The sequence below is a fragment of the Anolis carolinensis genome, chromosome 2, assembly GCF_035594765.1.
Source record: "Anolis carolinensis isolate JA03-04 chromosome 2, rAnoCar3.1.pri, whole genome shotgun sequence".
NCBI lineage: Eukaryota > Metazoa > Chordata > Lepidosauria > Squamata > Dactyloidae > Anolis > Anolis carolinensis.
The window spans coordinates 35,169,976-35,227,735 of record NC_085842.1 but is presented as its reverse complement, the minus strand read 5'-3'; the positions used below and the strand labels follow the sequence as shown (position 1 = coordinate 35,227,735).

General features: G+C 43.3%; 2 protein-coding genes and 1 long non-coding RNA gene across 3 annotated transcripts; 1 reads left to right on the top strand and 2 right to left on the bottom strand.

Moving 5' to 3' along the window:
- Positions 1 to 11,026: 11,026 nt before the first annotated feature.
- On the top strand, positions 11,027 to 54,929 carry p4htm (prolyl 4-hydroxylase, transmembrane). The gene is made up of 9 exons (XM_003217859.4): positions 11,027 to 11,470; positions 16,664 to 16,745; positions 33,796 to 33,986; positions 36,504 to 36,600; positions 39,623 to 39,785; positions 40,867 to 41,052; positions 41,648 to 41,738; positions 43,266 to 43,389; positions 50,394 to 54,929. The coding sequence occupies exons 1-9, from the start codon at positions 11,042 to 11,044 to the stop codon at positions 50,609 to 50,611; spliced, it is 1,581 nt and encodes a 526-aa protein (XP_003217907.3). The 5' UTR covers positions 11,027 to 11,041; the 3' UTR covers positions 50,612 to 54,929.
- Positions 18,361 to 30,406, bottom strand: LOC103277981 (secreted frizzled-related protein 5). The gene is given in 4 exon segments (XM_062973781.1): positions 18,361 to 23,054; positions 24,439 to 24,555; positions 25,563 to 25,732; positions 29,439 to 30,406. Coding segments are annotated over 4 exon segments (900 nt in total). The 5' UTR covers positions 29,738 to 30,406; the 3' UTR covers positions 18,361 to 22,740.
- Positions 34,564 to 34,968, bottom strand: LOC134297092 (uncharacterized). Its single transcript, XR_010003820.1, has 2 exons — positions 34,904 to 34,968; positions 34,564 to 34,873 (listed from the first exon to the last, which is right to left on the bottom strand). It is a non-coding gene; the product is annotated as an uncharacterized LOC134297092 (long non-coding RNA).
- Positions 54,930 to 57,760: the final 2,831 nt, after the last annotated feature.

The window sequence follows — 57,760 nt, the reverse complement described above, 5'->3', positions numbered from 1 at the left end:
CCGGTCACAAACTCCGCCGCCTCTTCCAAGGAGACAGACCCATGTCTCAGTACATAGCCGAGTTCCGAGTGCTGGCCCACAACACCGGCTGGAATGATGTAGCCCTCAGAGGACAATTCCGGGAGGGTCTCAACATCGAAATGCTGGAGGAAATCTCCAAGGTGGATCCTCCCCAGACCCTCGAAGCACTCATTGATCAATGTTTACGGGCTGAAGTCATGATTGCCAACAGGAAACAGTGGGTTCGAGGCCAGAGCGGTAGAGCTGGGGTAAAACCCCCCGCTCCCGCCAGCGTTCAGCCGCGTCCAGTGTGGAGACCCCCACCACCAACCCCATACCCCAGAGGAAGCGAGGAGGTGCCGATGCAGTTGGGCAACGTGCGTCCCAGACTAGATGCCGCCGAGAAGGCCCGTCGTCAACGCTTAAACCTCTGTTGGTACTGCGGGAACGGGGGCCACTTCGCCAGAGAGTGCCCAGCCAAAGGGAAGCCCGCCGCCCGTCTTGCGGCGGCGTCCTCCACGGAGACGAAGGCGTCTGAGGCGGCTAGCACACAGCCGGCGGGGGAAGCCAACGACCGGGCGTAGAGAGGCTCGCCAACCCGGTCAAAAAACCCATTCAAGAGCCGCCAACCGGGGTCCTGTTCCTTCTAGTGGTCACCTTATGGTCAGCAAAAAGGGGACCCGTCATGATCCACGCCATGATAGACTCCGGAGCCACCAACAATTTCATTGATAGAGAGTATGCCGACTCTCTGGGATTACAATATCATGACTTCAAGAATGCCCGTGTGGTGCAAGCCATAGACGGCCGCCCCCTCAAGACGGGCCCCGTAAGTCAGTGGTCGGAACCCACCAGGATGTGGATAAGGGAACATATGGAAGAGATTTCCTTCTTTGTTACCGAGGTTCCCCATTTCCCTGTGATTTTGGGAATTCCATGGCTGACTCTCCACGACCCTAGCATCTCCTGGTCCAACAGAGAACTGCAGTTTGCTTCACAGTACTGCCAAAACCATTGCCTCGTAGCCAAGGTCTGCCATGCCACAGCCACCGAGCCCATCATCACCCTGCCCAAGAAGTACTCCGAGTATTGGGATGTATTCAATGAAAAAGAAGCCGAGAAATTACCCCCACATAGACCTTATGACTGTGCCATTGACCTGGTGGAGGGGGGCCCGATCCCGCGAGGGCATCTATACTCCCTGACTGAACCGGAGCAAGAAGCTCTCAGGGAATTCATAGAGTCAAACCTTCGTAAGGGATTCATTAGGCCCTCTCAATCCCCAGCCGCCTCCCCAGTGATGTTTGTGAAGAAGAAGTCAGGGGAACTACGCTTGGTGGTGGACTACAGAGCATTGAACAATATCACCAAGCGGAACAGCTATCCCCTGCCCTTAATCTCGGATCTACTGGATCGGCTTCGAGGAGCCAAGGTTTACACCAAGCTGGATCTTCGGGGGGCTTACAACTTAGTTCGCATCAGAGAAGGGGACGAGTGGAAGACCGCCTTCCAGACCAAATTCGGATTATTCGAGTCCCGAGTTATGAATTATGGATTATGCGGAGCTCCCGCAACGTTCCAGCATTTTGTCAATGACATTTTTCAGGACTATCTAGATAGGTTCTTGATAATCTACCTGGACGATTTTTTGGTGTTTTCTAGATCACAATCAGAACATGAGAACCACGTCAAAATGGTGTTACAACGATTGCGGGATCATGGACTTTATGCCAAGTTGGAAAAATGCGCTTTTGATCTACAAGAGGTAGATTTCCTTGGTTACCGTATCTCGCCTCTAGGGCTCTCCATGGATCCAGCCAAGGTTTCAGCAGTATTGGAATGGCGGGCGCCAACTAACAAGAAAGAGGTGCAGCGATTCTTGGGGTTCGCGAACTATTACCGCAAGTTCATTCCAGATTTTGCCCGCTGGTCTGACCCAATCACTAGCTGCATCCGTGGAAAACAGCCCTTCCGCTGGACTGACCAAGCAGAGAAAGGGTTCCAGCAACTAAAGAAATTATTCACGTCCCAGCCAATTCTACAGCACCCAGATCCTGGAACCCCTTTTGTTGTGCAAGCGGACGCCTCTGATGTGGCAATTGGGGCTGTACTCTTACAACCGGTGGGAGACCACCTTCATCCTTGTGCCTTTTACTCCCGTCAACTAACCGCACCAGAGAGAAATTACACCATTTGGGAAAAGGAACTATTGGCCATAAAGGCAGCCTTTGAAACTTGGAGACATTGGCTAGAAGGGGCCAAATTTCCCATTGAAGTCCATACTGATCATCGGAATCTAGAGCATCTAAGAACTGCCCGCAAACTAAATCAGAGGCAACAACGTTGGGCTTTATTTTTTGAACGTTTTAACTTCCAGATTCATTATGTAACCCCAGCTCAAACTAAGCAAGCAGACGCCCTGTCACGTAAACCGGAATACGCTGCAGGACGCAAGGAGACCTTTGAATCCCAACTATTACAGCCCGAGAACTTTGCCACGCTCACAGTGGGGAACACCAAATCCACTCTCATTGATTCAACTTCCCCTACTCCTGGACCCCTCTGTGCTCAAGAAATCAGGGCTAGTCAACAAGCAGATGCCTGGGCGCAGGACCAACTTCGTCAAGGTCTGCATTTTCCCTTTTCGCTTAAAGATGGACTGCTTTGCTATAGAAATCATGTTTATATCCCACCCGGACCGGGCAGGGAAAAAGCACTTCGTCTGTGTCATGACTGCAAACCAGCAGGGCATTTCGGACTATTTAAAACCATGCATTTGATCCTAAGAGATTTCTGGTGGCCCAAGATCCGCAAAGATGTGGAAAAATATGTCAACACCTGCCCAGTATGCCAGCGCTCCAAGATAAGAAGGGAGAAGCCCTCAGGGCTTCTACACCCCCTTCCTACCTCATCTCGCCCTTGGGAAATAATTTCTGCGGATTTTATCACTGACTTACCACCTTCCTGTGGGTTCACCACGATCCTAGTGGTGGTGGACCTCTTCACCAAGTTAGCCCATTTCATTCCCTGTGAAGGCCTTCCCACGGCCCAAGAGACTGCAGATTTATTCCTCCAACATGTTTTCAGACTACATGGATTGCCCAAGAGTTTGGTCACAGACCGTGGATCCCAATTCACCTCTCGTTTCTGGAAGGCACTACAAAAACTATTGGGCATAGACTCTCGTTTATCTTCAGCTCATCATCCCCAAACGGATGGGCAAACGGAGCGCACCAATGCCACTTTGGAACAGTACCTTCGCTGTTATGTAAACTACCAACAGGACAATTGGGCTTCTCTGTTACCACTGTCGGAGTTTGCCTACAACAATGGAGTCCAGGCTTCTACAAAAGAAACGCCGTTCTTTGCAAACTACGGCTTCCATCCACGTTTCTTTCCCCCTGTCATTGAAACTTCAGAAGTTCCCGCAGCAGAAGATTGGCTGCAGGAACTCACAGCGGTGCAACAACTTTTGCTCCAGCAACTGGAACAAGCCAAGGAGGACTATAAACGTCACGCGGACAAACATCGCCAGCCGGGCCCCGAAATCAAGGTAGGAGATCGGGTTTTTCTGTCCACTCGTTTTTTGCCCTCCCATCGCCCTTGCCGGAAGTTAGATGCCCGTTTCATTGGCCCCTATCCAGTGGTGGCGCAATTAAACCCCGTGACTTTCAAACTCCAACTTCCGCGTTCAATGCGCATTCACCCAGTGTTTCACCGCTCCCTGCTCCTTCCGGCGGATGGTGTGCGGCCAGATGTAGACTGGCCGGCCCCCGTCCCTATTTTGGTAGATGGGGAGGACGAGTTCGAGGTTCAGGACATTTTGGATTCTCGCTTTCACCGCCGCCGCCTGCAATATCTCATTGACTGGGTGGGTTTTGGCCCTGAGTAACGCTCTTGGGAAGACGCCTCCACAGTCCATGCTCCTGATCTAACCCGTCGCTTTCATCAGACCTATCCCGCCAAGCCGCGACCTCGCGCCTCGGGGAGAGAGTCCCAGGTTGGGAGGGGGCTTGAGGAGGGGGATAGTGTGATGACTCATGGGCCTTGTAGTCCTGCTCATGACATTGTGATGCCTGATGATGAAGAAAACTTGGGTTTTTTACCTTCCCAGTCAGAACTGGAATCTTCTCAGCCAGATCTTTCCCAGGCAGATCTGGGAACCTTGCACCTGCAAGAAAGTTGTGTCCCAGAAGTATGTCAAACAAACCCTGAGCCTACATCTCCCGTGTTCTCTCGCCATGAGTTTTGTAAACAACAGAGGGGTTTGGAAGCAGCTTCGCGCAGGAGTGCTAGAATAGCAGCTAAGAATGTGGCCAATTAAGTCTGCTTTTCGTGAGAATCTTTAAGGAGTCAAACATCTGGTCTCAGAGTTTAGCTTTCGTTTCTGGTTCCCAGAGATCTGCTTCGGCGGGAAAGTTAGACTCTATATAGGTGTTTTACCCGCGTAGTAACTTCGCGGAGTCAATTCGTCAGCCTCCGGAGCGAGTTGTGTCTGGACAGCGCGCTCCGATCCAAGCCTCGTTCCTGCTCAAGCCTTGCCCTTGTTTCCAGCCTTCGCTCCTGTTTCCCAGCCTTTGTTTACCTACGGACCTTGCCTTGTTTCCCAGGACTAAACCTTGCCTTGTTTCACGGATTTTACCAAGTTATTCCACGGACCTTGTTCTTGTTCCACGTTACCTTGTTCCACGATTCAAGCCTTGTTTCAAGTATCAAGTTATTTCCTAGCCTTGCTCAAGTTCATGGACTAAAGGACCTTGCCATCTCCCCTCACTTTGCCTGGCAAAGTGAGTGTTTCGGTTATTGGATTACAACTTTGGACCTTAATATTTCATATTGGACATTGCTTTTTTGGACTAATTTTGACCTTTCCTGAAAGGTCTACTTCTGGACTATTTCCTACACTTGATTTTATTAACTTTATATATTTCCTTAATAAAGATATTAGATAGATTCTGGCCTCTGTGTATGGTTATTGGTGCCTTTGCAGCCTGGGTCCTGACACCGAACCACGTTCGCCTCTCCCTTCGTTGGTGGCAGGACCCAGCGAACGTTTGTGTGGGGCTTCCCTTCCATCCCTCCCTACCGTCAGTCACCATCACGACCGACGCCTCCAATTTTGCGTGGGGAGCCCACATGTCGTACCTCACCGTCAGGGACCTGTGGTCCACCCAAGAAAGGTCTCACCACATAAACTTTCTAGAACTGTTATCAATCTTCAAAGCCCTCCGGGCGTTTGCTCGCTTTCTTCCCCACAAGTCTGTTCTAATCCAAACGGACAACGTAGTAGCCATGTACTACATCAACAAACAAGGGGGTACGGGCTCGAGAAAACTCATGGCTCTCTCGATGGACATTTGGCTATGGTGCATAGCGAAACACATAACTCTGTCGGCAGTTCACCTTCCGGGGGCTCAAAACACTCTAGCAGACTCTCTAAGCAGAATAACGACCTCCCCCCACGAGTGGCGTCTCGATCCCGAGATCCTGAAATCCGTCTTCGACGATTGGGGCTGGCCAGCTCTGGACCTTTTTGCCTCCCCCTCGAACGCTCAACTTCCTCGCTTCGGAGCGAGACTACCTCCAAACTCGACTCCGGGCTGTCTCGGAGACGCGTTTCTCCTCGACTGGACTCTCGAACCCGTCTATCTTTTTCCTCCCTTCCCTCTCATCTCGAGAGTAATAGAGAGACTCTATCTAACACCGACATCGGCCATCCTGATCGCCCCTGCATGGCCACGCCAGCCGTGGTATCCCACGCTACTCCGGATGTGTGCGCATCCTCCCCGCACTCTCCCAACTCTCCCTCATTTATTATCTTCGCAGAAGGGACAGGTCCTCCACCCCGACGTCCCGTCCCTACACCTGACTGCCTGGAGGATACTTCCTTAAATTCTCTCCACCCAGACCTGCAGGCGATCCTTCGCGCCGCTCACAAACCGGCCACATCGAAGGCCTATGCTTACAAGCTGGCAAAATTCCAAACTTTCCTTCGGGACCGACGCGTCGATCCCGCCTCTACTTCGATCCCGCTGGTCATGGACTTCCTACTTTCCCTTGCGGATCGTCAACTTTCTCTGGCCTCGATAAAATCCTATCTCGCTGCTCTCTCCTGGCATTTCCAACGTCAGGGACAACCCTCTCTCTTTTCTAACAACCTCATTAAGACCTTCCTTCGAGGTTACAACAACTTGCACCCTCCAGTTCAACCTCCGACTCCCGGATGGAGCCTCGAACTCGTCCTTTCTCAACTAGCTTCAGCTCCCTTCGAACCTATGGCCTCTGCAGACCTTCACCTTCTCTCTTGGAAGACTGCCTTCCTTATCGCTATCACCTCTGCGCGCAGGCCTTCGGAACTGGCTGCTCTCTGGGTGGACGAACCCTATCTCCGTTTCCACCACGACAGGGCTGTCCTTCGCCCGGACATCACCTTCCTACCTAAGGTGGTCTCTGCTTTTCACCTGAACCAGGACATAATACTTCCTGCTTTCTTCCCTAATCCTTCTTCTTCTCTGGAACGGAAACTCCATCTCCTCGATGTCAGGAGAGCCCTCCTTTTCTACAAGGACAGGACTAAGGACATACGTAAGTCACCTAGACTGTTTGTGGCTTACGCTACCCATAAACTGGGCGAACCACTTTCTTCCCAAAGACTCTCACACTGGATTGCTCAGACCATCGAGCTCGCTTATCAGCTGGCCAAACGCCAACCCCCCTCTTCGATCCGCCCTAGATCTACGAGGGGCCTTTCCACCTCTACGGCCTTCCTGAGGGGCGTCCCTCTCGACTCCATCTGTCGAGCGGCTATCTGGTCCACTCCATCCACCTTTGTTTCACACTACAGGATGGACTCAAAGAACCTCAAGGACTCGGCCTTTGCCAGGTCCGTCCTTTCCTCCTGCCTTACCTAAGGTTGTTGCCTTACTCAAAACCAGTTTTCGGGTTTATCTTTCTTACAGGCTGACCGTTGTCATCCACCCCGTTTGTAATCGATGTGCTCAGGGATTCTTTAACGTAGTGCTTGTGTACTATACTTACCCACTGCACTGAAATGTATTTTTTGTTTGAATACTTCTCCCTCTGTTTTCAGAGAATGAGTTTATGCCTACCTCTGTATTTTCTTACAGACTATTGCTCACTTACAATGTTGTGATTATGTTCTGGATCCTAACTTCAAGGATCGGTTTTTTTGCACTATATGCTATTGCATCGCTTCTTCGACCGTTGCACTTGCTTGTTTTTGAACCTTGTGCTCAATAAATGTGTTGTTTGGACACTAGACTGGTTATCGGGTTTGCTATCCCACCTACCTACACCTTAGCTTGCTAGTCTCCATTAGTGTGCATTCACAGAGTACACGAAGAAAAAGGACAGGTTGCTTACCTGTAACCGTGTTTCTTCGAGTGTACTCTGTGAATTCACACAATCCCGCCCTTCCTTCCCCACATGCAAACCTCTCCCTTTCTCGCTGCCTTTGCGGCGTAGGAACTGGAGAGCGGGCGCGGAGGGCGCCCTTTATACCCTCCGGGAAGAGGGGCGGGGTTACCGCCAAATTTCAAACTTTAGCTTGGAAGAGTATCCGTTGGAGCCTGCGCAGGCGCAGCCTTCTCCATTAGTGTGAATTCACAGAGTACACTCGAAGAAACACGGTTACAGGTAAGCAACCTGTCCTTATTCTGCATGTTTTGTTCAGTGCTATGTTCACCTGCTTCACGTGGACAGACTTGTGCCAGACGGGACAGGAACACTAAGCAGTTGAGAAAGACAAGGCCAGGGCTGATGTTCTTACTACTTTTGGGTCTGCACCCCATGCACTGCCAGTAAGTTTCCGCAGGATGTTATTGCATGCAGCTACTTTGTGCTTAGTATTTATACAGTGTTTCCTAAATGTTAATGTTCGATCTAAGGTGATGTTGAAATATTTTGGATGCGAACAGTGTTCGTGCTCTTGGCCTTCTCAGGTAACTTTCAATTTCTTGTTGGCTTCATGTTTATGGAAGTGGAAAGCACACACTTGTGTCTTGGCAAGGTTAGGCTTCAGGAGTTTATCTTTGTAGTAGCTGGAGAGATCTTTCAAGGTATTAGTAAGTTGATTTTTGACTGTTTCAAATTCTTTTGCTTGTGTTGATAGATTAAGACCATCAGCATATATAAAGCTCTTTGTGAGTGAGTGGTGGTTGTGGCTGATTGTTAGTAAAGATGTTGAACAAGGTCGGTGCAAGAACACTGCTTTGGGTTAAACCATTCTTTTACCTCCATCTACTTTTCCTACATTCATGTTGACAGAAAGGTATATGTCCAAGAGTACTTTAATCCCTTGTTGTTGTTTTGAAAGCTATGATTTTGGACATGATATAGCAGATTCTCGTATGTACAATCATGATGGGAATACAATGCTTAGAAGCAACATACATACTGACCCTCTGCTTCCACAGATTCAACCATTCACTGCTTTAAAACAATTAAAAAATGTTTTATGAAGCAAAATACAAGGTAGACAATAACATGAAAGCATCTCAGGTCATGATCATATGTACAGATGTCTGGGGATACTTCTTTATATCGGGGACACTATTGTTCATAATAGTGACTATTCTAACTAGTCATTATTATGAACAATAATAGTTATAATAATGACTATTCTAAATCCTTTGACTGTGTGGATCATAATAAATTGTGGCAAGTTCTTGGTGGTATGGGGATACCAAATCACCTTGTCTGTTTCCTGAGGAATCTGTATAATGACCAAGTAACAACAGTAAGAACAGACCACGGAACAACAGACTGGTTCAAGATTGGGAAAGGAGTACGGCAGGACTGTATACTATCGCCCTACCTATTCAACTTGTACGCAGAACACATCATGTGACATGCGGGGCTTGACAAATCCAAGGCTGGAGTTAAAACTGCTGGAAGAAACATTAACAACATCAGATATGTAGATGAAACCACTCTGATGACTGAAAGCAAGGAGGAGCTGAAGAGCCTTATCACCAAGGTGAAAGAAGAAAGTGCAAAAGCTGGGTTGTAGTTAAATATCAAGAAAACCAAGATTATGGCAACCAGACTGCCTGATAACTGGCAAATAGAGGGAGAAAATGTGGAGGCAGTGACAGACTTTGTCTTGCTAGCGACAAAGATTACTGCAGATGCAGACTGCATTCAGGAAATCAGAAGACGACTGCTTCTTGGGAGGAGAGCAATGGCCAATCTCAATAAAATAGTGAAGAGTAGAGAAATCACACTGGCAACGAAGGTCTGCAAGAAGATCCAACCAGTCCATCCTCCAGGAAATAATGCCCGGCTGCTCACTGGAGGGAAGGATATTAGAGGCAAAGATGAAGTACTTTGGCCACATCGTGAGAAGGCAGGAAAGCTTGGAGAAGAGAGTGATGCTGGGGAAAATGGAAGGAAAAAGGAAGGAAGAGGGGCCAACCAAGGTCAAGATGGATGGATGGTATCCTTGAAATGACTGGCTTGTCCTTCAAGGAGCTGAGCGGGAGGCATAGTCGACAGGGAGCTCTGGCGTGGGCTGGTCCATGAGGTCACAAAGAGTCGAAGGTGGCTGAACGAGTAAACAACAAAAAAATGTGATCCCGGCCATTAAAGCCTTCGACAACACATTGAACAAAAAAATTGTTCATAATGTGATTTGGACATCCATGGATTTTTGTCTCCACGGGGCTCCCAGAGGCAATCTATACAGCCCATATTTATTGATCTAGATTTATATGGATAGGAAGTTATATACTTATATTTAAGGTAAAGGTAAAGGTTTCCCCTGACGTTAAGTCCAGTCGTGACCGACTCTGGGGGTTGGTGCTCATCTCCATTTATAAGCCGAAGAGCTGGCGTTGTCATGTGGCCAGCATCACTGCATGGAGCGCCGTTACCTTCCTACCTATTGATCTACTCACATTGGCATGTTTTCAAACTGCTAGGTTGGCAGGAGATACTTATATTTATGTGTATTTTGTTTGTATTTCTTGATATAGATTTGTATGTACGTATAAGGATTTATACTTGTATTTACCTTTACCTTTTATGCTTTTATTTATTTCTATTATTTATTTATATAGTTTTATATGGATAAGGATTCATACATATTTATATTTTATTTATTTATATTTACTTATATATGTACAGTAGAGTCTCACTTATCCAACATAAACGGGCCGGCAGAATGTTGGATAAGCGAATATGTTGGATAATAAGGAGGCATTAAGAAAAAGCCTATTAAACATCAAATTAGGTTATGATTTTACAAATTAAGCACCAAAACATCAGGTTATCCAACAAATTTGGCAGACAAAGTAGTTCAATATGCAGTAATGTTGTGTTGTAATTACTATATTTGCGAATTTAGCACCAAAATATCACGATGTATTGAAAACATTGACTACAAAAATGCGTTGGATAATCCAGAACGTTGGATAAGCGAGTGTTGGATAAGTGAGACTCTACTGTATAAGGATTGATATAGATTCAGCCCTCAAAAGAAGAGGGAGGGCCTATCTGTTAGCCCCGCCCACTTCTCATTGGTCAACAAACCCGCACGTGAGCAGACAGGAACAAGCATATGCCCTTACTAAAAATGGCTCCCATTTCCTCTTTAACTCAGTAACAAGACAAGATACCCGTCTTCAAAATGGCCTCCAGCTCCGGCGCTATGACGTCAGTGGGATGGGAGCAGAGCCGAAGCCGAAGGACGTGACCTCTACTAAGGTTTGTGTTTCCCTCACACCAGTCATGGGCAAACTTGGGCCCTCCAGGCGTTTTGGATTTCAACTCCCACAATTCCTAATAGGCTGTTAGGAATGGTGGATGTTGAAGTCCAAAACGCCTGGAGGGCCCAAGTTTGCCCATGCCTACCTTAGACAGTGAGTCTCCAGTTGTTGACGGACTTCAATTCCCAGAATTTCTGCTCACAGGCGATAGCGACAGGTGCTTCTGGGAGTTGAAGTCCAGAAGATTTAAAGTGACAGCACTTTCCCTCAAAGGTGTGAGCGGCGTACGAGTTCTCCACGTGCGTGATGACGCAATGCCCGCCGCCGTCAACCCCCGCGCGCCAATGTTTATACAGCGAGGTGTTTCCCATTGGTGGGGCGGTTGCCGTGGCGACGGGCCTAGCATGGCTGTGGCGGCCGGGTCGGAGTCGCCTTCTTCGCCGCCGAAAGAGGAGGCGGAGGAGGAGGAGGACGAGGGCCCCTCGCTTCCAGGAGCCCCCATGGGGCGCAGAGCCGTCTGCTCCCGGCCTTACTTCGTGGTGCTGATGGTCTTCGCGCATCTCTACGTGCTCAACGTGCTGGGCTTGCTGCTCTTCGTCCACATCAGCGCCGATGACGGAGGAGGAGGAGGAGGCGGAGGAGGAGGAGAGCCCGGCAGAGAGGCGCAGGACTCGAACCCAGCACCAGCGCCACCCATGCCCTCGGCTCTCCCGCACCTCCTGCCCCGCCTCGAGGGCATCAAGGCAAGTGTCTCTCAGGCTAGGGAAGCCTGAGAGCTGTCCTTTGACTAGGCCTTCTCTGTTGGGGCCTCCACAAACTGCAACTCCCAGGATTCCATACCATTGAGCTTGGGTAGTTTAAAGTGGTGCCAACCTGTATTCATTCTACAACAGGCACGGGCGAACTTCGGTCCTCCAGGTGTTTTGGACTTTAACTCCCACAATTCCTAACAGCCATGAAATTTCGTCTGCCTTTCCTCACTCCAACTTTTGCAAGATTTGTGGCCCGATTTTGCTGAATCCTTCCTTTCCTTGGGCTTTCTCAATAACCAATCTCTGCGGTCCCTTTCCAGTCTTTTATCCAGCCTTTTCCCTACCTTCCAAGCTGAACTACATCTCTCTCAGGGAAGAGGTGAGAAAAGGAGAGGAAGACCCAGGCTTCGAGGGCTTGTAAGCAGGGCCAAAGCCAGAAAAAAAAATAGGGGGAGGGGGGGGGGGTTGAAACCTTTTTTTTAGAGAATCATGAAGAATAGTTCCATAACAGAAGGTAACATAGAAGTCAGGCTCCATTGATAAACTTCAGTGGACACTCATGGGGATTTGGTTAACCAGTTAAAATTCATGAGTAAACCAAGTTTTTTTTTTTTTTTTAAAAACCTGAAAAATCTGGGGGGGGGGGAGTTGAACCCCAATCCCCCACTTCCATGGCTACAGCCCTGCTTGTAAGAGTGTGTTGTGGTAAAGGGTTGGTTAATGTAATATAGGTGTATTTATTTACTGAAATCCAGAGTGCACTGATTCCACATAAACATGCAGAAGAATTTCTTGACAGTCAGAGCTGTTTGACTGCCTCAGAGTAGGGTGGAGTCGCCTCTGAAGGTTTCTAAACTAGCTGAATGGCCATCTGTCAGGAGTGCTTTGATTGTGTATTCCTGCATGGCAGAATAGGGGTTGGACTAGTTGACCCTTGGGGTCTCTCTCAACTCTGTGATTCTGTGTACCCCAAATGGAAAGATTCTGTACTACAGACAAATATTCCAATATTCCTGGTACTCACTGTGATAGATTCCCTCACCTGGCCATTTACAGGGTGTTGAATGATCAAGGGGAATTGTTAATCTATTCTGAAGCACAGTGACTGGCTTTGGGGTATCCTCTGTATGCCAAACCTGACTTTTCCCTGATGCCATCAACAGTGCCGCTATTAAAACTTTATGGGCAGCAATCTTCTTAGCAAAGCATAACTTGCCTGGGACAGGAAGCTTTATTTCCTTTCTCAACTGGCTGTTAGGAATTGTGAGAGTTGAAGTCCAAAACACCTGAAGAGCCGAAGTTTGCCCCGGCCTGGTGTAGATCCACCCAAGGAACTGGGGACAGAACAGGCCTTGGTTTTTAGACCCATTCCTAGGGCTATTTTGGGACGCTGATCCAGAAAATTACCTTGGATTGGCTATCTCGGCTCTCATTTCTTAGATACAGTTGTCATTGCTTTCTATGAGTAAGCAGGTGGTGAGTGGTATTATAATTGTTATGTTTATTTATATTCTGCTTTTTCTCTCCATATGGCAATTCACAACTAAACGCATTGCAACACAACTTCAAATATACAAGTATTAAAACAGTATTAAACATCATTAAAAGCCTCTAAAATCTCAGCAGCCCCTGACGATTTTAAAAACCTTCTTCTTTAAAAGCCTGCCTGAATAAAAAGGTTTTAGTTTGCTGCTGAAAGGACAACAAGGAGGGGGCCATTCTAGCTTCCCTGTGAAGAATTGGGGTTCCAGTGTCAATAGAGAAGGCCTGTTCTTTCCTTCCTAACTACCGAGCTTGAGATGGAGGTGGGATTGAAAGAAGGGCCTCTCCTAAAGATGTCAGGGCCTGGGCAGGTGCGTACAAAGAGATGTGGTCATCTAAATAGCCTGGACCTGAATCATCTAGGGCAGTGGTTTCTTTTTTTTGACCAGGGACCACTCTCCAACATTAGTACCAAAAGGGTTACAAAACGGTTTTGGTCAACTTTAGTTTCTGTTTGGTTATTTAGGGTGCTGATTCAGAAAATTGCATTGGATAGACCACGTAAGCTCTAGTTTCTAATACAGAACATATGCCATCCAGTAGTCGCCATCTTCTCGCCCAAGAAAAACCATATTTAATAAGCCTCGGCAATAAGTGAGTTTCTTGACACTAGTCTCTCTTGTTGCAATAATGTACTAATAGTAAGGTTGCAGACTAAATTTTAGTTCTTCCCATAGGTTGGGAATCACTGGTTTAGGACTTTAAGGGTCATAGCCCGCATAACATTCACACTAGCCTTCAACAGACAAGAGTTCTTTCCCCCACCTTGGATCTTCCACAGATATATAAACCTTCCTTGCTTAGTTTCTCCATATACCTCACAACCTCTGAGGATGCCTGCCATAGATGTGGGCGAAACGTCAGGAGAGAATACTTCTGGAACATGGCCATACAGCCCAGAAAATACACAGCAATCCTGTGATTCCGGCCATGAAAGCCTTTGACAACATCATAACCAGCACTTTGAATTGTGCCCGGAAACAGACTGGCAGCCAGTGAAGCTTCTGCAACAGGGGGCTTCTCTGCTCCCTGTTGCAGCCCCATTGAGCAACCTGGCTGTAGCTCTTTGGATCAGCTGATACTTCCAAGCACTCTTCAGAGGCAGTGTAGAGCATGTTACAGCAATCCAGACAGGATGTAACTAGGGCATGAACGACCATGGCTAGATCTGGCTTCTCAAGGAGTAGTAGATGGCATTTGTTCAATATCTCAAAATTTAGAATTGATAGGAGGAAACTGTTGCCATTTTTGGAATTAGCTGGTCTAATATCCCCAGAAATAGGTCTTAACAATTGAGGCAACACGCTTGTGTAATATAAGCTTTCATCAGAGTTTCGTCTCACTTTTTAAAAGTTTTGGAAACCCTCTCCTCCTCGAAAGTGGAGGTCTTATATTAGGTCCATCTTCTACACTGTTGAATTAATGCAGTTTGACCTCGCTTTAAGTACCATGGCCCAAGGCTGTGGAATCATGGGAGCTATAGTTTGGTGAGGCACCAGCATTCTTAGGCAGAGAAGACTGAAGAACCTGTCAAATTCACAACACTGAGCCAAGGCAGTTAAAGTGGGGACTGCATCTAAACATGAAATTAATGTATATTTCATGTGCACCTTGTATGTACAGCCTGAAAGTGACCTTATACACAGTATTTTTAATTATTTTGGTCATAGATTGCATATATTGAAGTATCATCACTAAGCAAAAAACTCATGGATAGTTTTAGATTTTGGAGTATTTTGGAATCCCGGATAAATGATACTCAACATGTACCTGATTTTGCAGATTTAGGAGATAGAATTTTTGAAAAACAGTAAGCATATGTCTAAATAGCAAATTTTGTGAGGAGCTCACATGACACTGTCTTCAGTGTACATCCTTATCTTATTTTCTTCAGTCTTCTCTCTTACATTGAAATATTTGTTCAGAAGAGAAGGATGAAATACGTTTTGATTGACAGTGCTAGTACAGCCCTCCCCAGCCTGATGGCCTTTAGTTGTGTTGGATTACAACTCCCATCAACCTTAACCAGGACTGCAAAAAGATGATCAAGCATAATGGGAGATGTCCAAACCCCCTGGACATCTCCCTTCATGTAGGTTTGGAGAAATGTGATTCTAGCTGCCTATTTGGAAATATCCATAATGTTAGCCCCATTTTTCAGCATGCAGATAATGGGATTTACAAAAAAAATTCTACACAGTACTTCTGAGCTTTACAGGATGGTTTAAATGGATCAAGATAATTGTAATGCTTTTTAAATGCATTTCCTGAGGTGAAGTATCACTGTGAATATGTTATTTGGGAGTAATCAGTTATTGCTGCAATCCCTTTCATCATAACAGCACAGTGATGAGCATAATGATTTGCTGTTCTATTTTAAAAGCTTTCATTTGTTTTTCTGTATACATTCTCACACTTTGTCCTTTTGGGTGAAAAATAATTTAAAAACCAGACAGAGCAGTAGTGCATATTGGTAAGGCTTTGTTTTGCATGGTGTGATGTGAGGATACATCAGCCTAATTAACATGATATATATTGAATTTTGGTTGGATTAGTACATTATAATCAATGCTTGACTGGTATAAAAGGATCTGACATGAACAGTATTGATGCAACTGGATAACAATTGCTCTTGGCCCTTTCATTGGTTTATTGTTCAGATTTTTTTGTGTGTAAATGTCAATAGTGAGAAATGACATATTAAATCTGTCAGGATGGGCATGTTTTCCAGATAGGTTTTGGAACCCTACTTAAAAGAAATGCAGCTGCTGTATTCAGGTTGTACAAGGAGTTCCACAACCTTCAAATCATTTGGAAGTAGCACTGTATTTTGAAAAGTGATAATGAAAAAGGTACAAAGGAATATTAGCACCTCACCACAATTTCCTGTTACAATTAATGTCTAATTAGTAGTTTGTGAAACGTTCAGCTACATGCTGGTGGCAATTAATTGCAAAATATGACCTCCTTCACACAAAACATACTAAAAGAAATCATGCATTGTATCTACATTTACAGTCAGCTGTCTGCATCCACAGATTCTGCATCCATGGCTTGAAAATATTTTTCAATATCCTTTCAAAAGCAAACCTTAGGTTTGCCAATTCATATAGTAGGCCATTTTATATGCTACTATATATAATGGGACTTGAGCATCTATAGATTTTGGTATCCACCAGAAGTTGAGTTGTATCCAAACTGGATTCCAAGAATTATTTGCATTGCAATGAGGTAACATGAAAGGAAAGCCATCTTGAAAATGTTAATCTTATGTACTGATTCTAGAAAACGCATACTGTATATGTTAAATGATACTTGAGGTATGACTTGGAACTGCATAGTCGAGCTGTGTACTATCTGGTGCTTAAGAGTTTACCATGCCATCCTTTAGCTGGGAATTGTGTACAGTTCTGCAGCACGATGGGGGCACATTTAGATCTTTCCTGACACTTTGGTTCTGTACTTTACAACATTCATAATCAAAATAACGCATATGAAGCTGCCTAAAGACTAATGAACCAATTCTCTGGCCTCAATTCTTTCAGCAGATGCAGTTGGATAAATGTGATTACAATTCTGCATGATGGAACAGGCCATTTGCATTTGAAGTATAGCATTTAATTCATTCTTTTCTTTTTCAAGGTGGGTCATAAACAGAAGGTGGAGCTGGTTCCTAACAAAATCCATTTCATGAAGACACTCAGCTTGAAACCACTTCTTTTTGGTAAGAAATGAACACTCATGGAGATACATCTAAGTCCTGTGAACTCCAGGCTTGTTACTAGGGGAGAGAAACATAGCCGATATCTTAGCTAGGTTTCTTCTTATTAAATTGTCTTTTATTTTGAGTCTTGAAGTTTTTTCTCATAAATCATACTAATTATTAGCATTAATGTCTGTATTCAGGCCTCTTGTACAGCAGTACATCTGGATATTTTTCAGACCCGTGATTCAGCTTTAATCCCCATCTGCAACGCAGAACACATTTCCATTTTTTCTCTGTATTTTCTCAATTCTAAGAATCGGTGGCGCAGCAGGTTAAACTGCTGAGCTGCTGAACTTGCTGACCAAAGGGTCAGCAGTTCAAATCCAGGGAGCGGGGTGAGCTCCCGCTGTTAGCCCCAGCTTCTGCCAACCTAGCAGTTCAAAAACATGCAAATGTGAGTAGATCAATAGGCATTACTCCGGTGGGAAAGTAACAGCGTTCCATGCAGGCATGCCGGCTACATGACCTTGGAGGCATCTATAGACAACACCGGCTCTTTGGCTTAGAAATAGAGATGAGACAAATAGAAGACTGTGACCCCTTATTGAAAATATATTGTCTGAGAAATGATTATGAAAGACTAATAGATGAAAGTATTGCACTGTATGCAACAAACACTTGCAATGTATGTATATTTGAATGAATGAAAATTAATAAACATTATTATTAATAGAAATAGAGATGAGCACCAATTCCCAGAGTCGGACACGACTAGACTTAATGTCTTACCTTTAAGATACACTGTTTTCCCATATAAACAACTCTGAAAATGAGATGCCTCTTTAGAAATGCAGGTGTTTTTAACATATGTAAGTAAAGCCTTTTTCTTATGGTGGCAACTGAAATTAGTGTGCATCTTACAATCGATGGCATCTTAGAATTGAAGAAATATGGCATATGTCCTTTCACTTCTTTTCTCTAGCATAGAAATAAAACCGAGGGAACGTTTCCTTTGCCCCATACAGCTATGGAAAAGATATGTTATTGCTCGTTTTTATGTTAGTATCAGCACATCATCATGTTGACATTTCCAAGAAAGCCTATACTCTAAGGCCATTCCCTCTACTTTCTTTATGAGAAAGTTGGGGACAAGGAGAAAAAGGGAATGGAAGGTAAATATATGTGTGACCTTCCTTTTGTCCAGTTCAATCAACTGTAGATAAGTTGTTGTTGTTGTTGTTGTTTGCCTTGAAGACATTTTCAACTATGGCAACCCTAAGGGGAACCTATGATGGGATTTTCTTGGCAATACTGTAATTATTTGTTCAGAGGGAGTTTGCCATTACCGGTATCTTCCCTGGGTTACCAGTGGGTTTCCATGACCATGAAGGAGATTCAAACCTTGGTCTCTCAGGCCCCTTCTACACTGCCATATAATCCAGGTTATCTGCTTTGAACTGGATTATATGGCAGTGTAGACTCATATAATCCAGTTCAAAGCAAATCATCTAGATTATCTGCTTTGATATGGCAGTGTAAAAGGGGCCTTAGAATCCTAGTTCAACATTCAAACCAGCAAGGAACACAATTACTGAGGCAGATAAAAATTGCTACTTGGTTTGTTGGCCAAAAATAATTTGTTTGTTTGTTTATTTATTTATGAAATTTATACCCCACCTTCCCCCACTTAAGGACCCAGGGCAGCTTACAGCAGATAAAGCATACATAATAAAAGTTAAAATATTTTAAACCAAATATTAGTAGTTGCTGTTAACCAGTGTGAATATGGTAAACATGAGTCTTAGCACAGATAGAGTATCGTATGCCGTTCAGAGTCAGTCTCTTTCTCTTAATACACACATTAGAATTCAAGAGCAGGACTTACAAGATAAATGGCAAAGGTTTGTCTTCCCTCTCTATTTCGTCTTTCTTTTTCTTCTTCAAGAAATTAAACTGAATTACACACAGCTAAGAACATAATCTTGCACTGGAATAAAAAAGTCCTATTTTTTCCTAATACCTCACCAGCAATTATCCCCCTTCCCCCAGTTTACACATTCTTTGCATTCATGCTTTACTACAGATAACTTAATTTAGACCTGAGCTCAGCAGAGCAGAAATCTGTCTTCAAGACTAAGACTAAAGACTAGTAAACAATATTTTTTCTAAACAATCAACTCTAGATCTCTTTCCTTCTTTGTAGCAACTTAGCTTGATATTAGATTATTACCAGAATGGTTGCTTTTTTACTTGGTGATAGAAAAAATACTGAAGCACCTCACAAGCGAATAAAATTTAAATGGCATAACCTTCCATGGAGTAGAGTTCTTGTCATAGGTGTCACAATACATTCATTCATTTTCCAGGTATCATACATATTTTTGTTTTTGTTTATATTTTTAAATCTTCTCCAGTCTACTGTAACCAAGAAAAATAGCAGGAAAGAACAGGCAGGAGCAGGCATTTAAAATGGCTCTGTCAACTCCAAATCAGTTAGGGAGGTTCCAGATAAGGCATTTGTCCTGCCTTCTTCTGAATATTTGTAAGCCTTTGCTTTTCACCACTTTATTTATTCTGTCTACAAATTATATGTTATGTTTGAAATTGGAGACTCAACAGCTTCGGCTAGCTTAGCAACTGAGTTTATAAGTTCAGTAGGGAAAACATCATCAATTTCTTCTTTCTATATCTTTAAAGAGCAAAATACTGCACTTGGTTCTCGCTGGAGGCAGCTTCCTTGGATGAAAATTATTGTTGCTATGGTGACAATGGCAAACCGAATTGTTGACTCCTAAAAGAAATCAGTGTCAATCAAAACTCTTACCATGTGAGACTGAAGAATAATGTTCTTGGCAGAAAATAAAATAATGTAAAAAAGTATACACTGATAGTATATCACTACAGAGCAACTTTGCCAGTGCATTAAAACAGCTGGTCCTCTTTTCAGTCCACTGCCAATTTGAGTATTTGCAAAGGTGGCAACCTTAGAAAGTCACAGAAACAGAGTTGGAAGACGTCTCAGGCGCCATGGAGTGTTCTAACCTCTGCGTCTTTTCAGAATGTGGTTTACCAAAGAATCTTGACTCTTTCAAACTTCGGATGTCTTGTTTTCCATGCTGAAAAATGTTGCTGCCTCAGAATGGAATTTCCGTCTACCATTACAAGAATAATCTATTCTTTGAAATTTTAAATCAAGGTATTGCTTAATCAGGTGTCAATTTAAGTACTTATTCCTGACTGCAAAACCTACCTGTAGTAGTTTGTTTTGAGGTTTTCTTAGTCCTACCTAGGTAATAGATACCAGGTCCATATAAAACCCTAGAAGCATAGAGTTGGAAGAGACCCTAACGGAAATCCAGTCCAACCCCATTCTGTCAGGAACATACAAAGCACTCCTGCCGGATGGCCATTCAACCTTTTTTTAAAAAGTATAATTGGCACACAACAGCAGTTGGATCGTTCTGTTTCCAACAAGATAAGAAAGACAATCGAATGTAGGTGAGAAACTAGATTGTTCATATATAAATTAGCATAAATAAGCAACACAGCCTGATACTTCCTCTGCTAGTGACTTTATCTGACAGAATGTCTGTCATACCTCCAGCATAATAAACTGTCTGCTTTCGAAACAATAGATGTTTAAATATATGAGTGTGCGACAGTTTTCTCATAGGCATTTTCTATCTATCAGATGCTGCAATAAAATCCGCAGAGGATACAAAAAGCTCTGTCTCACCCAACCATCTATTTGTGAATCAAATGAGTGACTCCCGAATATAATGAAAGATGTTTCCAGTTCCCCCTCTATAGTATTCTCTATTCTAGCCACATAAGCTACAATGGACTGTAACCTTTCCTAAGTTCATCTGCCCCTTCTCAGTATTATCCATAAAACAAGAAAAATTGCTTATTTTACAGTATAGTTGTTTACAAAAAATTGGGGTGTTGGGGTTGTTGATACTGGAGAGAGATGTGCAGTCCTCCAAGATCTGGAGGAGGTTAAACAATGTCTTTTCCCCATCCTGTCTCTTGGTCTCCATTTTCCCACTTTTAACCATCATGTGTGCCAATCACCAATCCTACCAAAAATGTTTTGTTCCTCTTTCTGATACTATGCTGTCGTTAAAGTGGTTTTGTCAGTGGCTTTTCCTGAAATTTGATGATAGAGAACCAAGCAGCAGCAAACCAACAGACAGATAGCAGATAGCTCAACATACATATAGTTAACAATACTCGTGCATTCCTAGCAAACACAGCCATGTGGAATACAATTTTTTAAAACAACATATTTATAATACATATGCTATAACTAGTTAGCAGATTTTCATTCAAGAGGAAAACAGCAAGAAACTAGACAGCTTTCTTGCAAAAATGTTTTACTATCGGTGTGGACAACTTCCACATTCACTGCGCTTCACAGGACCTTCTGCAATACAGGTGGAAGCCACACAGCTCTCAAGTGTAGCATCGCTAGGGTTGTTGCTGAAATGTATAGGTTTTCTGTGGTGCAGGACAGTGCTAGACTGTTTTCTTGCAACATAGAGTAAGACTGCGAAGCAGAACATCTACCTCTGTGTGATTGAAGTGATAGAGAAAAGTGAGGATTAGAATCATAGAATTGGAAGAGACCACAAGGGCCATCTGGTCCATCTTCATTAGCGAGGCAGGAACACACAATCAAAACATTCCCAACAGATGGGCATACAACCTCTGCTTAAAAACTTCCAGAGAATGAGACTCCACCTCCCTCTCAGGCAGCATATTCTATTGTTAAACAGTTCTGACCATCAGGAAGTTCTTGATGTTTAGGTGGAATCTCTTTTCCTACAGGTTGACTCCATTGCTCTGTGTCCTAGTCCCCAGAACAGCAGAAAACAAGCCTGCCCCCTCCTAAACGTGACATCCTTTCAAATATTTAAACATGGCTAAAATGTCTTCTCTTTTCCCTTTCTTTTCTCTAAGCTAAACATACCCAGCTCCCTAAGTTTGGCTTCCAGACCTTTCATCATTTTTGTCATTCTTCTCTGAATGTTGCCAGGAGTATGCTTTGTTGCTCACCATTGTCTTAATGCAACAAGCATTTTTAAGGAACACACACTGCTATTGTTGGTTTTGAAATACATAGTATTCATAATCTATGAGTTCCGAAAAGAGTTTCCCTTACACAATGTATATGTTTGTGTCAAAGTATAAAATAATTTGGCTTGTTATGGAAACAAGGATTGGTGAGAAAGCTTCAGTGGAGAAACCTTTCCCCCATGGTAACTCTTCCAGGAGTGAATTTCCCTTCTGAAGGGTAGATTTCTCTCACTTCCTATTGTCTCACTCCTATTCTTAACTAAGAGTTGCTTCTAAGTCAGATGTTTGTAACTTGGGGAATGCCTGTATAAAGGTTTCTGCTTATGATGGCTAATGTTTCTATGCAGTGGAATTAACTTTCTACATGTTTCTATAGTCATATATCGCTTGCAGACCAAGGAATAGTTGTCAAGAACTCATTTCTTCCTGAATGAAGCTTTCCAGTTTTTTTTTCTTAATGGTTTTCAAAACTTTGACTTTTCAGGAATTTTTTCTAAATACATTGTGTATATTTACACATCTGTATATCTGCCAGATAAAACTAGCACACTAGAGATTTCTGAGGAGTGTGCTGGAATCACATTGATTGAATTCTTGGAATTTTAGTGTTGCTCATGAGAACATAAAGTATTTCACCACACTATTAATGTTTGCACTGGTTAGGAAACTTTTCTATTTCTATTGTTCTTGCATTGAGCAACTTCAGATAAGTGTCCAAGGAATTTCAGGATTCTTCAGAGTACAATTTGAAAACTATTTTCTTAGTGCTGTGGTGCCTGCATTTGTTTTTTAACCCTATAAAATTATACATTATATACAGTTGTGTACATGCCTAAGATCTTGGATTTTTTTAAACCCCAAATCCTTCTAGATAAATGTCAGAAAATCATTTCTGTCACCCAGATGGGATTCTACACCAGAGGCTAAAAGCAGTTCAGACCCGGCACTTATAATGTTTCCACCGCCGTGCAGCAGTCTGTAAATTTCGGTTCTTCTTGTGCCAGGCATAGGCTTTGTGCACCACAATTTTGCCACTCTGCATATCACCACTGATTACATATACCCCTGTGTTTGTGCCTCTCATAATATTGTGTACACAGGTAGCATCTAGGTCCAGCCACTTCTGGAGTTTTGGGTGAGCTTCAGTCTTGAGGAGAGGGCCATGCTTCAGAACTTCTAGTTTTGAGTCAAGGTCGAAGTCAGCAATGGCAGAGGTCTTGTTCTTCCTAGAAATCCTGATCTTCACAGCTAAAACAAAGCAGACATATTTCTATTAACAAAGCCTGAAAAAGAAGCTCATGTTCATACCATCTTTTTTATACCAATCCAGCCATTTCTTTGCTCCTAGTTTTCTGTCTAGCATATTTATTTATTTATTCATTTATTTACAGTATTTATATTCCGCCCTTCTCACCCCGAAGGGGACTCAGGGCAGATCACATTATACACACATAGGGCAAACATTCAATGCCCATAAACACATCAAACAAAGACCGAGACAGACAGACGCAGAGGCAATTTAACCTTCTTCTGAGGGGATGTTCAATTCTGGCCACAGGGGGGAGCAGCTGCTTCATCATCCACTCTGACGGCACTTCCTCATTCCAGGTCGTAAATTAGTTAAACTTGCCTCCCCACTTTTATAAGTGGTACCTTATTTCCTACTTGATAGATGCAACTATCTTTCAGGTTGCTAGGTCAGCAACGAGCTGGGGCTATTTTTTATTTTTTAATTGACGGGTGCTCACCCCGCCACGGGCTGGCCTTGAACTCATGACATCATGGTCAGAGTGATTTATTGCAGCTGCTCAACAGCCTGTGCCACAGCCTGGCCCCAGTCGTTTTTAGTAAAATCAGAATTAAGAGAATAATGAAGGATACCTATGAAAGCACAGTTTTGGTGTTGTATAGCAGCAGTATATCTTTAGTAAATACTGCAATAAAGCTTATTTAAAGAAGGAATAGAATTCCACAGTAGCCAATCCTACTGTAGCAATGTGTCTGCATTCAACAGGCAAGGCGAATAGCAGCTGCTTCCAGAATTCCTTTCATAATTCAGTGTTCACTACTGAATTATGGCTCTCAAAACATCATACTGGCTCTTAAAACAATATATATACAAAATAGACAGGGAATAGCTTGAGGGTGATCTTAGAAAAATTACTTGGGATCAGAAAAATCAGCCTCCTTCATCCAGCATACATGTAGTCCCCGGTGGCATAGTGGGTTAAAGCCTTATGACTTGAAGGTTGGGTTGCTGACCTGAAGGCTGCCAGATTCAAATCCAACCTGGGGAGAGCGTGGATGAGCTCCCTCTATCAGCTCCAGCTCAATGCAGGGACATGAGAGAAGCCTCCCACAAGGATGGTAAAAACATCAAAAACATCCGGGCGTCCCCAGGGCAACGTCCTTGCAGGTGGCCAATTCTCTCACACCAGAAGCAACTTGCAGTTTCTCAAGTCGCTCCTGACACGGAAAAAAAAAATCCAGCATACACACACAAATATCCCCTTAGTATTTCCCAATATTTAAAGAAACAGAAAATCATAAAATACTGATATTTACTACTTGTTTGCTGAGACAAGGAGACAGCCTGGAGTGGGTAGCGGAATGGGAGCAGTTGTTTACTTACCAAAATCACTGGTGCAAAAGTTTTCCAGGATTTCCTTGGGGGAGCTGGGTTCTTCTAGTTCACAGTCCCTGCAGCTGGCTCGGGGCACTGTTGGAAATTGTACACAGTTTTAGCTTTCTTTTGAGGTTAACATTGTGTCAAACAGTGGTCTTCTACTGCTGGTACTACATGTGCCTTTGCCTGCCAGTTCATGGCCATTTCCCAGGAAAGGAAGAAAAACCTGTTGCTAAAAGGGATAAAAATATTCTCTATCCCTGGCACATCGTAGGGAAAGTATTGCTGAATCCCTTTATCTTACTAGGTCTAGAAGCACTAACCTAAATAAGTTCAAAGTCTACTAATAGTGCCTTTTCCCTCGAAGGGAAAAATAAGAAAATTAACTTGGTTGAAATTGACTTTATCTGATGCTCATCTTCCTTCATACAAAATGAACTGGTTCACAACCATTTCCCTCAGAATATTCTGAAATTTGCTCCTGGAAGTCTGAGACTGGCAGTGTAGTAAACAGATCCCTGCATTTCTATCAAATCCACAAGATAAGAACTCTCATTCATTCAAAGTCTTTAAACAGAGGCAGACATAAATGTCTCAGGAGAACTTTAGCAGCGTATTTCTACATAGCAAGGCATTTCCCCGGATGGTTCTTGCAGTCCTTTCCAACCCTGATCCTAGAAGGTTGAGATACATTGAAAGTGGGAGCCAGTATGGCATAGTGATTTGGCTATTGTACTTAAACACCAGGAGACCAAAGTTTGAATTTTCCAAGCCATGAAAACCCACTGGGAAACCTTCAGCAAACCACACTCTCTCAGTCTCAGAAGATGGCAAAAGTACCAATGTTTTCAAGAAAGCTCAATGACAAGTGGGTCTTAAAGTTGCGGTAATCAGAAATGACAGTTTTTAGGCTTTGAGGGAGTTTGGGGTCACCTTGCACTGCAAAAATGCCTCTTCTAAAAAGATTCCAAGGATTAAACTTTTTGATGAAAGAAATGGGAAAGAGGGTCTGGAATGGACTGCAAGCCATACTTTGTCCACTCCATTTTACCATTCACATAGTCTGCCCCGCGTATGTGTAAAGAAGAAGAAGGTGTCATGAGGCAAGTACAGATACTAAAATGCCATACTTCTCCTGCTTGAGGTGCTTTCATTTGTGATAGAGGCGATGCACAGCTCGTGGTCTTCAGGAAATTTATTGCAGTTCAGGATTTCAGGCCAAGGATAGCCATAGCAAGCCATAACGGGGGCGCAGCTGCCCCTGACTGCTTCACACAGGCTGCGGCAGGGAGATATGACCCTGGGGAGAAAGAAGGAAGACTGAATCAGATGCAAATCTAAGGGGCATACACATGCTTTTTTACCCAATATTTTGAGGATGATTATAAGGAGTTTTTAAACATCCAATTTTTTTTTTTAAAAAAAATTGTGTCAGGGGCGACTTGAGAAACTGCAAGTTGCATCTGGTTTGAGAGAATTGGCCGTCTACGAGGACATTACCCAGGGGACGCCCGGATGTTTTTGATGTTTTTACCATCCTTGTGGTTAAAAAACAAACAAACAAAAACATCCAATATAAATACTGTATTAGTAACAGTATTTCAGTTTCAACTGTGAAGCACTAATTTTGTAAAGATGACTGTCCATCTGTTATTTTATGCTGAAAATAATATTTATTCACATAATGATTTGAATGGATGAGATGTGTGGTCTTTTGAACACTGGATTACTACTCTGGAGAACAGGTTTCAAATCTTTGCTCAGCTATGAAGACTCATTGTGTGACCTTGGGCAAGTCACATCATATTAACCTCAGAAAAGTCCATGATAACTTCACCTTAAGATTGCTATAAGTCAGAAACAACTTGAAGTCATATAACAACAATGTTTTGCCTCCTTTTCTACAATTTGCTTTTACAATTCCTTGACCCAATGAAACATGCTGTCCCTGTCTTTAATTGGTACTGTTTCATTATTAGGTGGAGGCCACAAGGAGACGCTAGACAAAGGATAGTCCATTTTACGGGAGGGGGGTTTGAAGGAGTAAAACTAATTCCCCTTGTTTTCCTGTTATTCCCGCCACCCATGTCACTGTTGTTTATGACATGGGAAGTGAGGGAGAGAATAACAAGCGAAAACTGAGGGTGGTGGTGGTGGTTTTCCTCCTTTAACTCCTCCCCCCCCCCTGTAAAATGGAGTATCAATTTCTATCTAGTGCCCTCTTGTGGCCTCTGCCTGGATAATGGAACAGTACCCTGGTGGTACAGTGTGTTAAAGTGCTGAGCTGCTGAACTTGCGGATCAAAAGGTCGCAGGTTCAAATCCGGGGAGTGGAATGAACGCCCGCTGTTAGCCCCAGCTTCTGCCAACCTAGCAGTTCGAAAACATGCAAATGTGAGTAGATCAATAGGTACCGCTCCGGCGGGAAGGTAATGGCGCTCCATGCAGTCATGCCAGCCACATGACCTTCGAGGTGTCTACAGACAATGCCAATTCTTCGGCTTAGAAATGGAGATGAGCACCAACCCCCAGAGTCGGACACAACTGGACTTAACGTCAGAGGAAACCTTTACCTTTACCTACCCTTTAATTATAATTGTATCAAAATGCCCATAATTAATGTGAGCTCTGTGTAGAGATGAACAGTCGTATTATATGTATACCTCATGAGCTTCCCTCAGAGATGACAGGCTGGATTGTTTCCAGTGAAGAGCAACCAAAATGGTCAAAGTTTTTCCTAATGTTTAGGTGGAATCTGTTTCCCGACAATTTGAATGTATTTCCCTATATCCTAGTCTCTAGATCAGCAGAAAACAAACTGCTCCCCTCCTCAATGTGACAACATTTCAAATACTTAAACATGGCTATCATGTCCCCTATCAGGCTTCTTTTCTCCAAGCTAAACAAACCCAGAGATGGTGGTGGGATATAAAAAATAAAGTTGTTATTGTTGTTGTTGTTGTTATTATTATTATTATTAAGACTCCTAGATCACTTTCACCTGAAACCATCTGTGTGTAAGCCATGTGATCTACTGCTGGTGATGGTGCATATTTCAAGCTAGTTTTTTTAAAACTACAGCTTCCCTTTAGCAACAACTCCATGAACAAAAATGAGTTTTCATCTAGTGAACATAGTGAGGAATTACAAAATTGAACTCATGAAAACATAGGATACTGTCTTTATGCCATTTGTCCATCCAGTTCAGCATTGTTTAAACTGACTGGCAGCAGCTTAACAGAATTGTAGACAGAAATTTTAGACAACATTTTTTAAGATACCAGTAATTAAACCTACACATTCCGTTTGCACAGCATAATCTCTGTCATAGAGCTTCAGCCCTTCTATGGGCTTCCTTTGTCTGCATTGAGACTTCAGATCTATTTTTTCTCAAATATATTTTCATTGACTAAATAGTGCGTTGTTATGATCCTATTTGAAATAATTATCTGTGTCTTGTATTTATTAACTCTAACTTGAGCTAATTAACTGCATCTCCTTTGCTGTGAGAGAAAATTAACCATTTGTGCAAGTAAAAGACATTTTCCTTAGAGATGGAAAAGGAGCAGGAAAGGGCAAACAAAGTTTTCTACTGGCTGGAACAATTTTACCTTGTGAAGAAATGCTGCAGCATTTGAGATTTTCCAGCTTACTTCTGAAATATAGCTCACAGCACCGTCTATTCTTAGCCAGTACTATGGGCTATATTTCAGAAGAAAGAACTGGCAAAATGACCTCTAAGCATTCTGTGCCTAAGCAAGCCCTGTGAAATGCATAGGGTCACTGCAAGTTAATGCAGAACTTGAAGACACATACACACAGCTTGGGGAATTGGGGAGTAGTGAGATGATAGCCAGTCTTTCATAAAACTACAACCGAGGAACAACTGGTTATTGATGCTTAATAGTAGTAAATAAAACCGAGGAAAAACATATAAAAAGGGAATACTTCACATACTGTAGAGTTTAGCTGTTGATTTTGTTTCTACAGAATGTAATAACAACCAATGATCTAGGTGGATTTCAAAGAATATGAAATTCATTTTGGGTAAAGACATTGATGGCTGCTATTCATTGAAATTGTATATTACTTTAGTATCAAGGGCAATATGCCTCTCAATATCAGGAAAACATGAGTGACAAGGGCTATTTGTCTGGTACAATATTTCTACTTCATCCTATATGGAAAAAAAGATATTGGGGCATTTTACATAAAACATTAAAAGAACAGTCTAAACTATTTAAATAATGAGCGTAATTTAAAGAAGCTAAAATGTTATTGAATATATTCATGTCCTGCCTATGGGCTTCCCTAGGCAATTGAGCCAAGGGGATAGTTAACTTGATACAGTACTACTCCTGTTATATACTGAAACAGGGTTACTGGAATACTTTATAAAATCAAAATCTTAATATAAATTGTGGAACCATGTGGCAGCACCAGTTAAATCATCAGCTTGTCTGGTCATATCTATAGAGACAGGTATATAATGAGGCAACCAAGAATTCCACTTAAAAATACTTGTGTGGCTTCTTTACAATGAGCTATATGTGCCTTTGTTCTGCTTGTGCCAAATAATACAAACATGGGGAAGATTGGCTTTATATTTTCATAGGAGGCTATTAATCCAAAGATTCTTTAAGTTTCCAGGTATGAAAAAAGCCGCAATGTGTTTTGCTAGAAAAATAAGTCAGGACCACATCTGTCACATTGTAGATGGGTTTTTTTGTGGGGGATGGGGTTAAGTAAGGCTTCCCCAAATGCATCTCTCCAAATAGGTTGGAGTTATAGTTCTCTTCACCTTTGCAGGTTGAGGTTGATGAGAGCCATGCTCCAAACCATTTTGAGTGTTTAGGATCTGGAAAGGTTGAAGCTGGAGAAAGAACAAGGCAGAATTTCCATGCAGATAATTCAAAGGTAGCAATGGGGTTGGAGCTGAAGAGGCAGGCAGCAAACAGAAGTGGAGCACACAAAACTATACAGTCAATTGAAGAAAGTGTAATTTACCTGTCCAGGCAAATTGGGGCAAAGAGAGAGCAGAGGAAGATCCTGGCATCCGGATGGCACTCTCTGGCTAGTAAGGGCAGCCAGCTGCTGGACTGCTGGATTGCTTCAGTCATGGTCTCATGGTCCAGCAGATTGGGGAGTCTCATCTCAGTGTACCCAATGTCATAACACAAAGCCATGTTCCTTGGAATGGAAGTGCATCTGGAAGCACTTCTGCGGTAGCTTCCAAAAACTCCCACAAAGTCCCAAATTAGCAGATATCCCAACAGTGCTAGAAGCTGTTGCTGTGTGTATAGCATGGTGGGATGTCACCAGTAAGACAGATTTCCCAGATTCTCAGCAAAACCCCTCTCCAGAATAAATCCTGCCTTTCCAAAGGCGATCTAAACTGAGAATGTCTTTGAGGGATGTGTTTATTATAGCAGAGAGGCCACCTGTGTATGGGTGCATCTTATTAATCTCCTAGGTCACTGTTTGGTTTTGTTTTTTTCTTGGCCAGTAGCCCCCAACTGTTTGGAGTTTGACTAGCAGGTATTGAAAGGAGAGCAATCAAATCAGCTTGAATGGTCCTCCCCACTCCACTATCTTGGATTTTGGATTGAATCATTGTTTGAGGACTGTTTGGACCCACCTCCCCTTTCCCCCTCAAGGATTAGTCCTTATTTTATAAACACCACTGTTTTCCTCTCCTTTGTGTCTTGGGGCAAAGCAATCACAAAGTTAATTAGGAGACATTTGTTTAGCTCCAGCCATTGTTAAAGAGGCAATGGGGTGTGTCAGCCCTGGATTCAGAGTGTTAACTCTTTGGGAAGATTCCCTGAACCTGGAAAGGGCTCTATGAAGGTCACTGTTGACACACTGGATGGGGTTTGGCAACAATTTTCTCTCTTGTAACCACACCACAGGAAATTAATTGTGGATAGTCATCTACGTCTCATTTGGGTATTAACTGGGGTCCTGTGATACAAGTGGGTTGCTCTATTCTCAGATAATTGTCGAAAACGTTTATTGTCACCTCACTGCCATTTTTAAATGTAGACCATGTCAAATTGGTGGGGGGCATTGCTCAATAGATTGGTTCCTTGTTAATTTGTGTTGTGCTGTTGACTAATAGGTGGGGGTAGTTGAGGAAAAGAGTCTCCTAAGGGGATTACATTCTCTGTCAGGGGTTTACATAGCCATTGTGCTTTCTTCTTTTCTATTTCCTATGACTCAAGAAACAGTTTCTTGGTGTTCTTGCTCTTTACCAATTAAACCTGAGTTAAAACCAACATTTGAGTGTATCACCATATAAATAATTAGTTGCTTCTGGTATGTTTACAAGGAAGTTTAGAAGCTCTAGATAAACATTTTTATCAGGATGTACAAGGACTTACCTTTGCATTTCATTTTCCAGGTGCAGACTTTATAAGTTATAAAGTGCAGGATTTAAGTCGTAATACAAACCCCTGAGCAGTCCATTAATAGTGAATGTTGCTGTCTCCAAGCTCCAGCTGTTGCTCTTTCATATGGAAATAAAATTAGAAAAAGAAAGAAAAAAAGAAAGAACAAGGTAACAAGCAGGAAAGTGCCTGAGCTCAATTTTGATAGTAATTTTCAGTCTCCTTGCTGGGCAACTTCCCAAACAGCTATGCTGCTGGAGAGAAAGGGAGATCTGCCACCATCCTGGTGAGATTCTCAATGTGTGCAATGTATGTTTAGCTTGAGAAGAGAAAACTCAAAGGGATAATTTTCATTAACGACGAAAAAGGTGCAGGAAAAGGCTAGCAAAATGATTCAGGGGCTGAAACAATTTCCTTGAGAGGAAATGATGAAGCATTTGGGGCTGACAAGCTTGATGGTCAATTCTAGCTATTACTTGGATGGGATACCATCACTGAATCATCATCATCATACCAGGTGCTGTATGTTGTATTTCAGAGGAAGGAACTCTGAGTATTGCTTGCCTAAGACAACCCTCTGAAACTCATGGGGTTGCCATTAGTCAGCAGGGGGCACATACAATTCCAAAAGTATGGAAATGTCAGGCACTCTCCCATCATGTTAAGGCATAGGGTCCACATAGTGCCAATGCCCAAATACCACCCACACATGGAGGGAGTGAATGAATCCATATCTATGATGGCACGTCCTCAGATCATTGTGCAGTCTTGCAACACTCATAAAACAAAAGAATACAGTTGCAGCCATAGTTATTCTATGCTTCTTATATCTTAGTTAACCAGTGCTGCCAGGCCTGGGGCATATCTTGAGGCAGATGTTCAAATCCCCTTATGACAATCACAATCATGAGTTAGAAGCAGCATGCCCAATGAGGAAGAATAAGAGTCCACACATACATTCCTGGCCAGAAATTTTCCAACTCCAAATAGTTCAACCAGAACAGTTAACTAGGATGTCCACCAACATATACTGATAACAGCAACCTCACCTACTAACCAAGGTAGGAAGCAAGAGATAGATGTTCTATTCCTCCAGAGGAAATGCGACCCCACTTACCTCTTGTCCGTCAGACCATAAACCCTTATTTCAGGGAACTGATGATGATGATGATGATGAAAATATTCTGTACTCTATATCACAAGTTTGGGATTCAAAGTGACTTATAACAAATTCTAGAAAACACTTGTTAAAATTCACAAAATACAACAGTTAAAACTAGTTTAACAGACAAAAAGATTAAAAACCAGATGAAAACATACATCATTAAATACACACACATACTGTATGTACACCAGCACAATAATCAGAAGAGGCTGTGCATTCATTGAGCGAGACAAGCCTGCCAAAATAGAAAGTTTTTTACTTTTTTCTGAGGGGGAAAATAAGTACAGTAGTGTGCCAGTGTTAATTTTTCTGGGAAGAGAATTCCAGATCCTGGTGGGCAACTACTAAGAAGGCCCTTTCTTACGTTCACACCAGATACATCTGTGAAGGTGGTGGAACAAAGATAAGGGCCTCCCCAGCAGATCTCAAAGTATGGGCTGGTTTGTAAGGGCGGATGCACTCCTTCGGATAACCTGGACCAGAGGGATATAGGGCTTTGAACAGTGATCAGCAATAGACTAGAAGTCAGTGGAGCTGTTACTACAAGGAAATTCTGTATTGTGTTGAAGGGAGATGTTGACAAGCTGGAAAGCGTCCAGAGGAGGGCGACTAAAATGATTAAGGGTCTGGAGAACAAGCCCTATGAGGAGCGGCTTAAAGAGCTTGGCATGTTTAGCCTGCAGAAGAGAAGGCTGAGAGGAGACATGATAGCCATGTACAAATACGTGAAGGGAAGTCATAGGGAGGAGGGAGCAAGCTTGTTTTCTGCTGCCCTGCAGACTAGGACACGGAACAATGGCTTCAAACTACAGGAAAGGAGATTCCACCTGAACATCAGGAAGAACTTCCTCACTGTGAGAGCTGTTCGACAGTGGAACTCTCTCCCCCGGGCCGTGGTGGAGGCTCCTTCTTTGGAGGCTTTTAAGCAGAGGCTGGATGGCCATCTGTCGGGGGTGCTTTGAATGCGATTGCCTGCTTCTTGGCAGGGGGTTGGACTGGATGGCCCATGAGGTCTCTTCCAACTCTACTGTTCTATGATTCTATGATTCTATGTGTGACAAAAGGGACTCAAGCTCCTTCTGCAAATGTTGCCTTAAGGCACAGCTGCAGATACATATCAATAACGTTAAGGGGATTTATAGGTTTTTCCCCGCCTCAGCATCAAGATCCAATCATGGATACAAACAGGATGTAGCCATGAAGGGAATTGCCACCCAAATAAGAATTCTGGTTCCTCCCTCCCCTCTGTGAATGTTTAGCCATGCAGGAACTTAAAACTTAAGCTGAACCTATATTTCTATACAGTTAACCATCCAAAGAAAGGGGGCAAGCAATGTTAGTAAGGATATATAAACATAAAAAATTGAGCTGTGGACAACTTTTAATGTTTAATTATCTGGAAAACTAGTAATTTGGAGAGTGACAGAAAAAAACGGGAGGGGGGAGTTTTTTTTTTTAAGGGAAAGACCTTATTTCCACTGGCCAGTAAATAAACTCCTGGATGCCAAGCTTTTGTTTCCCTTGCATGAGGTCCCAAGATAAAACAAGCTAGGAAAATAATTCAAGATCACATCTGTCGTGTTCTGGATGTTTTGCCTCTTTGTTACCGTTAATTCAGGCTTCTTCACTTAGGATATAAAGGAGATTTTTTTTGTTGGATTCAGGATCAGAAATTGGGAAGAGACAAAGGGCTTAAATGCTCAGCCTAAATACTCATTCCTGAGCTGAGCAGCAAAGACGGTATGTGTTCCTTGGTATTTACTTTTTGATAGCAACATTTTTTTTCTTTCTCTTCCTCTCTCTTGGGTAGAAATTCCAGACTTTCTGAGTGAAGATGAATGTAAATTAATTATCCACCTGGCTCAACTGAAAGGACTACAGAAAAGCCAGATTTTGCCCACAGATGACTATGAAGAAGCTATGGAAATGATAGATATCAGCCAGATGGATATTTTTAATCTTCTAGATCACAATCAAGATGGACAACTGCAGCTAAAGGAGGTATTCAGGATGGGCTGTTGGTAATTTTTTCAAAGATATGAGGCTTGTTAATATGGAGCGATAAACATTTAATGCTAAAAGAATATTAGAACTGTCAGGGTTAAACCCAGAACTGTCTGGGTTAAACCCTTGTGCTGGCTGACCTTAAGGTTGGAGGCTTGAATCCGTGAGACGGAGTGAGCTCCTGACTGTCAGCCCTTGCGTCCCATGTGGGGACATGAGAGAAGCCTCCTAGCAGGATGGTAACACATTTCGGCGTCCCCTGGGAAACATCTTTGTAGACGGCCGATTATCTCACACCAGAAGCGACTTACAGTATGTTCTCAATTCGCTTCTGTACAGATGTGTGACAGGAATGGAATCCTCTTGATCCCACCACACACACAGATACCACCAATTATAAAGATGTCTTATGGATGATGATTTTAATTAATTATTTATTTAATTATCTTCTTCGCTGCCACCAATGGAGGAGATGTCGGCAGATGGCACTGGTTCTTTTTATACCTTCTTTGTTTATTTTACCTCAGATGTTGATATTGCTTAACTTGGTATATAATTGTGACAGAGACTTAGATGGAATTAAATCAAAACAAGTTTATTGCTTGTACAGAGCTTGATGGTTTCTTATAACTTTTTAAAGGCACTTAGCTTAATGGTTACAAACAGATATGAGGTGTTCAAACTTTCAAAATACTTCTTCCTCTCAGCTAAACTAAAACCTGATCCTCCTGGATCTACTGGGATTAACTTTCCCTAATCCACAGCCTCTGTAAATGACCCTAAACAAGTCCCCTAACTTGCTTAGTCTGGCCTAATAGAGGTCTGTCCTTCTGGTTCCCTTCAGTCTTGAAACCAGACTGCTCCCTGTGATTTAAAATCACAGACTGTCTAAAATAAATCCTTTTATTTTAGACCTGACTCAAATTCTTTTATTTGAGTCACCCTGATCCTCCACATGAGAATCAGTCTTCTTCCTGCGACAAAAAATCACAGACTCCAACTGGGTTTTAAAACATTCCCCCTTTTCCTTTCAAACAGCGGTTGGCTCCGCCCCCGTTGCTAGGGCAACTTCCTCAGAAGGCTAAGATGGCTACCTTCCCCTACATATTATCAACTCCAATACTCACCCATTTTAAACATAGCCAAACCTGACTGTTTAAACAAATCAAATAAACATGTCATCCATAAATTAAAACATCACACTTCTTTACAGCTTCTGACACGATAAATAAATCAGAACTGTAAGCTTTCTCTGGTACAGTTGTAACAACAAGAATCAGAAAAATATACATCATGTTTGAAACTAAAAATGCTTTATTTTTTGTTCTTGAATAAGACACTGGTTTCTTTTAGCTGTGGATTATTCAGACAAGTCAGTTTGCTTTAACTCATAATTCCTAGCTTAGACATGAAGACTTGAAAATAACCAGAGACTCATTTTCTCTCTCTTTTTTTTTTAAGCGAAATTTAACATGCTGCAGGGTGCCTTGTTTCAAAGGAAAACCATGGGAACCAAGAGAATCAGATTTTTTGGATGCTGTATACTCTCATATTTGTTTATTCATTTATTTGCAAAACCGGGGAAGTAGGTGTCTAAGAGGGTTGACAGGCAGCATTCCTCCCCTGCCTAAAGAAAAGGGGGAAGTTGATGCACATGATGCTCTTACAAGTTTGCTCTTATAATGCTGAAATATAGTTAGTGTTTCATCTAAATGAGACCACACTGAGCATCTCTGAGTTTGGCACAAGTTAAGGGCCCAAGTTAAAGTGCCCTTAACTTGTGCAGAATCAGCTTTGCACAACTCTTATTCATCATCATCATCAAGGCTCAAGGCAGGGTAAAACATAGTTAAAATACATACATAAAACATAATGTATATGTTATTTAAAGACATAGACCTAAGATTAAAACACATTAAAATAATGTATGCCAGTGAAATGTAAATTTTAATTCATAGTTTAAAATTGACTGGATAGACCTTTAAGCAATACCTTTGAGGTCAGCTCTCCACAAGGGATAGAGGCCCAGAGGAGAAATGTTTTCTGTCCAACAGAACTGACCTAATTTAATGTCCCTGTGGCTCTTAGTCACATATTGAAGTAGCACTTGTCTGTACCTGTCTGTGCTTCATTGAGGAGAGACAACTGATAGCATTGGTTAGTTCAGTTTCAGATCTGTGTGTCCCACCAGTTAGATAAGACTCTTATTGGGTTTCTCTGGTGACATAAAGCAGTAGTAGGCAATGTTCACCTCAGGTGTTGCATCTCCTTTTTGTTTCTCTAGACGCAGCATTTGTTAACAGATACATGATAGACTTTTTTTCCAGGTTCTAACTCAGGGGTGGGAATTGTATAACCTTTAGATACTGTTGAAGTGCACCTCCCATCATTTCTCAAGATTGGAGATTTGCTAGCTAGTACTATTGAAAGTTTGAATCCAAAAACATCAGGAAGCCTGCATAACACCAGTACTAGACAGTGGTTTTCTTGAAGCTGATATATTTTAAATTTCAGGTGTTGACACATACCCGCCTAGGAAATGGCCGGTGGATGACGCCTGAGAGCATCCGGGAAATGTATACTGCTGTGAAAGCAGACCCAGATGGCAATGGTGAGCTAGAGAAAATGCTGCCTTCTCATACTGTTCACTCTTGCTCCCGCCCCAAGGAGATTTAGGCTTTTTGTGATCCAGCAAATAGAAAGCTTGCAAAATTAGTACAGCATGAGAAAGGCTTGGTAGGTCAGTGATGATGTGTCTAAAGTCTTTGGCTTCAGTAGTAAAGGACTGTCTGAAGATGTAGCCTGCTCATCATCCTTTAACATTTGCTCTAAATCTGTTGAATGCCTGGATATGTAGTAATATTTAATACCTGAATTGTTTGACCATTATTTTGAAAATGATCTTATCTTGGCTCTTGTATTGCTCTGCTACGGGCAGTTGGATAACCTCAGTTTTATGCTAGAGGCTACATGGCTTCCAGATGGCTTCAACCACCCTGCTGGCCTCCTGAGAGCTCCTGCTGGCCCGGATGCACACCGTGAACTCCCCTCTTCTAATTAGAATGTGTTCAGTTGAACGCCTCTCCATTTCCTAATCAAATTAGGCAAACTGGCAAAGTGTGTAGCCGTGCTGCCAGCTTGCCTGGTGATCTGCACAGCCGTTGGAGAGGTTGTGCTGGAGTGGGAAACAACACTTTGGTGAATGGGGGGCGAGGCTTCAAATCCGGTGGGCAACCCCATGCCCTGGTGCCCTTCTAGCTGATGACGTCTTTGGCAGAGGCTGGGGAGGATGCACTGTCCATGGTGTTTTCAGCACTGTAAACATCAGCAAACAAAAGGACTTCAATTAAGTTCTCAGTGCCGTGTTTGGGGTGTCCAGGGTGGGCTCTCTTCTCAAGTTTTGCTTTCATTGTTAGTAGTGTGGCAGCAAGAAAGCAAAGACTCGTATCCTGGATATAGTGCTAGATCATGGGGGGGCCTTTCGCTGATGGAGCAATAGAAGATGTGAGTGTGCACTGGAAATTAGTGACAGTCATGACTGTCCTAAGTTGCCTTCTCTTCGGAGTCTCATTGTTTTCTTTTCATTTCATAATTAACTGTGACTAGCGCTGCTGTTCTCCTGCTGTTTCCTATGTACAAAACCTTTTTGTTAACATCTAGTATATAGGATAGCACTTGTTTGTTTTTAAAACCAGGTTTTAGCTCTCTTGTGGGCTGAGCTGTGATTAGAAAATGTGCAATTGTCATCTGGACTTCAGTGCTCATAGACACGTCAACTGTGACCTATAACCATTCCAAATCTCTTAGTCTGGCATGGGGAATCATTGGGCTGCTGTTCCCATCATCACAAGCAATAGCATGTTAGTAAAGGTAGTGAAGGGATTTGGGGTCCAACAATGACTAGAGAACCATAAGTTGCTCACAACAACCTCCAAGTCTCCATTTTAGGCAAGGCTGAAAAGCCTGGGGCTTTCCAGATGTTATTGGACTGCAATTCTTGCATTCTTCACCATTGTCTAGCCTAAGTAGGACTGATGGGTCCAATAGCATATTTAGTGCTATGTAATTTCTAACTCCTGATTTAGATTACATGGAAAATATTGGTTAATTTATCCACAAAGTCCTTGATCTCAAGACTGAAATATATCTCTCAGCTTAATAGACAATTCTACCTGAGCCAAGCCATTATGTGTACATGAACCTAATTTCAATCATATTTTTTATGGATCTAATTGCTACTTCTCCCTCTAAATTACTGTTTCCTCTTTCTTCTGGCTCCTAAACATTGCCACCAAGCATATCAAAAATTCCCCAATGCACTCTTGCAAAACCAAGATTTCCTGTTTTCAGTATCATGTTTGCTATAAAAATTTCCAGTCTATAGAAAATCACTTTATAACTATATATTTCTCTAAGATATAGTTATAAAGCTATGTTGTAACTTGACTCAAATCACAAGGAGAGAAGGATAGGAAATAAAATTTATTATTATTATTATTATTATTATTATTATTATTATTATTATTATTATTACTATTATTACTGAAAAACAATCTGAAGAAACATATTCATACCTTTTATGAAATAATGTGGTACAGATTTTTTAAATAATGCGTAGGATTTAATTTAAAAACAGTTCTAAATTGGGTAATGTTCCATTATCTGGACTGATTCCAAAAGGGGTCCTAGACAGAGAAGAATAGTCCATTTTATTGGGGGGGGGGGGGGGGGGAGGAGTTGAAGAAGGAAAATAATTTCCCTTGTTTTCACTGGTTAACCCTCCCCCCAACTTCCCATGTCATGAACAATGGTTGTTTTGACAATGGTGACATGGGTGGGAGAAATAACAGGGGGAAATGGTTTAACTCCTTCAACCCCTCTCCCCCCGTAAAATGGACTATCCTTCTCTGTCTAGGCCCCCATTTGTCCTCCGCCTGGATCATAGAACAATACCCTAAATTGTTTATATATTCTACAGGTACTTTTTAATTACTGTTTTTTTCAGAAATCTTTGTAGCTGGGGTTTTTTGCATGTTAAGGACACACCAAAACTTCTACCAAACTCTTGTATCACGTTCAAAATATCTCGTAACATCGATTACTACAATTCACAAAAACAATTTGTCTTGGACAGTTCAGGAGGCATATTGTAGGGTTATACATTTGTAACTGTTTCATGTTGCTTTCTTTTTAGGTAGAAAAAGCATGGCTTGCCCAAGGTAACCCCATATGATTCCATGGCCTAGTGTCTCCTCAACAGCTCGTTAGAGTCCTAATTCAGCATTCAAACCATTATACTCTCTGGTTCTAGAAGAGTTTTCCCCCTTTACCTTTTGAACTTTATTGGGCTTCTGTTCTTTTCATTTCTTAACATTTTTAAAGGCTACAACTTGTTTTTTTGCTGTTGGTAGGAAAAGCCAAGTTCTCCTTAGCCCCTTTCTTGCAACTACAGAACAGCTACTAAAGTCTGAGAAAGTACTACATGTGTATCAGATCTCAAAATGGCATATTTATCTCCAAAAAAAGTCAAACAAGATACAGAAATCAATACTTGAGAATTGGTTAGTTCATCTCCTTTAGTTGCCTAAAATGGAGCTGTCCATAGCCTTTTCGTTTTATTTCCATCTTGCCAGGTGTGCTGAGTTTGGAAGAGTTTAAGCAGCTGAACATCCGGGACTTCCATAAGTATATGGGAAGCCAAAAAGTGAAGATGAGTGACCTAGTCCGGAATAGCCAGCACACGTGGCTCTATCAAGGCGAGGGGGCGCATCAAGTCATGCGCTCCATAAGGCAAAGGTAATTAGAAAAGGCCACCCCAGCAATACCTAACTGAAGCACAGGGGACAGGGAGATCATTTGTTAGAGATGTAAAACGATGCTGCTTCATTTTGTTATCTGTTATAAGCTGCTAAACCTATTTAAATAGTTTTATGTTGTACATAATTTGTTATTGGGGTTTGTTGTTGTTTTTCTACACAACTCTTTTGAAAGTATTGGAAGAAAATTGTTACTGATATGTTTGTCATGTTATTGCTAAGTGTATTTGTTTTTCTTAAGAACCCTTTTAAATAGAATTGCTCATTTCTTGCCTACTTAAATATACAGAGTAGTGCAAACAAAGCCTGTGAAATGAGACAGTATTTTAGATGCATTGTAGCATGTCTTTATTTTAACTTTATTTTTAAAATTTAAAAGGTGCAAAAAGAGATCTAGTAGTAGTCAGCATTGTGAGTAGACATTTTGAACCCTTCTCTCGTGCACTGAAATGCCAATAAAAATTGTCTTCTGTCCCAGCTCTTCACACTGTACAAAGCTGCTATTTCTGTCAAGAGAGAAATTAGGGTTGGCAGAAATAGGACCCTCTTCTTGTAGAATGGATAGCACAGTCCCAAGCTTTGTTTTTCAAAACTTCATTACACTAAGTTCAGTGAAGCCTATTCCCCAGTCAGTATGTTTAGGATTGGGATCTGAGTTTGCTTCTCCTTCATAAGGCTAGTTTTGCGACTTCATCCAGAATCCCCCATGTTCAAAAGAAACGGGATGAGAAAGACAAAGATGCTTCTCTTTAATTTTTATATGCAAGTCATTAGGGCTAACATGATTGGCCAATTAAAACAAATCCAAATTAGAAAAAATTCCCAGCTGCATGACAATTTTATGAATGAATACTTAAAACCATTAGATAAATACTGTAACATTTTAATTGGGGAGTAAATGTGTTTTGTGCCACTGGTACAGGCAACAGCTAGGAGGTCCTATCAGCTATCATCTGCTGTACCTTTTTGACCTTGTCCCAGAAAGAAGGTGATCTAAGTCAGGCAGTGGGAACATTTCTGGAAATCCATGTAGTTCAGTAGGTGTACTTCTCTTTTTTCAGGGTGATTCATTTGACCCGTCTGCCCCCAGAGATTGTGGAGCACAGTGAGCCCCTTCAAGTAGTACGATACGACCAGGGAGGTCACTATCACGCTCACATGGACAGTGGGCCAGTGTTCCCTGAGACTGCCTGCACACACACCAAACTGGTGGCCAATGAAACAGCTCCATTTGAGACTTCATGCCGGTGAGTCTAGAGCCTGACAGACAAAGGAAAATGTCCACTGTTTTGTTCTTCTTTATCTCAATATTCTATGCTAGATAGAAACCCAGTAATATTTTAGGTGAGTATTAAAGCATTAAGGAGTCCTAATCTCACATCTGTGTGATAGTCAGAGGCTTCCTTGGTTGTTATAGGAATCTTGTGTTTCTCTAGTAAATGAAAAGAGAAATAGTCCCTTCCTCATTTACATCCATTATTAAAGCCTTGTTTCATGGCGGAAATGATATTGATGGGGGCGAGTATTATGATTTAGAATAACTTTCCACAGCCTGCTGCCAACTTCTAATAGGTTGTCTTAGGCAACATTTCCCCTCTGCTCATGACGGATGGGGTAGGAAGGAGTTGCCTCCCATAAATATTTGAAGAGCACTATGTCAGAGACAGCTATTCTAGATATCTCCAGAAATGTCTGTCTTCTTAGTAAGCTTTGGGCAGAAAATGAGACTACCTCTATTGAATAGATACATCAAGAGAGACTTACAAAGCCCAAGTCAAGGAAAGTGTTAAGTATTTTAGTCCTTTTGAGGCTAATGTATTGCAAACCTTCTGTGTTTCACAGCTATGTGACTGTCCTGTTCTACCTGAATAACGTGACAGGAGGAGGCGAAACCACTTTTCCTATTGCAGACAATAGGACCTATGAAGAGATGGTATGGATTTTCTCTTCTCAGTTTTCTGTAAAAAAATATATGTCCTTATGGTTTTATTTAATGTTAAATGGATGAAAATTCAGTGGGTGAACAGCATCAAAATTGAAAGGGGCTGCAAAAGAAAAGAAACAGGACTATTAATTTAAAAAAATCTTGGGTTACAATTTGAGTAACTATACAAACTTGCAAGGCATTAAATTGCACTGAATACAGTAGGACTTAATATCTGAATAAGTACACATAGGATTGCACTATCAGTCAATCTGTTGAATTTGTTTATAGAAATTAAAATTGATGTGAAGTAGGAAGTGCATTTTTAAAATGCAAAGCAAATCTTTGCATTGCAAGGTCCATGTCTTCTTTGAACATCTGAAAGGTAATTCTCCACCTTTTAAAATCATTGAATGCAATTAGAAGCTGAGTATTCTGCTGCTCTATCTTAAGAGTCAATACAAGCAAACAATGCTTTACCAGTCTGTATTTTTTTATACTCCATATGCTTTTTCTTATCAGATTTGAAGCTTACAAATTTGAGGCCTGACATATTTATTCATTAGAGCAGACTTAAAATGCAGAGCACTGCATTGTCATCCAAATATTTGGTTATGTTTCTTAAATCATTCTACCTTATTACTCTTTGCTGTTATTTAATGGCATGAGTCCTGTTGTTGATTGCAACAACAACAACAACAACAACAACAACAACAACATCTTTATTAGGACCCTGCCACCATCTCCGTGAAGGGACTCGGGGCGGCTCACAGACGCACTCCAAGTGCTGCATATAAACAACAATACACAAATATTAATACAGTAGTATAAGTATAAACAATAGCACATATAAAATCCCACTAATAAAATTGTAAGAGTATAAAATTATAAAAATTCCTAAAGTGCAGTTGAACCTGCGAATAAGCCAGCTATCTGCCATAACAATCCACTACGTAAGTATCGTACAGCCATTGAAACTACTGGATTTGCCTACATTTCAGCTTGCCATTCAACAACTAATTGCAAGAGTGTATTCTTGCTGGAACTAATTATAGAATTCCATCCAATACAGTAGAGTCTCACTTATCCAACACTCGCTTATCCAACGTTCTGGATTATCCAACGCATTTTTGTAGTCAATGTTTTCAATACATCGTGATATTTTGGTTCTAAATTCGTAAATACAGTAATTACTACATGGCATTACTGCGTATTGAACTACTTTTTCTGTCAAATTTGTTGTATAACATGTTATTTTGGTGCTTAATTTGTAAAATCATAACCTAATTTGATGTTTAATAGGCTTTTCCTTAATCTCTCTTTATTATCCAACATATTCGCTTATCCTACGTTCTGCCGGCCCGTTTACTTTGGATAAGTGAGACTCTACTGTATCTCTCAATATATTTCCCAGTAATTGGGCTGTTTTATTTTGAGATCTATGTTAAGGAGAATATGAATAATGACAAAAAATGATAGGTTTTTATATTGGTATCCAGCTCAGAGAGCATTTCCATCTTTTTTTCTCCCCCTTAGTCTCTGATCCAGAATGATGTTGATCTGCGTGACACTCGTAAACACTGTGATAAGGGGAACCTACGTGTCAAACCATTGCAAGGCACTGCTGTCTTCTGGTACAATTACCTGTCAGATGGGGAAGGTAGGGTGTGCTCTTCTTGTAACCAATTCTTTACATGAAGGTTTCTCATGCTGTCTCCTGATGAAGTAGGCTAACTGAGGCCCCATTCACATTGCCATATAATGCAGTTTGAAATTGCATCATATGGCCAGTGTAATATAATTCAGTTTAATGCATATATTGCTTTATGTGAATATGTACTGACCACATAATGCAATTGTTGGAACTCAACCACATACCGCACAAAGCTTATAGTTCTCAGCAAGGGAATAGATAGGCAGCTGAGTTAGCTGGCAGGGAAATTGCCCTCTTTGTCTGCCTCTTACTGCTGTTTGCTATTTGATACTTCTCAGAGACATGCCTCTTTTTATTAAAAGTTTCTATAGTGCCTGGAAAGCCCCTGGGTCCTCCCTTTTTCTTCTTCTGGGAGCATGGAGAGAGAAGATGTCTCCAGAGCACTAGATAGTTAGATATCTAGGCCCTAATTTTCCTATATAGACATGTACTTCTTTCAATAAAGTCTTTTGTAACTTTTAAATAATGACTCTGATCCTGTAATTTCTGAAATGCATTCACTCTACTGCTAGCTCAAGAAACTTCTGATCTGCTAAAAGTGCTACTTCTATTGCTATTGCTTATACACACACACACACACACAATATATATATATATTTTCTTCGTGTACTCTGTGAATGCACACTAATGGAGAAGCTGCGCCTGCGCAGGTTCCGACTGAAACTCTTCCAAGCTGAAGTTCAAATTTTGGCGGTAACCACGCCCCCCTTCCCAAGGGGCATATAAGGCAGCCCCAGGCGCCCGCTCTCCAGTTCCTTTTTTTCCGCCGCAAGGTTCACTTCGGACTCTTCGCATGTCTACTACTCGTTTCAAACGCTGCACACAGTGCGCTGCTAAAATTCCTGATTCAGACGGCCACGCCAAGTGCCTCTTCTGTCTTGGCGAGGCTCATGTGGTCGGTACCTGCCGCTTCTGCCTAGCTCTCACGGCTCAGGCCAGAAAGAACAGAGCCACTAGGCTCAGAGCGGCGCTCTACGAAAGATCTCTCGCGCCAGAACCGACTCCATCGACGTCGGGTACGTCGTCGTCTTCAGCTCTGAGAGCAATGTCGGCGCCACCAGCTAAGCCTCCGACAGCTAAAGCCTCCTCGGTCTCGTCCAGGGCGTCCAGGACCTCCAGGGCCGCTAAACAGGTCAAGCCACCGTGTACTGTGACGACGGCTACCGTGTCGACCCGCTCCGGAAAGGTGGGGCCTTCCTCGACGTCGAGCTCTCTGGCTTCGGTGACCTCGATCCGCTCTCGTATCGGCTCCCCTCCGTCCTCCTCTGCTATTAAAATAGCCTTTAAGAGGGCTCACGAGGAGTCCCGTCGAGCGCAATCTGACTCAGCTGTGGTTCCTCCCACACCTGGCAAGTCCTTGAGGGTTGCATCCAAGCAACCGCCGACAAAAAAACGGCTGACTCAGCGCTCCTCTTCCTCGGCCTCCTCAAGGAGAGACCCGCCGTCCTCCTCGGCAACCTCCTCGAGAAGGTCTTCTCCAATTGTGCCAGCCCAGAGGCCTAGAGATGTTTCTCAATCTCCATTGCACCCCCTGTCTGACGGGGAGCTGCAGGACTCACCCCACCACTCTACCCAAACGGTGGTCAGGGTGCCGGTGCCGGAGCCTCTTGCGCCGCCTCACTCTTCGCGCCAACAGCTCTTCCCTCCCACCTCGACACCGGAGCGTGGCAGACAAACGGCTCGCCTGGCTCGAGCAGCCCAGGCCTCAGCCTCTAAAGATCCTCGGCTCCCGGCCCTCTCTTCCTGTGAGGCCATGCCTTCCCCCGAGACTGTGCTTTCTTCTCCCCCTCAGTCCCCCCAAGGGGCTGAGGAGGAAGATGTTGACATTGACCGCCCAGACTCTGTCCTCTCGGCTTCGGTAGTCTCTCTCGGACTCGACCTCTCTCCTCCTCACAATGCGTATGAGGCGGACCCGCCTTCTCCTACTGACAATATTCGTGCTTTCTCTGATCAGATGGTCAGAATGGCCGACGCCCTGGGTTTGGAGATCAAGCAGACTTCCAAAGCAGTGTCTGATCCAGTTTTCAAAAGGGTGCAGGCCCAAGCTCCGCCGGCCACGCTACTCCCTTTCCTGCCTTATCTCTTGGACGTTATCCAGGCCTCCTGGAAAACCCCTTCCTCCATTCCTCCGACCTCGAAGAGGATCGAGACTTGGTACCGTACCGACGACGATACCTTGGAGTGGCTGAAACACCACCCCGACCCCAACTCCCTGGTCGTCAAGGCCTCCCAATCCTCAGGTCGTCAGTCAAACACTCCGGCCGACAGAGAAGGGAAGCGCTTCAACGCTGTGGGTCGAAAGCTTTACTCCGGAGCCCTTTTACTTTGCCGGATGGCAAACTATGGAGCCTGCATGGGTGCCTACCAGCAGATTATCTGGGAGAAGGCACAGCCCTTCTTCGCTAAACTGTCAGACGAAGACCGCTCCGTCCTTACCACCCTCCAACAGGAGGCTGACTCGCTTGCCCACCATCAAATCCAGATGGCGAAACATACCGGGGACACGGTGGGCAAGATGATTGCTCACGCGATCGCCATCCATCGCCACGCCTGGCTGAGGTCGTCAGGTCTCTCCTCATCTTCCAGACAGGTCATTGAGGACCTCCCCTTTGATGCACTCGGACTATTTAACTCCGGTACCGATGACAAACTCAAGTCTAATCATGACTTTAAAATTCTTGCGTCTAAATGTGGCGACCAACCGCAGCCACAGCGCACCCGCTGGTTCCCTCACCGCTTCCGTCGCTTCCCGCCGCAATCTTTCCGGCACCAATCTTTCAAGCGCCCCTCGGGCTCGAGCAATCAAAGCCATCACCAACCCCGTCGGGGACTTCATCCGCAAAAGCAACGGGGTCGAACCACCCCCGCTCCTCCACAGGCTAACCGGCGTACCTGACGCCATCCCCTTTTGCCAAAGCTCCTCGTCCGCTACCGATGTAGAGCCCACGCTGCCTCGACCCTCCTGTGCCTTCGCCGACCGCCTGCCCCCCTTTTACAATCAATGGGAGTCCATCACTTCAGATGCTTGGGTTCTTCGCATTGTCCAAGAGGGCTACGCCTTAGAGTTCACAGAGCTCCCACCTACAGGTCACATTCTCTCTTCAACTCCTTCTCCAGAGATACTGGCCGAAATCGATGCCCTCCTGGCCAAAGGGGCCATCCGTCCCTCTCCTCCCGAACTGGATCCTCAAAGTTTCTTCTCCAGATACTTTACAGTCCCGAAAAGGGGGGGCGGGCTACGCCCCATCCTGGACCTAAGGGCCCTCAATATCTTCATTCGCTCTTCCAAATTCAGGATGGTCTCTATTGCCTCTATTCTCCCGATGCTGCAGCTGGGAGACTACTTTGCCTCCATAGACTTACGAGACGCCTACTTCCACGTGGCGATACGGGAGGCTCACAGACGTTTCCTCTGTTTCAAAGTCCTCGACCAAACCTACCAATTTACCGTTTTACCCTTCGGTCTTGTCACTGCTCCAAGGGTCTTTACCAAGGTCGTCGCCGCCGTAGCGGCCCACCTCAGGCTGCATGGCATCACGGTCTTTCCTTATCTGGACGACTGGCTTCTGGTCGGGCCCGACCCTGTTCTTCTCGAGAGCCACATCTCCTTCACGCTGCGTCTCCTAAAATCTCTCGGCCTTCAACTCAATGCCGAGAAGTCAAATCTCTCCCCGTCGACCAAAATCCGATTCATCGGAGCTCTCTTCGACTCCGTCACAGAGACTGTCTCGCTACCGCTCGACAGATTCCTAGCTCTCCGCCACCAGATCGCCCTATGTCGATCCGCCCGGAGGGTCCGAGCCCGTGCCATTCAAGTCCTTCTAGGCCATATGGCCTCCACGGTTCTCACGACCCCCTTCGCCAGGCTGCATCTTCGGGTTCTACAAAGGTGGTTTATAGACACTTTCAAGCCGCTCTACCACCACAACTCCAAGTACTTGTCGATACCGTCAAACGTCCGCCAGTCCCTCTCATGGTGGACGTCTCACCGGAACGTGTGCAGGGGCCTTCCATTTCATCCAACCTTACCTTCAATAACCACAACCACGGACTCCTCCACCTACGCTTGGGGAGCCCACATGAGCGGCCTGACGGTCCAAGATCTTTGGTCCCCATCCGAGAGGACCAACCACATAAACTTTCTCGAGCTTCTCGCCATCCTCAAAGCCCTGAAAGCTTTCTCCCACCTCATCTGCCACAAATCCATCCTCATTCAATCGGACAATCTGGTAGCAGTATTCTACATCAACAAACAGGGCGGTACGGGTTCGAGAAAGTTGATGCACCTCTCCTCCCGCCTCTGGTTTTGGTGCATAGCCCACGACGTCCAGGTCTCCGCGATTCACCTTCCGGGTGCCCAAAACGACTTGGCAGATGCCCTCAGCAGGATGACATCCTCCTCTCACGAGTGGAAGCTCAATCCCGAGATCCTCCACAATCTGTTCCTCGACTGGGGGCGACCTACTCTGGACCTTTTTGCCTCCCCCCAGAACGCTCAGCTACCCCGCTATGGAGCGAGGCTTCCCCCGAACTCCTTTCCCGGCTGCCTAGGGGACGCCTTTCTGCTGGACTGGTCAGCGGAGATGCTTTATCTTTTTCCCCCTATTCCCCTCATACCGAAAGTCCTCGAAAGACTCCTCTCGATCTCGGTCACAGCGATTCTCATAGCTCCGGCCTGGCCCCGCCAACCGTGGTATCCAGCCCTTCTTCGCCTCTCCAGAGGAACGTTTCGCCCTCTGCCTCCCTCGCCGCACCTTCTCGAGAGAGAGGACGGTCAAATTCTTCACCCGGACCTTCCTTCTCTTCATCTCACTGCATGGAGGATTCTTACCTAACCTCCCTTCCGCAAAACCTACAAGATGTTCTTCGGGCAGCCCATAAGCCGTCTACAACCAAAGCTTATACCTACAAACTTTCTCGCTTTCACGCCTTCCTTCGATCCCGTAATATCGACTCCTTTCCAACCTCGGTATCGGTGGTCCTCGACTTCCTTATGACTCTCGTCGAGAGGAAACTCTCTCTCGCTTCTATTAAGGCTTACCTCGCAGCTCTTTCCTGGTCTTTTCAACGCCATGGTCAGCCGTCTCTCTTCTCTCACCACCTGATCAAAACATTTCTTCGAGGCTACAACAACATCTGCCCACCGTCGCTACCACCTACGCCGGGCTGGAACCTCGAACTCGTACTCTCTCAACTCACTTCTGCTCCCTTCGAACCACTAGCCTCAACTGATCTCCGCTTGCTTTCATGGAAGTTGGCTTTTCTAGTGGCAATCACTTCGGCACGACGGCCATCTGAGCTTGCTGCTCTCAGGGTCGATGAGCCTTACCTACGTTTCCACTACGACCGTGCTGTCCTTCGCCCGGACATTACCTTTCTCCCTAAGCTTTCCACCTCAATCAGGACATTGTTCTACCAGCTTTCTTCTCCAACCCCTCCTCTCCTCTCGAGCGAAAACTGCACCTTCTCGACGTTCGCAGGGCGCTCCTCTTCTACAAGGACCGTACCAAGGGCATCCGTAAGACTCAGAGACTCTTTGTCGCCTATGCCCCGGACAAGTTGGGTAATCCCATCTCCTCCCAAAGGTTGTCCCATTGGATTGCTCAGGCCATTGAGTTGGCTTACGAGCTGGCCAAACGCCCTCCCCCTCCATCCATCCGTCCGAGATCAACGAGGGGCCTCTCGGCTTCGACCGCCTTCCTCAGAGGTATCCCGCTTGACTCCATCTGTAAAGCGGCAATCTGGTCGAACCCACTTACGTTTGTCTCTCACTACAGGCTAGACAATAAAGCCCTAAAAGACTCGGCCTTCGCAAGATCAGTACTCTCATCTTGCCTATCCTGACTCTCAAACGTCCTTCTTCTCCCTATACTCACCCGCAGGTGACTCTCTATACCTCTCCTTCAAGTTATGGGCCAGTTTTTCTCCCCATACCTACCTCTGGGGATATGTTTTTTTCCCTAATTGTGTTGGGCAGTTGCTCTGTTGCTCTGTAACACTTTATTGACCCTGACGGGTGTGTCAAGTTGTGTGATGTTTTCCCCTCTTCCCTTGGGAGAGCGTTTATATGCACTATACGCAATTTCTGTGTTTCTATTACGTTTATTCAGTATTTCCTAATATGTTCTGTTCTCTTGTACTATGCTCATGCTGGCATTGCACTGGTCCTTTCGGGCAACTTATTGCACTGGTCTCTTGGGACTGTTATCTCAATGTGTCCTAATAAACTTATGTTTGGACATTCACTGGTTGTCGAGTTTGCCTTGTCCCACCATCCGGGACCTTAGCGTGTCAGTCTCCATTAGTGTGCATTCACAGAGTACACGAAGAAAAAGGACAGGTTGCTTACCTGTAACCATGTTTCTTCGAGTGTACTCTGTGAATTCACACAAACCCGCCCTTCCTTCCCCTCTGGCAAACCTCTTCCTTTCTCGTTGCCTTGGCGGCGTAGGAACTGGAGAGCGGGCGCCTGGGGCTGCCTTATATGCCCCTTGGGAAGGGGGGCGTGGTTACCGCCAAAATTTGAACTTCAGCTTGGAAGAGTTTCCGTCGGAACCTGCGCAGGCGCAGCTTCTCCATTAGTGTGAATTCACAGAGTACACTCGAAGAAACATGGTTACAGGTAAGCAACCTGTCCATATACACACACACACACACACACACACACATAATATATATATATATGTGTGTGTGTGTGTGTATGAGAATGATTTTTTTCCTTTTTGAAATCACCCAAGAGCAGTTTTAGCACCAGATAATGGATGTTTATAATAATAACAATAATAATAATAATAATAATAACAACAACAACAACAACAACAATAATAATAATAATAACAATAATAATAATAATTTTATTCTTATACCCCGCCCCACCTCCCCAAAGGGACTTGGGGCGGCTTACATGGGGCCAAGCCCAGAGTAATTCATGTGTTCTCATCTTCTTGCAGGCTGGGTCGGTGACCTAGATGAATACTCCTTGCATGGAGGCTGCTTGGTCACTGAAGGAACCAAATGGATTGCCAACAATTGGATCAACGTTGATCCCAACAAGCGGCGGCAGTTCCAGTTCCAGGAGGAGATGGCCCGATACACAAACAAGGAGGAGGAGGACCCGAGCGAGTGGACTGTGGACAAATCCTACAGCCATGTGCATGTGGAACTTTAGTGCTCAGGGAGGCCTCCTCATGGGCTCAGAAGAAACTTTTTTTTGCACTAGGCCAGTCTCCATCCTGTAATCGTCCCCTTTCCCTTCCCTTCCATCTCTGCAGGTCTCCACAGAGAACTCTAGCTGTGCTCTGGCCTTGTATTTCTGATCTGACTGGAGGATGCAAAGCTTTGGATGGATACTCATGGCCATGAGTTCAGGTTTGGGGGGAAATCAATATTAGAATGAGCAGGAGAAGTGCCATGGCTTGCCTTTTAGGTTCTGCTTGCCACTTGTCTCTTTACTGAATAGTGGGCTTTGCTGCCCGGAGTTCTGGGTCTTAGAGCGACCCTACCCTTTGGCATAAGCAGGCAACCTGCAGGATTTCAACTCTTCCTCATCCTGAGTCACATGTGCTCCCCTGCAAGGCAGTTATTTTCCTCCTCAGTTAGTTAGCCTTGTAGCCACATTCCTGGTGCCTGTCCTTCTCTTGTGCTGTAACAAGATCTGTCTTTTGTTCACAAGTGAACTTGGGTTCTGTCCCTCATTTACAGATCCAGGTAGCAGTAGGATCAGGGACCGTTTCTGGGGTTAAGTCCAAATTGCTGTCTATGGAGTGTGGGTTTTAGCTCTTCCAGGACCAAGTCAACATCTTGCAATGCACCCCCTTTACATGTTTACTGGGAAATGAGCTCCATTACTATATATGCTCATGTATAAGTCGAGGGCAGGTTTTGCGGCCAAAATTATGGATTTTGAAATGACCTGTTGAGATCATTCCATAGAGAGGAGAAAGCACCCATGCCAGTCCAGGGGGCAGTCTGTCCCTGGTTGATGCCCCCATTTTCCTGCCCATGGATTTTAAAAAAAATCAGAAGTGGCACCACATTGGAGACAGTAGAGGGGGCTGGTGCTTCCTTTAGTTTTTTTGTCTGGGGTGGATTACACTCTCACCTTTTATCCCTCTACTCAGAGAGTACAATGGTTTCTTGTTTATAAGAGTCAAGGGACAATACTCACATAGACCGATTGATAAGTTGACCCAGTTCTGCGGGGGTTGATTTTTTGACTAAAATTTCTAGACTTCTACATGAGTATATAGGGTGAGTTTCACAGGGCTTGTCGCCAGCTAATCTTGTACAAGAGTGCAGGCTTGCAAATACTGCTATAGAAAGACTTTGAGCAGCTGTGTGTTAAGAAAGGTGCCGAGACTGCGAAGGTATTGAGTCATTCCAGGTGATTTATAATATTTATCCTGGAGAATTTTTCTCAGGGTCAGACATGATTCTAAAGAAGAGCATGGTTCTGAAATGTTTATTGTGTTGATTATCAGGGAAAAAAGGGAAGTGCTGAAATGTGCAATAGCAGCTGGTGTGCTGTATTTGTTGAGATTTTCACTTCAGTCACTTGATTTGTGTACTCCATTACTTTGTTGTAAGTCTGGGAGGGTTGGGGTTTATTTGCCCAAGAAATTTTCCATTCCGTTTACTTTTCTGTTTGGACCAATGGCATACCCAATAATAACTTCTTATCACTGATAAATATACATCATGTGTGCAGATTGGAAGGAGATGAATCTGCTAGATTGAGAGTTAAAGGCCAGTATGTAGGCCAGGTCTCTATGTCCCACAGTTATCATGTCATACTGCAGAGGAGGCAGTATGATGCTAGGACACAGAGCAATGAATTCAAACTGTAGAAAAAGAAATTCCAACAGTGGAATATGCTGCCTAGGAGTGAGATGGAGTCTCCTTCTCTGGAGGTTTTTAAATAGGGACTAGATGGCCATCTTTTGGGGGTGCTTTGATTTTGTGTTCCTTCTTGGCAAGGATTTGGGCTAGATAGCCCATGAGATCTCTTCCATCTCTGTGATTCTATGACAAATCCATTAGTAATGTGTCTGATCCATTTTAAAAACCATCTACCATAGCTGCCATTTTTGGCAATGCCCTATATTAGTTTAGCATTTTGTCAAGAAATACTTCCTACTGCTTTTCCTTTCCAGACCATTCACAGTTTTACATACCTCTATTGTGTTATGCCTGTATTACCTACTTTTTCAAAACCGAAAAAGTCCTAAGCTATGTATGTTTCCTCCTAGAGCAATGCTGCAACTCTGTGACCATTTTGATTGCCCTTTTCTATGCCAAAGGCAGCAAGCTTACAACCAGTGCTCCCACCAAATGTCTCCTCTGTCTAAAGTAGTGGTTCTCAACCTGTGGGTCCCCAGTTGTTTTAGCCTTCAACTCCCAGAAATCCTAACAGCTGGTAATCTGACTGGGATTTCTGGGAGTTGTAGGCCAAAACACCTGTGGACCCACAGGTTGAGAACCACTGATCTAAAGGGTTCTGACTTATAAACAAGACTGCAAGAAGTTGTCTTTCCTAGTCATAGTGCTAGCTGAGGAAGAAGACTGGTGTTTGTGAGCAATGTTGATTTGTGTATCTTGAGACAGTTTGCCCCTAGAAGAAATGAACTAAAGTCTCATCTATGCCAACCATTTAATTCAGTTTCGAGCTGGCTCCAAACTGCAGCAGCTAAACAACAAACTCCCATGAAAGTGCTCCAAAGAAAGCCCTTAATGCAGATCAGTTCTCTGTGGTTTATGTAATCACCATCCAGCCCTCGAACTGGTTCCAGGACTTCCTTTGTAATCTTTGCAGAGAAACTGCTTTCTTCAATATCAGTTTGATACTGACTTAAGTGGTCAGTGTAGATGTACCCTCAGTTTCAAAGAATGAGTGGTAATGTGTCTCTTTATTGTCGCTGTCCTTATTGTTGTGTGCCTTGGTTAGAGGCCTGCACAGTTTGTGATTTGCCAAGTTAAACATAGCCTACTAGCTGAGTATATTGTGATCTGGCAGAGGCTTAACATTTGTTTCTGTCCTCTTTTTGTCATCCCAGAGGACAGAAGTTAAAGGTTGATTAAAATCCTGGCAACCTATGTTTAGCTTGGTGAGTCACAAGCTGTATAGGTCTGTAGCAATATTAGCAGTGCGCTTTATAACTGGGTGAAGTTAATGGGGCATGTTACCACTCTACAGTCAAACTGTGGTTCCCAACTTTTGGTCTTCTAGGTGTTTTGGACTTCAGCTTCCACAGTTCCTAACAGCTGGTAAGCTGGCTGGGATTTTTGGGAGCTGAGGTCCAAAAGAACTGGAGGACCAAAGGCTGGCAACCACTGAACTAGAAGAGGAGATGCCTGCCACTTTTCTTTATATGAAAAAGTCAGCCTTCCCAGTCCTCAACCATGTGCCTGTAGACATCATGGATTGAATGCAATGTATGTTCATGAATTTATGATCATATTGAAGATGTGGCTTTAATTCAGTTAGCTTACAAAGTGAGGTGGGAATCTTGAGATCCTCCAGATGTTTTTGGACTGAGACTCCTAGAATTCTTTATCTCTGGTCTGAGCTGCTGAGAATTGCAATCCAATGCGAGAGGTGCATCATTCCCATCTTTACTGCCTGGGGCAGGGATGAAGTCACTACTATTTTGATAATGTGAGGATGAGTAATCTTGAAGGTTCTTCCTTTTCCTAGTAATTCCAAGGTTCCTCAAATGTCATCACATAATCAGCAGTTTAGTAAATTTTAGCAGATAAGTCAAGTCTGCTAGCCCATTGAAGTACTGTCTAATAGCAGGAAACTGTACGCTGTCTCAGAATATGGAGGAGTCTCCTCTGGAGGCTTTAAGCAAAAGTTGAATGGCCATTTGTTAGGAATGCTTGGATTGTGTGTTCCTGCATGACTGAATGCCGTGGGACTGGATGGCCCTTCGGGTCTCTTCCAACTCAAGCAAACTGAATGCAAAAGAGATTTCCCTTATTTGCTGTTCTTTCTGAAATAGGACTTCATATTTCTTTTGTGTATACGTGTTTGCCCTAGAACAGGCATTCACTGCTCGATTATGATATTTCCACATTCCTAGCTAGAGATATATAACCATGTATGGGGTTTTCTATTGTTTGAGGAAGCCAATAATTGGATAGAAGTATGTTGACACTTTATGATTGTAATCCAAAAACACTGAAGCTCCCCTGAGGCCAGAAGGTGGTATCGGTACAATGGCTTGCTTTGCCCAAAGGCATGAGATACGGACCCAAACCCACAACTGAAACCTCTTGCTGATAGTCGCTAGCCCGAGTGCCCTCACATTGCTGGTTGCATTTATTAGATAAGCGATCAGCATTTTTTTGTTATTATCATGTGTGTTCTTGACACCCTTGTATTCCTAAGTTATTTTGCTTCCTTATTTAATATTTATTTTATTTATTTATTATCTCATGCACAGATGTCAGGATGTCTATCCTGCCAATAAAAAAACGGAAACCCAGCAGTTGTCTGTTCTGTTGCTTTGAGCTCAACAGTTCGGAAAGACACCATAACTGTTCCTCAAAAACTTGGTTATTAGACTTTCAGTGTGTAATGTTGCAGCCATTCCATTACTTATTGATGTTATTTGTATGTGCTTTTTAAGAATATGATTACACCATGTAACACGACTGTTGTTCCTGGGTTATAAATATCATTTTCTAATTGGTTATATCATAAAAACATGGGGAAAGTTAATTAAACTGCAAAAAATTTATTTTTGCGGGAAGGACATCCTGCAGCACATTTTGCTATAGTTTTTCAATGAATATGTCGCACAGTCTCAACACATTCAACATAGTTTGTGGCATCCACAAAAACAAAGTTTCTGGAGCATAATAACTATTTTCAAAGTAAGTACTGTACAGTTAAACAGAAAATAACACTTTCAAACAAGGAACAAATTGGATTGCTATGAATTTTCCGGGTTGTTTGGCCATGTTCTAGAAGCATTCTCTCATGGTGTTTTGCCCACATCTATGGCAGGCATCCTCAGATGTTGTGAGGTCTGTTGCAAACAAGGCAAGTGGGGTTTATGTATCTGTGGAATATCTAGGGTGGAAGAAAGAACTCTTGTCTGTCTGAGGTGAGTGTGAATGTTGCAATTGGCCACCTTGATTAGTATTGAATAGCCTTGCAATTTCAAAGCTTGGCTGTTTCCTGCTGGATGAATCCTTTGTTGGGTGGTGTTAGCTGGCCCTGATTGTTTCCTGTCTGGAAGTTTCAAGTTTTCTGAGTGTTGTTCTTTAATTACTGTCCTGATTTTAGAGGGTTTTTTTAATACTGGTAGCCATCCACTGGTAGGATTTTGTTCCTCTTCATGGTTTCCTACTTTCTGTTGAAATTGTCCACATGTTTGTGGATTTCAATGGCTTCTCTGTGTAATCTGACATGGTGGTTGTTGGAGTGGTCCAGCATTTCTGTGTTCTCAAATAATATGCTGTGTTCAGGTTGATTCCTCAAGTGCTCTGCTGTGGCTGACATATCTCTGGTTGAATCAGTCTACATTGCCTTTCATGTTCCTTGATTCGTGTCTAGCTGATGCTGCGTTTGGTGGTCCCTATGTAGACTTGTTCACAGCTGCATGGTATACGGTAGAGTCCTGCAGAGATGAGAGAATGCCTCTTGTCCTTTGCTGAATGTAGCATTTGTTGGGTTTTGTTTAGTGGGTCTGTAGATAGTTTGTAGATTGTGCTTCTTCATCAACTTCCCGATGTGGTCAGCGGTTTCTTTTTCCTTTGGGCCGATTTTTGTCTTCACTCTCATGGCTTGTTCTTGCTCTTGCGGCTCTTCTGATGTCTGTGGTGGAGTATCCATTGGCTTAGAGCCCAGTTTAGATTGTTCGGTTCACCTTGGAGGAGATGGGGTTCGCAGATTCTTTTTGCATGGTCTGCCAGGGCTTTTTTGACCTAAGTGATGTTTGGAGTTTTTATGTAGGTATCTATCTGTGTGTGTAGGTTTTCTGTAAACTGGCCCAATTGTTGATCAGGTTTGTGAATAACTAGGACATCTAGAAATGGCAGTTTTCCTTCGTTTTCTTTTTCCATGGTGAATTGGATATTTTGGTGGATGCTGTTGAGGTGGTCCAGGAACTTGTTTACTACTCTTCTTCCTCATGGTTCCAAATGGTGAAGGTGTCATTCACAAATCTGAACCATATCGTAGACTTTTTGTTGCTGTTTCCAGTGCATGTTTTTTAAGGTGTTCCATGTAGAAATAGGAACAGATTTTTTATTCAAATTTTCTTGCATAGTGTTGTCGAAGGCTTTCATGGCCAGAATCACAGGGTTGTTGTATGTTTTCCAGACTGTATGGCCGTATACCTCACAACCTCTGAGGATGCCTGCCATAGATGTGGGCAAAACGTAAGGAGATAATACTTCTGGAACATGGTCATACAGCCCGGAAAACACACAACAACCTTGTTTCTTACATAGTGATACATAGTGTTAGGCAAGCCATCATACTCTATAATATTAATGATGATAATCTATATATATAAAAATGTAATGTTCATTTTACTATAGAGTAAACAACAGAACCACTGAACCAAATCACACCAAATTTGGCCACAAAAGACATAGTCATCCAAAGTATGTCTTTCATTCAACCTAGAATACCTAGAAAAATAGTCCAAATTACAGAAGATGAGGAAGAGCCTTTCTCCCCCTAACTGCCAGTTAGAAAGGTAGGCTCTGCTGCCTTTAGGCCCCGCCCCCTTCATATTCTAGCAACTCCCTCAGCCAAAATGGTGCCCAGGGCACAGGCAGAGTGCACTTAGGCCTCATCCCCGTTGGGATGATGAGTCCCCGTTGGGGAGATGGTGGCGGGGTATAAATAAAGTTTTATTATTATTATTATTATTATTATCCACACTGCCTATAAAATACAGATTATCTGATTTGAACTGAATTATATGGCAGTGTTGACTCAAGGCCCTTCCACACAGCTATATTACCCATTTTTAATCTTATATTATCTGCTTTGAACTGGATTATCTTCAGTCCACACTGCCATATAATCCACTTCAGTGTGAATTTTATGCAGCTGTGTATATAATCTATATAAGATTATAAATATAATATGAAATAATTACTTTGGTATAATAATATAGAGCAATATAATCTCTAAAACCAGGACAGTAAATAAAGAGCAACACTCTGAAAGCAGGGAAATTGGGAATTCCAGAGGAAACAATCAGGGCCACCTAACACCTCCCAACAGAGGATTCCCCCAGGCAGGAAGCAGCCAGGCTTTGAAGCTGCAAGGCCATTAAATGCTAATCAAGGTGCC

Coding starts and splice junctions, on each gene's coding strand:
- p4htm (XM_003217859.4), top strand. CDS start 11,042: ATGCCCGCCGCCGTCAACCCCCGCGCGCCAATGTTTATACAGCGAGGT. Junction 41,739..43,265: donor ATAGGACCTATGAAGAGATG/GTATGGATTTTC, acceptor TCTCCCCCTTAG/TCTCTGATCCAGAATGATGT. Junction 43,390..50,393: donor TTACCTGTCAGATGGGGAAG/GTAGGGTGTGCT, acceptor ATCTTCTTGCAG/GCTGGGTCGGTGACCTAGAT.